This window comes from Somniosus microcephalus, unplaced genomic scaffold (genome assembly GCF_052327205.1).
Source record: "Somniosus microcephalus isolate GS21.2 unplaced genomic scaffold, FLI_Smic_1.0 unresolved_chr1, whole genome shotgun sequence".
In the NCBI taxonomy this organism is placed as follows: Eukaryota; Metazoa; Chordata; class Chondrichthyes; order Squaliformes; family Somniosidae; genus Somniosus; species Somniosus microcephalus.
In genome coordinates, this window is record NW_028225179.1 from 55621074 (window position 1) to 55692019 (window position 70946).

The following is a 70946-nucleotide window of genomic DNA, read 5'->3' on the forward strand; positions in this document are numbered from 1 at the left end:
CCAGTATATTACCCCCAACCCCGTGATTTTTTTATCTTGATCAGTAATCTTTTGTGTGGAACCTTGTCAAGTGCCTTTTGGAAGTCCAAATACACTACATCCACTGGTTCCGCTTTATCCACCCTGTATGTTACATCCTCAAAGAATTCGAGCAAATTGCTCAAACATGACTTCCGCTTCGTAAAACCATGCTGACTCTGTCCTATTAAATTATGTTTATGCAAATGCTCTGTTACTGTTTCCTTAATAACGGACTCCAACATTTTGCCAACCACAGATGTTAGGCTAACTGGTCTATAGTTTCCAGCTTTTTGTCTACTTCCCTTCTTAAATAAGGGTGTTACATTAGCAGTTTTCTAATCTGCTGGGGCCTTTCCTGAGTCCAGGGAGATCTGGAAAATAATCACCGATACATCCACAATCCCTACCGCCACTTCTCTCAAGACCCTAGGATGTAGGCCATCAGGTCCGGGGGATTTATCCGCCTTAAGTCCCATTATTTTACTGAGTACCATCTCCTTAGTGATTTTAATCGTGTTTAGCTCCTCCCCCCCCATTGCCCCTGTTTGTCCAGTGTTGGGATATTTTTTAGTGTCCTCTACTGTAAAGACTGATACAAAATACAGTAGGGGGATTTAAAGCAGATTCGGAGCCAATGGTTTCTAAGGTGATCTTACCTGTGGCTCGTTAGTTCAGTATTTCTGTTTCCAAATGGTAGAAACAACCTTTAATAAAGTCCCCTTTACCGCATGTCCTGCCGAGCTCCCAGATTGACAATGTGGAAAATATGGAGCAGGCTTCTGGAAACAAACGGACTTACACATTGACCTCACAGTTTCAGCACTTCTGGGACGGAATTCCTGCTTTAAAGAATAAAATTGCCGTTTTATTGCGATGTACTGAACACAAGCTGTTTTTCTGGCAGTTATTATTTGAAGATTTGTGGAATGTCTCCAGGCCGAGGAAAGTGGTTCTATTAAAATGTTGGGGCGCGTCCAGAATTTGGACCCGGTGCCTCTTGCATTTTAATTGATGTGAATTCCCAAAATGACAACCACACCCCTAGACCAAAGAACCACTAACCTTGCACTGATTGTTTAATCTCGGCAATGAGAATTTCACATACATAAAGCAGATATTTTAGATCAGAGACTGCGTTAAATCTCAATGCATCAATGTGTGAATATGACATTAAATGTGTTTCAATACAGTAGGGGGATTTGAAGCAGATTCTGAGCCAATGGTTTCTAAGGTGATCTTACCTGTGGCTCGTTATTTCACTCTCCCCTTCCTCCCACACGCTGACGGTTTTTAAACCTTGTTTTATTTCTGCTTCTCTGGGCCAGAGCATTCCACAGTCCCACAAGCCTTTTTACAAATACCCTTTCACTGCTTGACTTCTCTGTTTATTAGTTATGAAGCACCTTGAGGTGCAATGGTGGCGTTTCTGACGTCAAATTAAAAGGAGGCGATTTGGAAACACGTTGGGGTCACAGTTTCTTTTGCACAGAATTGAACCGGAATCTTTCAAGATGGACTATTGTATTTGCTGCATCACAATAAAACATATCTTGTTATAAAGGCTGGCTCATTAGCTCCCCAGTGTCAGAGGAAGGATGGTCTGATCTCCTCATTTATTTCATGTAAGACACAAACACAGGGTAATCATTCAGAATCACCTCACAGATTGACACAGATATAAACAAAGCGGTAGATACAGATAGCAATGAGACACATGGCGAAACGGACAAGAGTTCTGTACACAATTAAACTCTACAGAGATACCGACAGTGTGAGAGATCATTACAGGATCCTGCAACGATGCCTCGGTCAATAGCAACAGTTAGGAGCTGCATTTCAGATGCAGCCTATTACCATCTCGTCTAGCTTCTAATCTCTTTTACTTCTTTTGGTTCTTTTATTCTTTTGTCCGATCGCAGCCCTGCCTTCGATCTAGTTCCTTTTCTCTCCAGTTTTGAAGAAGGGTCAAACCCGAAACGTCAACTCAAATTTCTCTCCACGGATGTTGCCTGACCTGCTGAGTTTTTCCAGCATTTTCTGTTGTTATTTCGGATTTCCAACATCTGCAGTATTTTGCTATCATCCCCATGAGTTTGTTTGCTGTTCCCCAGCTCCCAGAGTGAGTGTGACCGCGACAGCAGCAACATTCAGGCCGCCTGTCCGGCCCCGCTCTCTCAAAGCGCCCTCTGCTGGTGGAAAGCAGCAATTGCAACCTCAGAGAGCGTAAACTGCCCATCGCTGCGTAACAAGATATCATTGAAGCAGAGGAGCGCAGAGGTTTACATCTGTAGCGTGTAGGTAATATGACCGACTCATTGTTTTGGAACAGCTGAACCTGAATCGTTCTCTGGCAGATGTTGCAGATTTACGTATGAAAAGTGCCCTCGAGGTACAATCGACAAATTTGGAGATGACGTGCAGTGGGACAAGTTAAAGGATCAGCACAGTTAATGCCGAGAACAAATTAAACAATAGCTCAAGCTGATGAATCTTACACTGGTGAAAATCATCAGCGGAAATTTAGAGGAAGCGACATTGAGAAGGGCTGTACTGCGATTCTAACACTTCTCCAAGCACATTCCGGGCAAATCATTGACAGTAAAAAGACGGTTTGGAATGGAAAAGGAACTGCGGGCACGCGTGACAGAGCATTGGTACTGGGAATGCAAAACTGCTGTCTCCAATACTCTGCTTACCTGAATCAGTCAAAATGCAATGGACAATACATGACAAACCTATTTGAATATACATTTGATAATCAGTTGATTCGGTCTGTATTCCAGACAGAGTGACACTTCAGTGAATGGGTATGAATCTCGCTTGAGGGATTGTAGATTGAAATTTGCGAAAGGTCCCGCGTGAGCCCCTTTTTAACGTTGGCGTCGTACTTCTGCTCCCACATGACACTGATCAGCCACAGCCTCTGCTCCCTGCCCGCCGGCTGCAGAAACATTGTCTCCAGATTACAAACTGATTCTAGGTCGGAGATCAATATTCAGGGTAGAGCCTAAACACAGCGGGTGGGATCAAATAATAAAGCATTTATTTTAGACCAGAGGCAGCGATAAATGTCCTATATTGCTCACATGCATCAATTTGTGAATCTGACATTAAATGGGTTGAAATACAGTGGGGGGATTTAAATTAGATTCGGGGCCAATAGTTTCCAAGTTGATCTTTCCTGTGTCTCTCTTGCCTCTCTGCCCCCTTCCTCCCACAGGCTGCCGGTTTTTAAACCTTGTTTTAAATCTGCTGCTTGCTGGGCCAGTGCATTCCACAGTCTCACAGCCCTTTCTACAAATACCCTTTCAGTGCTTGACTTCTCTGTTTATTAGTTATGAATCACCTTGAGGTGCAATGGTGGCGTTTGTGACGTCAGATTAAAAGGCAGGCTATTGGAAACACGTTGGAGTCACAGTTTCTTTTGCACAGAATTGAAACTGAAACTTTTGAGATGGAATATTGTATTTGCTGCATCACAGTAAACAATATCGTGTTATAACTGTTGGCTTATTTGTTCCCCAGTGTCAGAGGAAGAGTTGTCTGATCCCCCCATTTATTTCATATAAGACACAAACATAGGGTAATCATTCAGAATCACCTCACAGATTGACACTGAGATAAATTAAGCGGGAGATACAGAGAGCAATGGGACATATGGCGGAATGGACAAGAGAGCTGGAGAAATAAGAAACGGCCTGAGAGTCCAGAAGACAGTGACCGGAAGCTGATAGACATCAGTGAGTGGGGGCGAGAAATTATGCCAGCATTCGGTCCCGTGGCTTAGCTGGTCAAAGCGTCTGTCTAGTTAACGAGAAGATTCTGGGTTCGATTCCCAGCTGGGCATATATTTAAAGAATCTCCAGGGGTGAGTTTCTTCTCGTGTGAAAAAGCCACAATTCCTTTAAATGTAACTGTGCCTGCATCAGTTCCCATTCTGGATGAAGGCTCCAGTGGCTGCGAGGCCTGCGTTGAATTTCACAGCTTCTGTATTTCTGGCGGTGCTGATTTTGGACTCTTCACCAAAAATCCATGGTTCCTTAGCAGTGCCATGCGATACTTTGCAGAGCTCCAGTTGTTGATGTGTGGTGCCGTGCTCGTATAGTGATTAATAATCTGCATTCTGGCCGCAGCAACTTCGGCTCCAAACCGAAACATAACGCAGACTCTTCTTCCTTCCACAATCAATAGCTCTCCTTTACTTTCCCCCTTCAATTTCATAATAATTTTCCTGCGGTATTTCCTCAATCTAACATTCACTTTCAGCCACTTAAACTGCTAAGTGTGCTCTGCTACCACCACTCTTCCTGGGCCACATGTCCCATACGCCCCAATCTGAGTTGGTGCTTTGAAACCAGTCGATACATTTCGACCTGCGGGACCTCCCGACAGTCAAGCTCTGCGAAAGCAGAGCCGGCCTTCGGAACCAATGCAGCCCGATTCAGAAAATTCCTTGGGAAATGAAGCTTCAAACTTTTCAAACAAATCGTTTTATTGACATGATAATACAAGTTTTACAGAGAGAGACTTGTACAACCTCAGTGGTGCAACTCAGAACTCAGAATGTTCAATTCTTCTGCTTCGGGAGAGGGAGAGATGAATTATGAGTTGGTGTCCTCCTTGTTTTTTTCTGGTCAGTCTTCCAGATCTCCACTCCGTTTTTCTGTCTCCTGGCCTGTCTCCTGGAATGTGTTCTGCTTTTCACTTTAGAATGGCTGCTCTTGTAACATTGCTGCTGACAGAAACATGCCTTCCAGTGACTTTCCATTCTCTCTCTCCCATGGTTTCTCAGACTGATGCTACCGGACAGCAGCGAGTGTATGGGAAGGTACCTCAGAGACTGTCGAGGCCTCCTTATTGGGAGCTTCCAGACAATCTGCAGATAACTTTTGGAATTCGGTCAGCAAACCTTCTTGATGTAAGTGATCCAGTTGTCTCGGCAATCCTTTAGTTTCCTTAAAACCGGCATTGAAAATTGCAAAATCCTCTAAGAGGGAGCAGATGGAAGAAAATAAATTATTTGAAGTAGTTAATTATCATAATGAGAGAGCCCGCTGCGAGCAGGGCTCGAACCTGCGCGGGGAAACCCCAGTAGATTTCAAGTCCAACGCCTTAACCACTCGGCCATCGCCTTCGCGAAAATGTCGGCTCCAAGATACTAAATCCTCAAATCGCTGACCCTGTTTATTGTTGGCGATGACGGTTTCGTGATATTTAATTTGCTGCAAATTCAGCAAGTCCAGAAGAATCGCAGCGATCATTACAATAAAAGAAAACTTCCGATATTTAACGGTATGTAAGATGTTGAGAACAGTATGGAATATTCTGCAGGGTAATGAAAATAAACAGCAGAAACATTGTGTTCTGCTCCCACATGACACAGATCAGCCACAGCCTCTGCTCCCTGCCCGCCGGCTGCAGAAACCTTGTCTCCAGATTACAAACTGATTCTAGGTCGGAGATAAATATTCAGGGTAGAGCCTAAACGCAGCGGGTGGGATCAAATAATAAAGCAGTTATTTTAGACCAGAGACAGCGATAAATGTCCTATATTGCTCACATGCATCAATTTGTGAATCTGACATTAAATGGGTTTAAATACAGTGGGGGGATTTAAAGTAGATTCGGGGTCAATAGCTTCCAAGTTGATCTTTCCTGGGTCTCTCTTGCCTCTCTGCCCCCTTCCTCCCACAGGCTGCCGGTTTTTAAACCTTGTTTTAAATCTGCTGCTTGCTGGACCAGTGCATTCCACAGTCTCACAACCCTTTCTACAAATATCCTTTCAGTGCTTGACTTCTCTGCTTATTAGTTATGAATCACCTTGAGGTGCAATGGTGGCGATTGTGACGTCAGATTAAAAGGCAGGCTATTGGAAACACGTTGGAGTCACAGTTTCTTTTGCACAGAATTGAAACTGAAACTTTTAAGCTGGAATATTGTATTTGCTGCATCACAGTAAACAATATCGTGGTATAACTGTTGGCGTATTTGTTCCCCAGTGTCAGAGGAAGAGTTGTCTGATCCCCCCATTTATTTCATACTAGCTGGGGAGCCCGGCGTTCCCGGGGCTGTTTTGGGGCAGGCGGTTTAAATCGAGTGCCAGGCTTTGGGGCCCTGTCTGTGTCCCTTTGTGAATCTGGTGCTGGGCAACATTTTAAATCGAGTGGCAGGCTTTAGGGCCCTGTGTGTGTCCCTGTCTGTCTACCTTTTAAAAGCTTGCAAAATGAAAGTGAAACTACTTATGGCTTTGGGGCCCTGTCTGTGTCCCTTTGTGAATCTGGTGCTGGGCAACATTTTAAATCGAGTGGCAGGCTTAGGGCCCTGTCTGTGTCCCTGTATGTCTACCATTTAAAAGGTTGAAAAATGAAAGTGAAAGTACTTATAAAACGTTTTTGGTAAATCTTATGTTACTTTTAAAAGAGATACTAACTTTGAAAATCGTTATAGCTGGAAGCTGAAGTCATTTGAGCTGGAAGCTTAGTGAAAGAATGGCTGCCACATCCCCGAGATGAAAACGAATAGTCCCGCCCACACACACACCGATTGGCCAACCATCAGGGGACCGTACTGTCGGATTGGTCAATCGTGACGGAACAGGATTGGTGGAACCTTGATGTCAGTCAATCAATGCTAGCAGATAATGAGTTTAATTTTGAAGGTTTTTTGCTGAAGGTTTTTTGCATAAGGCGCGAACACTTTTCGTCCGACTGAAAAGTAAATATGCTTAAAACCGTCTCTGAAGCGTAAGCTTTCTTTGGATGTAACGCGCGCGTAGGTACGCCCTGTAACTTTCGAGCGCATTGCCCGACAGACGCACAGGCGATGACAGAATGACAGACAGAATGACAGACAGAAGTACCGATTTATATATATAGATAAGACACAAACATAGGGTAATCATTCAGAATCACCTCACAGATTGACACTGAGATAAATTAAGCGGGAGATACAGAGAGCAATGGGACATATGGCGGAATGGACAAGAGAGCTGGAGAAATAAGAAACGGCCTGAGAGTCCAGAAGACAGTGACCGGAAGCTGATAGACATCAGTGAGTGGGGGCGAGAAATTGCGCCAGCATTCGGTCCCATTGCTTAGCTGGTCAAAGCGTCTGTCCAGTAAATAGGAAATCCTGGGTTCGATTCCCAGCGGGGCCTATTTTTATAGAATCTCCAAGGGTGAGTTTCTTCTCGTGTGAAAAGGCTACAATTCTTTTAAATGTAACTGTGCCTGCACCAGTTCCCATTCTGGATGAAGGCTCCAGTGGCTGCGAGGCCTCCGTTGAATTTCACCGCTTCTGTATTTCTAGCGGTGCTGATTTTGGACTCTTCATCAAAAATCCATGTTTCCTAAGCAGTGCCATGCGATACTTTGCAGAGCTCCAGTTGTTGATGTGTGGTGCCGTGCTCGTATAGTGATTAATAATCTGCATTCTGGCCGCAGCAACTTCGGCTCCAAACCGAAACATAACGCAGACTTTTCTTCCTTCCACAATCAATAGCTCTCCTTTACTTTCCCCCTTCAATTTCATTATAATTTTCCTGCGGTATTTCCTTAATCTAACATTCACTTTCAGCCACTTAAACTGCTAAGTGTGCTCTGCTACCACCACTCTTCCTGGGCCACATGTCCCATACGCCCCAATCTGAGTTGGTGCTTTGAAACCAGTCGATACATTTAGACCTGCGAGACCTCCCGACAGTCAAGCTCTGCGAAAGCAGAGCCGGCATTCGGAACCAATGCAGCCCGATTCAGAAAATTCCTTGGGAAATTAAGCTTCAAACTTTTCAAACAAATCGTTTTATTGACATAATAATACAAGTTTTACAGAGAGAGACTTGTATAACCTCAGTGGTGCAACTCAAAACTCAGAATGTTCAATTCTTCTGCTTCGGGAGAGGGAGAGATGAATTATGAGTTGGTGTCCTCCTTGTTTTTTTTCTGGTCAGTCTTCCAGATCTCCACTCCGTTTGTCTGTCTCCTGGACTGTCTCCTGGAATGTGTTCTGCTTTTCACTTTAGAATGGCTGCTCTTGTACCATTGCTGCTGACAGAAACAAGCCTTCCAGTGACTTTCCATTCTCTCTCTCCCACGGTTAAACAGACTGATGCTACCGGACAGCAGCGAGTGCATGGGAAGGTATCTCAGAGACTGTCGAGGCCTCCTTATCTGGAGCTTCCAGACAATCTGCAGATAACTTTTGGAATTCGGTCAGCAAACCTTCTTGAAGTAAGTGATCCAGTTGTCTCGGCAATCCTTTAGTTTCCTTAAAACCGGCATTGAAAATTCCAAAATCCTCCAAGAGGGAGCAGATTGAAGAAAATAAATTATTTGATGTAGTTAATTATCATAATGAGATAGCCTGCTGCGAGCAGGGCTCGAAACTGCGCGGGGAAACCCCATTGGATTTCAAGCCCAAAGCCTTAACCACTCGGCCATCGCAGCCGCGAAAATGTCGACTCCAAGATATTAAGTTCTCAAATCGCTGACCCTGTTTATTGTTGGCGATGACGGTTTCGTGATATTTAATTTGCTGCAAATTCAGCAAGTCCAGAAGAATCGCAGCGATCATTACAATAAAAGAAAACTTCCGATATTTAACGGTATGTAAGATGTTGAGAACAGTATGGAATATTCTGCAGGGTAATGAAAATAAACAGCAGAAACATTGTGGTCTGCTCCCACATGAAATAGATCAGCCACAGCCTCTGCTCCCTGCCCGCCTGCTGCAGAAACCTTGTCTCCAGATTACAAACTGATTCTAGGTCGGAGATAAATATTCAGGGTAGAGCCTAAACGCAGCGGGTGGGATCAAATGATAAAGCAGTTATTTTAGACCAGAGACAGCGATAAATGTCCTATATTGCTCACATGCATCAATTTGTGAATCTGACATTAAATGGTTTTAAATACAGTGGGGGGATTTAAAGTAGATTCGGGGTCAATAGTTTCCAAGTTGATCTTTCCTGTGTCTCTCTTGCCTCTCTGCCCCCTTCCTCCCACAGGCTGCCGGTTTTTAAACCTTGTTTTAAATCTGCTGCTTGCTGGACCAGTGCATTCCACAGTCTCACAACCCTTTCTACAAATATCCTTTCAGTGCTTGACTTCTCTGCTTATTAGTTATGAATCACCTTGAGGTGCAATGGTGGCGATTGTGACGTCAGATTAAAAGGCAGGCTATTGGAAACACGTTGGAGTCACAGTTTCTTTTGCACAGAATTGAAACTGAAACTTTTAAGCTGGAATATTGTATTTGCTGCATCACAGTAAACAATATCGTGGTATAACTGTTGGCGTATTTGTTCCCCAGTGTCAGAGGAAGAGTTGTCTGATCCCCCCATTTATTTCATACTAGCTGGGGAGCCCGGCGTTGCCGGGGCTGTTTTGGGGCAGGCGGTTTAAATCGAGTGCCAGGCTTTGGGGCCCTGTCTGTGTCCCTTTGTGAATCTGGTGCTGGGCAACATTTTAAATCGAGTGGCAGGCTTTAGGGCCCTGTGTGTGTCCCTGTCTGTCTACCTTTTAAAAGCTTGCAAAATGAAAGTGAAACTACTTATGGCTTTGGGGCCCTGTCTGTGTCCCTTTGTGAATCTGGTGCTGGGCAACATTTTAAATCGAGTGGCAGGCTTAGGGCCCTGTCTGTGTCCCTGTATGTCTACCATTTAAAAGGTTGAAAAATGAAAGTGAAAGTACTTATAAAACGTTTTTGGTAAATCTTATGTTACTTTTAAAAGAGATACTAACTTTGAAAATCGTTATAGCTGGAAGCTGAAGTCATTTGAGCTGGAAGCTTAGTGAAAGAATGGCTGCCACATCCCCGAGATGAAAACGAATAGTCCCGCCCACACACACACCGATTGGCCAACCATCAGGGGACCGTACTGTCGGATTGGTCAATCGTGACGGAACAGGATTGGTGGAACCTTGATGTCAGTCAATCAATGCTAGCAGATAATGAGTTTAATTTTGAAGGTTTTTTGCTGAAGGTTTTTTGCATAAGGCGCGAACACTTTTCGTCCGACTGAAAAGTAAATATGCTTAAAACCGTCTCTGAAGCGTAAGCTTTCTTTGGATGTAACGCGCGCGTAGGTACGCCCTGTAACTTTCGAGCGCATTGCCCGACAGACGCACAGGCGATGACAGAATGACAGACAGAATGACAGACAGAAGTACCGATTTATATATATAGATAAGACACAAACATAGGGTAATCATTCAGAATCACCTCACAGATTGACACTGAGATAAATTAAGCGGGAGATACAGAGAGCAATGGGACATATGGCGGAATGGACAAGAGAGCTGGAGAAATAAGAAACGGCCTGAGAGTCCAGAAGACAGTGACCGGAAGCTGATAGACATCAGTGAGTGGGGGCGAGAAATTGCGCCAGCATTCGGTCCCATGGCTTAGCTGGTCAAAGCGTCTGTCCAGTAAATAGGAAATCCTGGGTTCGATTCCCAGCGGGGCCTATTTTTATAGAATCTCCAAGGGTGAGTTTCTTCTCGTGTGAAAAGGCTACAATTCTTTTAAATGTAACTGTGCCTGCACCAGTTCCCATTCTGGATGAAGGCTCCAGTGGCTGCGAGGCCTCCGTTGAATTTCACCGCTTCTGTATTTCTAGCGGTGCTGATTTTGGACTCTTCATCAAAAATCCATGTTTCCTAAGCAGTGCCATGCGATACTTTGCAGAGCTCCAGTTGTTGATGTGTGGTGCCGTGCTCGTATAGTGATTAATAATCTGCATTCTGGCCGCAGCAACTTCGGCTCCAAACCGAAACATAACGCAGACTTTTCTTCCTTCCACAATCAATAGCTCTCCTTTACTTTCCCCCTTCAATTTCATTATAATTTTCCTGCGGTATTTCCTTAATCTAACATTCACTTTCAGCCACTTAAACTGCTAAGTGTGCTCTGCTACCACCACTCTTCCTGGGCCACATGTCCCATACGCCCCAATCTGAGTTGGTGCTTTGAAACCAGTCGATACATTTAGACCTGCGAGACCTCCCGACAGTCAAGCTCTGCGAAAGCAGAGCCGGCATTCGGAACCAATGCAGCCCGATTCAGAAAATTCCTTGGGAAATTAAGCTTCAAACTTTTCAAACAAATCGTTTTATTGACATAATAATACAAGTTTTACAGAGAGAGACTTGTATAACCTCAGTGGTGCAACTCAAAACTCAGAATGTTCAATTCTTCTGCTTCGGGAGAGGGAGAGATGAATTATGAGTTGGTGTCCTCCTTGTTTTTTTTCTGGTCAGTCTTCCAGATCTCCACTCCGTTTGTCTGTCTCCTGGACTGTCTCCTGGAATGTGTTCTGCTTTTCACTTTAGAATGGCTGCTCTTGTACCATTGCTGCTGACAGAAACAAGCCTTCCAGTGACTTTCCATTCTCTCTCTCCCACGGTTAAACAGACTGATGCTACCGGACAGCAGCGAGTGCATGGGAAGGTATCTCAGAGACTGTCGAGGCCTCCTTATCTGGAGCTTCCAGACAATCTGCAGATAACTTTTGGAATTCGGTCAGCAAACCTTCTTGAAGTAAGTGATCCAGTTGTCTCGGCAATCCTTTAGTTTCCTTAAAACCGGCATTGAAAATTCCAAAATCCTCCAAGAGGGAGCAGATTGAAGAAAATAAATTATTTGATGTAGTTAATTATCATAATGAGATAGCCTGCTGCGAGCAGGGCTCGAAACTGCGCGGGGAAACCCCATTGGATTTCAAGCCCAAAGCCTTAACCACTCGGCCATCGCAGCCGCGAAAATGTCGACTCCAAGATATTAAGTTCTCAAATCGCTGACCCTGTTTATTGTTGGCGATGACGGTTTCGTGATATTTAATTTGCTGCAAATTCAGCAAGTCCAGAAGAATCGCAGCGATCATTACAATAAAAGAAATCTTCCGATATTTAACGGTATGTAAGATGTTGAGAACAGTATGGAATATTCTGCAGGGTAATGAAAATAAACAGCAGAAACATTGTGGTCTGCTCCCACATGAAATAGATCAGCCACAGCCTCTGCTCCCTGCCCGCCTGCTGCAGAAACCTTGTCTCCAGATTACAAACTGATTCTAGGTCGGAGATAAATATTCAGGGTAGAGCCTAAACGCAGCGGGTGGGATCAAATGATAAAGCAGTTATTTTAGACCAGAGACAGCGATAAATGTCCTATATTGCTCACATGCATCAATTTGTGAATCTGACATTAAATGGTTTTAAATACAGTGGGGGGATTTAAAGTAGATTCGGGGTCAATAGTTTCCAAGTTGATCTTTCCTGTGTCTCTCTTGCCTCTCTGCCCCCTTCCTCCCACAGGCTGCCGGTTTTTAAACCTTGTTTTAAATCTGCTGCTTGCTGGACCAGTGCATTCCACAGTCTCACAACCCTTTCTACAAATACCCTTTCAGTGCTTGATTTCTCTGCTTATTAGTTATGAATCACCTTGAGGTGCAATGGTGGCGATTGTGACGTCAGATTAAAAGGCAGGCTATTGGAAACACGTTGGAGTCACAGTTTCTTTTGCACAGAATTGAAACTGAAACTTTTAAGCTGGAATATTGTATTTGCTGCATCACAGTAAACAATATCGTGGTATAACTGTTGGCTTATTTGTTCCCCAGTGTCAGAGGAAGAGTTGTCTGATCCCCCCATTTATTTCATACTAGCTGGGGAGCCCGGCGTTGCCGGGGCTGTTTTGGGGCAGGCGGTTTAAATCGAGTGCCAGGCTTTGGGGCCCTGTCTGTGTCCCTTTGTGAATCTGGTGCTGGGCAACATTTTAAATCGAGTGGCAGGCTTTAGGGCCCTGTGTGTGTCCCTGTCTGTCTACCTTTTAAAAGCTTGCAAAATGAAAGTGAAACTACTTATGGCTTTGGGGCCCTGTCTGTGTCCCTTTGTGAATCTGGTGCTGGGCAACATTTTAAATCGAGTGGCAGGCTTAGGGCCCTGTCTGTGTCCCTGTATGTCTACCTTTTGAAAGGTTGAAAAATGAAAGTGAAAGTACTTATAAAACGTTTTTGGTAAATCTTATGTTACTTTTAAAAGAGATACTAACTTTGAAAGTCGTTATAGCTGGAAGCTGAAGTTATTTGAGCTGGAAGCTTAGTGAAAGAATGGCTGCCACATCCCCGAGATGAAAAAGAATAGTCCCGCCCACACACACACCGATTGGCCAACCATCAGGGGACCGTACTGTAGGATTGGTCAATCGTGACGGAACAGGATTGGTGGAACCTTGATGTCAGTCAATCAATGCTAGCAGATAATGAGTTTAATTTTGAAGGTTTTTTGCTGAAGGTTTTTTGCACAAGGCACGAACACTTTTCGTCCGACTGAAAAGTAAATACGCTTAAAACCGTCTCTGAAGCGTAAGCTTTCTTTGGAGGTAACGCACGCGTAGGAACGCCCTGTAACTTTCGAGCGCATAGCCCGACAGACGCACAGGCGATGACAGAATGACAGACAGAATGACAGACAGAAGTACCGATTTATATATATAGATAAGACACAAACATAGGGTAATCATTCAGAATCACCTCACAGATTGACACTGAGGTAAATTAAGCGGGAGATACAGAGAGCAATGGGACATATGGCGGAATGGACAAGAGAGCTGGAGAAATAAGAAACGGCCTGAGAGTCCAGAAGACAGTGACCGGAAGCTGATAGACATCAGTGAGTGGGGGGCGAGAAATTGCGCCAGCATTCGGTCCCGTGGCTTAGCTGGTCAAAGCGTCTGTCTAGTAAACAGGAGATCCTGGGTTCGATTCCCAGCGGGGCCTATTTTTATCGAATCTCCAGGGGTGAGTTTCTTCTCGTGTGAAAATGCTACAATTCTTTTAAATGTAACTGTGCCTGCACCAGTTCCCATTCTGGATGAAGGCTCCAGTGGCTGCGAGGCCTCCGTTGAATTTCACCGCTTCTGTATTTCTGGCGGTGCTGATTTTGGACTCTTCATCAAAAATCCATGTTTCCTAAGCAGTGCCATGCGATACTTTGCAGAGCTCCAGTTGTTGATGTGTGGTGCCGTGCTCGTATAGTGATTAATAATCTGCATTCTGGCCGCAGCAACTTCGGCTCCAAACCGAAACATAACGCAGACTTTTCTTCCTTCCACAATCAATAGCTCTCCTTTACTTTCCCCCTTCAATTTCATTATAATTTTCCTGCGGTATTTCCTTAATCTAACATTCACTTTCAGCCACTTAAACTGCTAAGTGTGCTCTGCTACCACCACTCTTCCTGGGCCACATGTCCCATACGCCCCAATCTGAGTTGGTGCTTTGAAACCAGTCAATACATTTAGACCTGCGAGACCACCCGACAGTCAAGCTCTGCGAAAGCAGAGCCGGCCTTCGGAACCAATGCAGCCCGATTCAGAAAATTCCTTGGGAAATGAAGCTTCAAACTTTTCAAACAAATCGTTTTATTGACATAATAATACAAGTTTTACAGAGAGAGACTTGTACAACCTCAGTGGTGCAACTCAAAACTCAGAATGTTCAATTCTTCTGCTTCGGGAGAGGGAGAGATGAATTATGAGTTGGTGTCCTCCTTGTTTTTTTTCTGGTCAGTCTTCCAGATCTCCACTCCGTTTGTCTGTGTCCTGGACTGTCTCCTGGAATGTGTTCTGCTTTTCACTTTAGAATGGCTGCTCTTGTACCATTGCTGGTGACAGAAACAAGCCTTCCAGTGACTTTCCATTCTCTCTCTCCCACGGTTACACAGACTGATGCTACCGGACAGCAGCGAGTGTATGGGAAGGTACCTCAGAGACTATCGAGTCCTCCTTATCTGGAGCTTCCAGACAATCTGCAGATAACTTTTGGAATTCGGTCAGCAAACCTTCTTGAAGTAAGTGATCCAGTTGTCTCGGCAATCCTTTAGTTTCCTTAAAACCGGCATTGAAAATTCCAAAATCCTCCAAGAGGGAGCAGATTGAAGAAAATAAATTATTTGAAGTAGTTAATTATCATAATGAGATAGCCCGCTGCGAGCAGGGCTCGAACCTGCGCGGGGAAACCCCATTGGATTTCAAGTCCAACGCCTTAACCACTCGGCCATCGCAGCCGCGAAAATGTCGGCTCCAAGATACTAAGTTCTCAAATCGCTGACCCTGTTTATTGTTGGCGATGACGGTTTCGTGATATTTAATTTGCTGCAAATTCAGCAAGTCCAGAAGAATCGCAGCGATCATTACAATAAAAGAAAAATTCCGATATTTAACGGTATGTAAGGTGTTGAGAACAGTATGGAATATTCTGCAGGGTAATGAAAATAAACAGCAGAAACATTGTGTTCTGCTCCCACATGACACAGATCAGCCACAGCCTCTGCTCCCTGCCCGCCGGCTGCAGAAACCTTGTCTCCAGATTACAAACTGATTCTAGGTCGGAGATAAATATTCAGGGTAGAGCCTAAACGCAGCGGGTGGGATCAAATAATAAAGCAGTTATTTTAGACCAGAGACAGCGATAAATGTCCTATATTGCTCACATGCATCAATTTGTGAATCTGACATTAAATGGGTTTAAATACAGTGGGGGGATTTAAAGTAGATTCGGGGTCAATAGTTTCCAAGTTGATGTTTCCTGTGTCTCTCTTGCCTCTCTGCCCCCTTCCTCCCACAGGCTGCCGGTTTTTAAACCTTGTTTTAAATCTGCTGCTTGCTGGAGCAGTGCATTCCACAGTCTCACAACCCTTTCTACAAATACCCTTTCAGTGCTTGACTTCTCTGCTTATTAGTTATGAATCACCTTGAGGTGCAATGGTGGCGATTGTGACGTCAGATTAAAAGGCAGGCTATTGGAAACACGTTGGAGTCACAGTTTCTTTTGCACAGAATTGAAACTGAAACTTTTAAGCTGGAATATTGTATTTGCTGCATCACAGTAAACAATATCGTGGTATAACTGTTGGCTTATTTGTTCCCCAGTGTCAGAGGAAGAGTTGTCTGATCCCCCCATTTATTTCATACTAGCTGGGGAGCCCGGCGTTGCCGGGGCTGTTTTGGGGCAGGCGGTTTAAATCGAGTGCCAGGCTTTGGGGCCCTGTCTGTGTCCCTTTGTGAATCTGGTGCTGGGCAACATTTCAAATCGAGTGGCAGGCTTTAGGGCCCTGTGTGTGTCCCTGTCTGTCTACCTTTTAAAAGCTTGCAAAATGAAAGTGAAACTACTTATGGCTTTGGGGCCCTGTCTGTGTCCCTTTGTGAATCTGGTGCTGGGCAACATTTTAAATCGAGTGGCAGGCTTAGGGCCCTGTCTGTGTCCCTGTATGTCTACCTTTGAAAAGGTTGAAAAATGAAAGTGAAAGTACTTATAAAATGTTTTTGGTAAATCTTATGTTATTTTTAAAAGAGATACTAACTTTGAAAGTCGTTATAGCTGGAAGCTGAAGTCATTTGAGCTGGAAGCTTAGTGAAAGAATGGCTGCCACATCCCCGAGATGAAAACGAATAGTCCCGCCCACACACACACCGATTGGCCAACCATCAGGGGACCGTACTGTAGGATTGGTGAATCGTGACGGAACAGGATTGGTGGAACCTTGATGTCAGTCAATCAATGCTAGCAGATAATGAGTTTAATTTTGAAGGTTTTTTGCTGAAGGTTTTTTGCATAAGGCGCGAACACTTTTCAACCGACTGAAAAGTAAATACGCTTAAAACCGTCTCTGAAGCGTAAGCTTTCTTTGGAGGTAACGCGCGCGTAGGTACGCCCTGTAACTTTCGAGCGCATAGCCCGACAGACGCACAGGCGATGACAGAATGACAGACAGAAGTACCGATTTATATATATAGATAAGACACAAACATAGGGTAATCATTCAGAATCACCTCACAGATTGACACTGAGATAAATTAAGCGGGAGATACAGAGAGCAATGGGACATATGGCGGAATGGACAAGAGAGTTGGAGAAATAAGAAACGGCCTGAGAGTCCAGAAGACAGTGACCGGAAGCTGATAGACATCAGTGAGTGGGGGCGAGAAATTGTGCCAGCATTCGGCCCCGTGGCTTAGCTGGTCAAAGCGTCTGTCTAGTAAACAGGAGATCCTGGGTTCGATTCCCAGCGGGGCCTATTTTTATAGAATCTCTAGGGGTGAGTTTCTTCTCGTGTGAAAAGGCTACAATTCTTTTAAATGTAACTGTGCCTGCACCAGTTCCCATTCTGGATGAAGGCTCCAGTGGCTGCGAGGCCTCCGTTGAATTTCACCGCTTCTGTATTTCTGGCGGTGCTGATTTTGGACTCTTCATCAAAAATCCATGTTTCCTAAGCAGTGCCATGCGATACTTTGCAGAGCTCCAGTTGTTGATGTGTGGTGCCGTGCTCGTATAGTGATTAATAATCTGCATTCTGGCCGCAGCAACTTCGGCTCCAAACCGAAACATAACGCAGACTTTTCTTCCTTCCACAATCAATAGCTCTCCTTTACTTTCCCCCTTCAATTTCATTATAATTTTCCTGCGGTATTTCCTTAATCTAACATTCACTTTCAGCCACTTAAACTGCTAAGTGTGCTCTGCTACCACCACTCTTCCTGGGCCACATGTCCCATACGCCCCAATCTGAGTTGGTGCTTTGAAACCAGTCGATACATTTAGACCTGCGAGACCTCCCGACAGTCAAGCTCTGCGAAAGCAGAGCCGGCCTTCGGAACCAATGCAGCCCGATTCAGAAAATTCCTTGGGAAATGAAGCTTCAAACTTTTCAAACAAATCGTTTTATTGACATAATAATACAAGTTTTACAGAGAGAGACTTGTACAACCTCAGTGGTGCAACTCAAAACTCAGAATGTTCAATTCTTCTGCTTCGGGAGAGGGAGAGATGAATTATGAGTTGGTGTCCTCCTTGTTTTTTTTCTGGTCAGTCTTCCAGATCTCCACTCCGTTTGTCTGTCTCCTGGACTGTCTCCTGGAATGTGTTCTGCTTTTCACTTTAGAATGGCTGCTCTTGTACCATTGCTGCTGACAGAAACAAGCCTTCCAGTGACTTTCCATTCTCTCTCTCCCACGGTTACACAGACTGATGCTACCGGACAGCAGCGAGTGTATGGGAAGTTACCTCAGAGACTGTCGAGGCCTCCTTATCTGGAGCTTCCAGACAATCTGCAGATAACTTTTGGAATTCGGTCAGCAAACCTTCTTGAAGTAAGTGATCCAGTTGTCTCGGCAATCCTTTAGTTTCCTTAAAACCGGCATTGAAAATTCCAAAATCCTCCAAGAGGGAGCAGATTGAAGAAAATAAATTATTTGAAGTAGTTAATTATCATAATGAGATAGCCCGCTGCGAGCAGGGCTCGAAACTGCGCGGGGAAACCCCATTGGATTTCAAGTCCAACGCCTTAACCACTCGGCCATCGCAGCCGCGAAAATATCGGCTTTAAGATACTAAGTTTTCAAATCGCTGACCCTGTTTATTGTTGGCGATGACGGTTTCGTGATATTTAATTTGCTGCAAATTCAGCAAGTCCAGAAGAATCGCAGCGATCATTACAATAAAAGAAAACTTCCGATATTTAACGGTATGTAAGATGTTGAGAACAGTATGGAATATTCTGCAGGGTAATGAAAATAAACAGCAGAAACATTGTGTTCTGCTCCCACATGACACAGATCAGCCACAGCCTCTGCTCCCTGCCCGCCGGCTGCAGAAACCTTGTCTCCAGATTACAAACTGATTCTAGGTCGGAGATAAATATTCAGGGTAGAGCCTAAACGCAGCGGGTGGGATCAAATAATAAAGCAGTTATTTTAGACCAGAGACAGCGATAAATGTCCGATATTGCTCACATGCATCAATTTGTGAATCTGACATTAAATGGGTTTAAATACAGTGGGGGGATTTAAAGTAGATTCGGGGTCAATAGTTTCCAAGTTGATCTTTCCTGGGTCTCTCTTGCCTCTCTGCCCCCTTCCTCCCACAGGCTGCCGGTTTTTAAACCTTGTTTTAAATCTGCTGCTTGCTGGACCAGTGCATTCCACAGTCTCACAACCCTTTCTACAAATACCCTTTCAGTGCTTGACTTCTCTGCTTATTAGTTATGAATCACCTTGAGGTGCAATGGTGGCGATTGTGACGTCAGATTAAAAGGCAGGCTATTGGAAACACGTTGGAGTCACAGTTTCTTTTGCACAGAATTGAAACTGAAACTTTTAAGCTGGAATATTGTATTTGCTGCATCACAGTAAACAATATCGTGGTATAACTGTTGGCTTATTTGTTCCCCAGTGTCAGAGGAAGAGTTGTCTGATCCCCCCATTTATTTCATACTAGCTGGGGAGCCCGGCGTTGCCGGGGCTGTTTTGGGGCAGGCGGTTTAAATCGAGTGCCAGGCTTTGGGGCCCTGTCTGTGTCCCTTTGTGAATCTGGTGCTGGGCAACATTTTAAATCGATTGGCAGGCTTTAGGGCCCTGTGTGTGTCCCTGTCTGTCTACCTTTTAAAAGCTTGCAAAATGAAAGTGAAACTACTTATGGCTTTGGGGCCCTGTCTGTGTCCCTTTGTGAATCTGGTGCTGGGGAACATTTTAAATCGAGTGGCAGGCTTAGGGCCCTGTCTGTGTCCCTGTATGTCTACCTTTTAAAAGGTTGGAAAATGAAAGTGAAAGTACTTATAAAACGTTTTTGGTAAATCTTATGTTACTTTTAAAAGAGATACTAACTTTGAAAGTCGTTATAGCTGGAAGCTGAAGTCATTTGAGCTGGAAGCTTAGTGAAAGAATGGCTGCCACATCCCCGAGATGAAAACGAATAGTCCCGCCCACACACACACCGATTGGCCAACCATCAGAGGACCGTACTGTAGGATTGGTCAATCGTGACGGAACAGGATTGGTGGAACCTTGATGTCAGTCAATCAATGCTAGCAGATAATGAGTTTAATTTTGAAGGTTTTTTGCTGAAGGTTTTTTGCATAAGGCGCGAACACTTTTCGTCCGACTGAAAAGTAAATACGCTTAAAACCGTCTCTGAAGCGTAAGCTTTCTTTGGAGGTAACGCGCGCGTAGGTACGCCCTGTAACTTTCGAGCGCATAGCCCGACAGACGCACAGGCGATGACAGAATGACAGACAGAATGACAGACAGAATGACAGACAGAAGTACCGATTTATATATATAGGTAAGACACAAACATAGGGTAATCATTCAGAATCACCTCACAGATTGACACTGAGATAAATTAAGCGGGAGATACAGAGAGCAATGGGACATATGGCGGAATGGACAAGAGAGCTGGAGAAATAAGAAACGGCCTGAGAGTCCAGAAGACAGTGACCGGAAGCTGATAGACATCATTGAGTGGGGGCGAGAAATTGCGCCAGCATTCGGTCCCGTGGCTTAGCTGGTCAAAATGTCTGTCTAGTAAACAGGAGATCCTGGGTTCGATTCCCAGCGGGGCCTATTTTTATAGAATCTCCAGGGGTGAGTTTCTTCTCGTGTGAAAAGGCTACAATTCTTTTAAATGTAACTGTGCCTGCACCAGTTCCCATTCTGGATGAAGGCTCCAGTGGCTGCGAGGCCTCCGTTGAATTTCACCGCTTCTGTATTTCTGGCGGTGCTGATTTTGGACTCTTCATCAAAAATCCATGTTTCCTAAGCAGTGCCATGCGATACTTTGCAGAGCTCCAGTTGTTGATGTGTGGTGCCGTGCTCGTATAGTGATTAATAATCTGCATTCTGGCCGCAGCAACTTCGGCTCCAAAACGAAACATAACGCAGACTTTTCTTCCTTCCACAATCAATAGCTCTCCTTTACTTTCCCCCTTCAATTTCATTATAATTTTCCTGCGGTATTTCCTTAATCTAACATTCACTTTCAGCCACTTAAACTGCTAAGTGTGCTCTGCTACCACCACTCTTCCTGGGCCACATGTCCCATACGCCCCAATCTGAGTTGGTGGTTTGAAACCAGTCAATACATTTAGACCTGCGAGACCACCCGACAGTCAAGCTCTGCGAAAGCAGAGCCGGCCTTCGGAACCAATGCAGCCCGATTCAGAAAATTCCTTGGGAAATGAAGCTTCAAACTTTTCAAACAAATCGTTTTATTGACATAATAATACAAGTTTTACAGAGAGAGACTTGTACAACCTCAGTGGTGCAACTCAAAACTCAGAATGTTCAATTCTTCTGCTTCGGGAGAGGGAGAGATGAATTATGAGTTGGTGTCCTCCTTGTTTTTTTTCTGGTCAGTCTTCCAGATCTCCACTCCGTTTGTCTGTCTCCTGGACTGTCTCCTGGAATGTGTTCTGCTTTTCACTTTAGAATGGCTGCTCTTGTACCATTGCTGCTGACAGAAACAAGCCTTCCAGTGACTTTCCATTCTCTCTCTCCCACGGTTACACAGACTGATGCTACCGGACAGCAGCGAGTGTATGGGAAGGTACCTCAGAGACTATCGAGGCCTCCTTATCTGGAGCTTCCAGACAATCTGCAGATAACTTTTGGAATTCGGTCAGCAAACCTTCTTGAAGTAAGTGATCCAGTTGTCTCGGCAATCCTTTAGCTTCCTTAAAACCGGCATTGAAAAATCCAAAATCCTCCCAGAGGGAGCAGATTGAAGAAAATAAATTATTTGAAGTAGTTAATTGTCATAATGACAAAACGCGCTGCGAGCAGGGCTCGAATTGCGCGGGAAAACACCATTGGATTTCAAGTCCAACGCCTTAACCACTCGGCCATCGCAGCCGCGAAAATGTCGGCTCCAAGATACTAAATTCTCAAATCGCTGACCCTGTTTATTGTTGGCGATGACGGTTTCGTGATATTTAATTTGCTGCAAATTCAGCAAGTCCAGAAGAATCGCAGCGATCATTACAATAAAAGAAAACTTCCGATATTTAACGGTATGTAAGATGTTGAGAACAGTATGGAATATTCTGCAGGGTAATGAAAATAAACAGCAGAAACATTGTGTTCTGCTCCCACATGACTCAGATCAGTCACAGCCTCTGCTCCCTGCCCGCCGCCTGCAGAAACCTTGTCTCCAGATTACAAACTGATTCTAGGTCGGAGATGAATATTCAGGGTAGAGCCTAAACGCAGCGGGTGGGATCAATTAATAAAGCAGTTATTTTAGACCAGAGACAGCGATAAATGTCCTATATTGCTCACATGCATCAATTTGTGAATCTGACATTAAATGGGTTTAAATACAGTGGGGGGATTTAAAGTAGATTCGGGGTCAATAGTTTCCAAGTTGATCTTTCCTGTGTCTCTCTTGCCTCTCTGCCCCCTTCCTCCCACAGGCTGCCGGTTTTTAAACCTTGTTTTAAATCTGCTGCTTGCTGGACCAGTGCATTCCACAGTCTCACAACCCTTTCTACAAATACCCTTTCAGTGCTTGACTTCTCTGCTTATTAGTTATGAATCACCTTGAGGTGCAATGGTGGCGATTGTGACGTCAGATTAAAAGGCAGGCTATTGGAAACACGTTGGAGTCACAGTTTCTTTTGCACAGAATTGAAACTGAAACTTTTAAGCTGGAATATTGTATTTGCTGCATCACAGTATACAACATCGTGGTATAACTGTTGGCTTATTTGTTCCCCAGTGTCAGAGGAAGAGTTGTCTGATCCCCCCATTTATTTCATACTAGCTGGGGAGCCCGACGTTGCCGGGGCTGTTTTGGGGCAGGCGGTTTAAATCGAGTGCCAGGCTTTGGGGCCCTGTCTCTGTCCCTTTGTGAATCTGGTGCTGGGCAACATTTTAAATCGAGTGGCAGGCTTTAGGGCCCTGTGTGTGTCCCTGTCTGTCTACCTTTTAAAAGCTTGCAAAATGAAAGTGAAACTATTTATGGCTTTGGGGCCCTGTCTGTGTCCTTTTGTGAATCTGGTGCTGGGCAACATTTTAAATCGAGTGGCAGGCTTAGGGCCCTGTCTGTGTCCCTGTATGTCTACCTTTTAAAAGGTTGAAAAATGAAAGTGAAAGTACTTATAAAACGTTTTTGGTAAATCTTATGTTATTTTTAAAAGAGATACTAGCTTTGAAAGTCGTTATAGCTGGAAGCTGAAGTAATTTGAGCTGGAAGCTTAGTGAAAGAATGGCTGCCACATCCCCGAGATGAAAACGAATAGTCCCGCCCACACACACACCGATTGGCCAACCATCAGGGGACCGTACTGTAGGATTGGTCAATCGTGACGGAACAGGATTGGTGGAACCGTGATGTCAGTCAATCAATGCTAGCAGATAATGAGTTTAATTTTGAAGGTTTTTTGCTGAAGGTTTTTTGCATAAGGCGCGAACACCTTTCGTCCGACTGAAAAGTAAATACGCTTAAAACCGTCTCTGAAGTGTAAGCTTTCTTTGGAGGTAACGCGCGCATAGGTACGCCCTGTAACTTTCGAGCGCATAGCCCGACAGACGCACAGGCGATGACAGAATGACAGACAGAATGACAGACAGAATGACAGACAGAAGTACCGATTTACATATGTAGATAAGACACAAACACAGGGTAATCATTCAGAATCACCTCACAGATTGACACTGAGATAAATTAAGCGGGAGATACAGAGAGCAATGGGCCATATGGCGGAATGGACAAGAGAGCTGGAGAAATAAGAAACGGCCTGAGAGTCCAGAAGACAGTGACCGCAAGCTGATAGACATCAGTGAGTGCGGGCGAGAAATTGCGCCAGCATTCGGTCCCGTGGCTTAGCTGGTCAAAGCGTCTGTCTAGTAAACAGGAGATCCTGGGTTCGATTCCCAGCAGGGCCTATTATTATAGAATCTCCAGGGGTGAGTTTCTTCTCGTGTGAAAAGGCTACAATTCTTTTAAATGTAACTGTGCCTGCACCAGTTCCCATTCTGGATGAAGGCTCCAGTGGCTGCGAGGCCTGCGTTGATTTTCACCGCTTCTGTATTTCTGGCGGTGCTGATTTTGGAATCTTCACCAAAAATCCATGTTTCCGACGGAGAGCCATGCGATACTTTGCAGAGCTCCAGTTGTTGATGTGTGGTGCCGTGCTCGTATAGTGATTAATAATCTGCATTCTGGCCGTATCAACTTCGGCTCCAAACCGAAACATAACGCAGACTTTTCTTCCTTCCACAATCAATAGCTCTCCTTTACTTTCCCCCTTCAATTTCATTATAATTTTCCTGCGGTATTTCCTCAATCTAACATTCACTTTCAGCCACTTAAACTGCTAAGTGTGCTCTGCTACCACCACTCTTCCTGGGACACATGTCCCATACGCCCCAATCTGAGTTGGTGCTTTGAAACCAGTCGATACATTTCGACCTGCGGGACCTCCCGACAGTCAAGCTCTGCGAAAGCAGAGCCGGCCTTCGGAACCAATGCAGCCCGATTCAGAAAATTCCTTGGGAAATGAAGCTTCAAACTTTTCAAACAAATCGTTTTATTGACATAATAATACATGTTTTACAGAGAGAGACTTGTACAACCTCAGTGGTGCAACTCAAAACTCAGAATGTTCAATTCTTCTGCTTCGGGAGAGGGAGAGATGAATTATGAGTTGGTGTCCTCCTTGTTTTTTTTCTGGACAGTCTTCCAGATCTCCACTCCGTTTGTCTGTCTCCTGGCCTGTCTCCTGGAATGTGTTCTGCTTTTCACTTTAGAATGGCTGCTCTTGTAACATTGCTGCTGACAGAAACATGCCTTCCAGTGACTTTCCATTCTCTCTCTCCCACGGTTACACAGACTGATGCTACCGGACAGCAGCGAGTGTATGGGAAGGTGCCTCAGAGACTGTCGAGGCCTCCTTATCTGGAGCTTCCAGACAATCTGCAGATAACTTTTGGAATTCGGTCAGCAAACCTTCTTGAAGTAATTGATCCAGTTGTCTCGGCAATCCTTTAGTTTCCTTAAAACCGGCATTGAAAATTCCAAAATCCTCCCAGAGGGAGCAGATTGAAGAAAATAATTTATTTGAAGTAATTAATTATCGTAATGAGAAAACCCGCTGCGAGCAGGTCTCGAAATTTCGCGGGGAAACCCCATTGGATTTCAAGTCCAACGCCTTAACCACTCGGCCATCGCAGCCGCGAAAATATCCGCTCCAAAATACTAAATTCTCAAATCGCTGACCCTGTTTATTGTTGGCGATGACGGTTTCGTGATATTTAATTTGCTGCAAATTCAGCAAGTCCAGAAGAATCGCAGCGATCATTACAATAAAAGAAAACTTCCGATATTTAACGGTATGTAAGATGTTGAGAACAGTATGGAATATTCTGCAGGGTAATGAAAATAAACAGCAGAAACATTGTGTTCTGCTCCCACATGACTCAGATCAGTCACAGCCTCTGCTCCCTGCCCGCCGCCTGCAGAAACCTTGTCTCCAGATTACAAACTGATTCTAGGTCGGAGATGAATATTCAGGGTAGAGCCTAAACGCAGCGGGTGGGATCAATTAATAAAGCAGTTATTTTAGACCAGAGACAGAGATAAATGTCCTATATTGCTCACATGCATCAATTTGTGAATCTGACATTAAATGGGTTTAAATAAAGTGGGGGGATTTAAAGTAGATTCGGGGTCAATAGTTTCCAAGTTGATCTTTCCTGTGTCTCTCTTGCCTCTCTGCCCCCTTCCTCCCACAGGCTGCCGGTTTTTAAACCTTGTTTTAAATCTGCTGCTTGCTGGACCAGTGCATTCCACAGTCTCACAACCCTTTCTACAAATACCCTTTCAGTGCTTGACTTCTCTGCTTATTAGTTATGAATCACCTTGAGGTGCAATGGTGGCGATTGTGACGTCAGATTAAAAGGCAGGCTATTGGAAACACGTTGGAGTCACAGTTTCTTTTGCACAGAATTGAAACTGAAACTTTTAAGCTGGAATATTGTATTTGCTGCATCACAGTATACAACATCGTGGTATAACTGTTGGCTTATTTGTTCCCCAGTGTCAGAGGAAGAGTTGTCTGATCCCCCCATTTATTTCATACTAGCTGGGGAGCCCGACGTTGCCGGGGCTGTTTTGGGGCAGGCGGTTTAAATCGAGTGCCAGGCTTTGGGGCCCTGTCTGTGTCCCTTTGTGAATCTGGTGCTGGGCAACATTTTAAATCGAGTGGCAGGCTTTAGGGCCCTGTGTGTGTCCCTGTCTGTCTACCTTTTAAAAGCTTGCAAAATGAAAGTGAAACTACTTATGGCTTTGGGGCCCTGTCTGTGTCCTTTTGTGAATCTGGTGCTGGGCAACATTTTAAATCGAGTGGCAGGCTTAGGGCCCTGTCTGTGTCCCTGTATGTCTACCTTTTAAAAGGTTGAAAAATGAAAGTGAAAGTACTTATAAAACGTTTTTGGTAAATCTTATGTTATTTTTAAAAGAGATACTAGCTTTGAAAGTCGTTATAGCTGGAAGCTGAAGTAATTTGAGCTGGAAGCTTAGTGAAAGAATGGCTGCCACATCCCCGAGATGAAAACGAATAGTCCCGCCCACACACACACCGATTGGCCAACCATCAGGGGACCGTACTGTAGGATTGGTCAATCGTGACGGAACAGGATTGGTGGAACCGTGATGTCAGTCAATCAATGCTAGCAGATAATGAGTTTAATTTTGAAGGTTTTTTGCTGAAGGTTTTTTGCATAAGGCGCGAACACCTTTCGTCCGACTGAAAAGTAAATACGCTTAAAACCGTCTCTGAAGTGTAAGCTTTCTTTGGAGGTAACGCGCGCGTAGGTACGCCCTGTAACTTTCGAGCGCATAGCCCGACAGACGCACAGGCGATGACAGAATGACAGACAGAATGACAGACAGAATGACAGACAGAAGTACCGATTTACAGATATAGATAAGACACAAACACAGGGTAATCATTCAGAATCACCTCACAGATTGACACTGAGATAAATTAAGCGGGAGATACAGAGAGCAATGGGACATATGGCGGAATGGACAAGAGAGCTGGAGAAATAAGAAACGGCCTGAGAGTCCAGTAGACAGTGACCGCAAGCTGATAGACATCAGTGAATGCGGGCGAGAAATTGCGCCAGCATTCGGTCCCGTGGCTTAGCTGGTCAAAGCGTCTGTCTAGTAAACAGGAGATCCTGGGTTCGATTCCCAGCAGGGCCTATTATTATAGAATCTCCAGGGGTGAGTTTCTTCTCGTGTGAAAAGGCTACAATTCTTTTAAATGTAACTGTGCCTGCACCAGTTCCCATTCTGGATGAAGGCTCCAGTGGCTGCGAGGCCTGCGTTGAATTTCACCGCTTCTGTATTTCTGGCGGTGCTGATTTTGGAATCTTCACCAAAAATCCATGTTTCCGACGGAGAGCCATGCGATACTTTGCAGAGCTCCAGTTGTTGATGTGTGGTGCCGTGCTCGTATAGTGATTAATAATCTGCATTCTGGCCGCAGCAACTTCGGCTCCAAACCGAAACATAACGCAGACTTTTCTTCCTTCCACAATCAATAGCTCTCCTTTACTTTCCCCCTTCAATTTCATTATAATTTTCCTGCGGTATTTCCTCAATCTAACATTCACTTTCAGCCACTTAAACTGCTAAGTGTGCTCTGCTACCACCACTCTTCCTGGGACACATGTCCCATACGCCCCAATCTGAGTTGGTGCTTTGAAACCAGTCGATACATTTCGACCTGCGGGACCTTCCGACAGTCAAGCTCTGCGAAAGCAGAGCCGGCCTTCGGAACAGAAGCAGCCCGATTCAGAAAATTCCTTGGGAAATGAAGCTTCAAACTTTTCAAACAAATCGTTTTATTGACATAATAATACATGTTTTACAGAGAGAGACTTGTACAACCTCAGTGGTGCAACTCAAAACTCAGAATGTTCAATTCTTCTGCTTCGGGAGAGGGAGAGATGAATTATGAGTTGGTGTCCTCCTTGTTTTTTTTCTGGACAGTCTTCCGGATCTCCACTCCGTTTGTCTGTCTCCTGGCCTGTCTCCTGGAATGTGTTCTGCTTTTCACTTTAGAATGGCTGCTCTTGTAACATTGCTGCTGACAGAAACATGCCTTCCAGTGACTTTCCATTCTCTCTCTCCCACGGTTACACAGACTGATGCTACCGGACAGCAGCGAGTGTATGGGAAGGTGCCTCAGAGACTGTCGAGGCCTCCTGATCTGGAGCTTCCAGACAATCTGCAGATAACTTTTGGAATTCGGTCAGCAAACCTTCTTGAAGTAATTGATCCAGTTGTCTCGGCAATCCTTTAGTTTCCTTAAAACCGGCATTGAAAATTCCAAAATCCTCCCAGAGGGAGCAGATTGAAGAAAATAATTTATTTGAAGTAATTAATTATCGTAATGAGAAAACCCGCTGCGAGCAGATCTCGAACTTTCGCGGGGAAACCCCATTGGATTTCAAGTCCAACGCCTTAACCACTCGGCCATCGCAGCCGCGAAAATATCCGCTCCAAAATACTAAATTCTCAAATCGCTGACCCTGTTTATTGTTGGCGATGACGGTTTCGTGATATTTAATTTGCTGCAAATTCAGCAAGTCCAGAAGAATCGCAGCGATCATTACAAAATAAGAAAACTTCCGATATTTAACGGTATGTAAGATGTTGAGAACAGTATGGAATATTCTGCAGGGTAATGAAAATAAACAGCAGAAACATTGTGTTCTGCTCCCACATGACTCAGATCAGTCACAGCCTCTGCTCCCTTCCCGCCGCCTGCAGAAATCTTGTCTCCAGATTACAAATTGATTCTAGGTCGGAGATAAATATTCAGGGTAGAGCCTAAACACAGCGGGTGGGAGCAAATAATAAAGCAGTTATTTTAGACCAGAGACAGCGATAAATGTCGTATATTGCTCACATGCATCAATTTGTGAATCTGACATTAAATGGGTTGAAATGCATTGGGGGGATTTAAAGTAGATTCGGGGTCAATAGTTTCCAAGTTGATCTTTCCTGTGTCTCTCTTGCCTCTCTGCCCCCTTCCTCCCAAAGGCTGCCGGTTTATAAACCTTGTTTTAAATCTGCTGCTTGCTGGGCCAGTGCATTCCAGTCTCACAACCCTTTCTACAAATACCCTTTCAGTGCTTGACTTCTCTGTTTATTAGTTATGAATCACCTTGAGGTGCAATGGTGGCGTTTGTGACGTCAGATTAAAAGGCAGGCTATTGGAAACACGTTGGAGTCACAGTTTCTTTTGCCCAGAATTGAAACTGAAACTTTTAAGATGGAATATTGTATTTGCTGCATCACAGTAAACAATATCGTGTTATAACTGTTGGCTTATTTGTTCCCCAGTGTCAGAGGAAGAGTTGTCTGATCCCCCCATTTATTTCATATAAGACACAAACATAGGGTAATCATTCAGAATCACCTCACAGATTGACACTGAGATAAATTAAGCGGGAGATACAGAGAGCAATGGGACATATGGCGCAATAGACAAGAGAGCTGGAGAAATAAGAAACGGCCTGAGAGTCCAGAAGACTGCGACCGGAAGCTGAAAGACATCAGTGAGTGGGGGCGAGAAATTGCGCCAGCATTGGGTCCCGTGGCTTAGATGGTCCAAGCGTCTGTCTGGTAAACAGAAGATCCTGGGTTCGATTCCCAGCGCGGCCTTTTTTTATAGAATCTCCAGGGGTGCGTTTCTTCTCGTGTGAAAGGGCTACAATTCTTTTAAAAGTAACTGTGCCTGCACCAGTTCCCATTCTGGATGAAGGCTCCAGTGGCTGCGAGGCCTGCGTTGAATTTCACCGCTTCTGTATTTCTGGCGGTGCTGATTTTGGAATCTTCACCAAAAATCCATGTTTCCTAAGGAGAGCCATGCGATACTTTGCAGAGCTCCAGTTGTTGATGTGTGGTGCCGTGCTCGTATAGTGATTAATAATCTGCATTCTGGCCGCAGCAACTTCGGCTCCAAACCGAAACATAACGCAGACTTTTCTTCCTTCCACAATCAATAGCTCTCCTTTACTTTCCCCCTTCAATTTCATTATAATTTTCCTGCGGTATTTCCTTAATCTAACATTCACTTTCAGCCACTTAAACTGCTAAGTGTGCTCTGCTACCACCACTCTTCCTGGGCCACATGTCCCATACGCCCCAATCTGAGTTGGTGCTTTGAAACCAGTCGATACATTTCGACCTGCGGGACCTCCCGACAGTCAAGCTCTGCGAAAGCAGAGCCGGCCTTCGGAACCAATGCAGCCCGATTCAGAAAATTCCTTGGGAAATGAAGCTTCAAACTTTTCAAACAAATCGTTTTATTGACATAATAATACAAGTTTTACAGAGAGAGACTTGTACAACCTCAGTGGTGCAACTCAAAACTCAGAATGTTCAATTCTTCTGCTTCGGGAGAGGGAGAGATGAATTATGAGTTGGTGTCCTCCTTGTTTTTTTCTGGTCAGTCTTCCAGATTTCCACTCCGTTTGTCTGTCTCCTGGCCTGTCTCCTGGAATGTGTTCTGCTTTTCACTTTAGAATGGCTGCTCTTGTAACATTGCTGCTGACAGAAACATGCCTTACAGTGACTTTCCATTCTCTCTCTCCCATGGTTACACAGACTGATGCTACCGGGCAGCAGCGAGTGTATGGGAAGGTACCTCAGAGACTGTCGAGGCCTCCTTATCTGGAGCTTCCAGACAATCTGCAGGTAACTTTAGGAATTCGGTCAGCAAACCTTGTTGAAGAAAGTGATCCAGTTCCCTCGACAATCCTTTAGTTTCCTTAAAACCGGCATTGAAAATTGCAAAATCCTCCCAGAGGGAGCAGATTGAAGAAAATAATTTATTTGAAGTAATTAATTATCATAATGAGAAAACCCGCTGGGAGCAGGGCTCAAACCTGCGCGGGGAAAACCTCATTGGATTTCAAATCCAACGCCTTAACCACTCGGCCATCGCAGCCGCGGAAATGTCGGCTCCAAGATACTAAATTCTCAAATCGCTGACCCTGTTTATTGTTGGCGATGACGGTTTCGTGATATTTAATTTGCTGCAAATTCAGCAAGTCCAGAAGAATCGCAGCGATCATTACAATAAAAGAAAACTTCCGATATTTTACGGTATGTAAGATGTTGAGAACAGTATGGAATATTCTGCAGGGTAATGAAAATAAACAGCAGAAACATTGTGTTCTGCTCCCACATGACTCAGATCAGTCACAGCCTCTGCTCCCTGCCCGCCGCCTGCAGAAATCTTGTCTCCAGATTACAAATTGATTCTAGGTCGGAGATAAATATTCAGGGTAGAGCCTAAACACAGCGGGTGGGAGCAAATAATAAAGCAGTTATTTTAGACCAGAGACAGCGATAAATGTCGTATATTGCTCACATGCATCAATTTGTGAATCTGACATTAAATGGGTTGAAATGCATTGGGGGGATTTAAAGTAGATTCGGGGTCAATAGTTTCCAAGTTGATCTTTCCTGTGTCTCTCTTGCCTCTCTGCCCCCTTCCTCCCACAGGCTGCCGGTTTATAAACCTTGTTTTAAATCTGCTGCTTGCTGGGCCAGTGCATTCCAGTCTCACAACCCTTTCTACAAATACCCTTTCAGTGCTTGACTCCTCTGTTTATTAGTTATGAATCACCTTGAGGTGCAATGGTGGCGTTTGTGACGTCAGATTAAAAGGCAGGCTATTGGAAACACGTTGGAGTCACAGTTTCTTTTGCCCAGAATTGAAACTGAAACTTTTAAGATGGAATATTGTATTTGCTGCATCACAGTAAACAATATCGTGTTATAACTGTTGGCTTATTTGTTCCCCAGTGTCAGAGGAAGAGTTGTCTGATCCCCCCATTTATTTCATATAAGACACAAACATAGGGTAATCATTCAGAATCACCTCACAGATTGACACTGAGATAAATTAAGCGGGAGATACAGAGAGCAATGGGACATATGGCGCAATAGACAAGAGAGCTGGAGAAATAAGAAACGGCCTGAGAGTCCAGAAGACTGCGACCGGAAGCTGAAAGACATCAGTGAGTGGGGGCGAGAAATTGCGCCAGCATTGGGTCCCGTGGCTTAGATGGTCCAAGCGTCTGTCTGGTAAACAGAAGATCCTGGGTTCGATTCCCAGCGCGGCCTTTTTTTATAGAATCTCCAGGGGTGCGTTTCTTCTCGTGTGAAAGGGCTACAATTCTTTTAAAAGTAACTGTGCCTGCACCAGTTCCCATTCTGGATGAAGGCTCCAGTGGCTGCGAGGCCTGCGTTGAATTTCACCGCTTCTGTATTTCTGGCGGTGCTGATTTTGGAATCTTCACCAAAAATCCATGTTTCCTAAGGAGAGCCATGCGATACTTTGCAGAGCTCCAGTTGTTGATGTGTGGTGCCGTGCTCGTATAGTGATTAATAATCTGCATTCTGGCCGCAGCAACTTCGGCTCCAAACCGAAACATAACGCAGACTTTTCTTCCTTCCACAATCAATAGCTCTCCTTTACTTTCCCCCTTCAATTTCATTATAATTTTCCTGCGGTATTTCCTTAATCTAACATTCACTTTCAGCCACTTAAACTGCTAAGTGTGCTCTGCTACCACCACTCTTCCTGGGCCACATGTCCCATACGCCCCAATCTGAGTTGGTGCTTTGAAACCAGTCGATACATTTCGACCTGCGGGACCTCCCGACAGTCAAGCTCTGCGAAAGCAGAGCCGGCCTTCGGAACCAATGCAGCCCGATTCAGAAAATTCCTTGGGAAATGAAGCTTCAAACTTTTCAAACAAATCGTTTTATTGACATAATAATACAAGTTTTACAGAGAGAGACTTGTACAACCTCAGTGGTGCAACTCAAAACTCAGAATGTTCAATTCTTCTGCTTCGGGAGAGGGAGAGATGAATTATGAGTTGGTGTCCTCCTTGTTTTTTTCTGGTCAGTCTTCCAGATTTCCACTCCGTTTGTCTGTCTCCTGGCCTGTCTCCTGGAATGTGTTCTGCTTTTCACTTTAGAATGGCTGCTCTTGTAACATTGCTGCTGACAGAAACATGCCTTACAGTGACTTTCCATTCTCTCTCTCCCATGGTTACACAGACTGATGCTACCGGGCAGCAGCGAGTGTATGGGAAGGTACCTCAGAGACTGTCGAGGCCTCCTTATCTGGAGCTTCCAGACAATCTGCAGATAACTTTTGGAATTCGGTCAGCAAACCTTGTTGAAGAAAGTGATCCAGTTCCCTCGACAATCCTTTAGTTTCCTTAAAACCGGCATTGAAAATTGCAAAATCCTCCCAGAGGGAGCAGATTGAAGAAAATAATTTATTTGAAGTAATTAATTATCATAATGAGATAGCCCGCTGCGAGCAGGGCTCAAACCTGCGCGGGGAAAACCTCATTGGATTTCAAATCCAACGCCTTAACCACTCGGCCATCGCAGCCGCGGAAATGTCGGCTCCAAGATACTAAATTCTCAAATCGCTGACCCTGTTTATTGTTGGCGATGACGGTTTCGTGATATTTAATTTGCTGCAAATTCAGCAAGTCCAGAAGAATCGCAGCGATCATTACAATAAAAGAAAACTTCCGATATTTTACGGTATGTAAGATGTTGAGAACAGTATGGAATATTCTGCAGGGTAATGAAAATAAACAGCAGAAACATTGTGTTCTGCTCCCACATGACTCAGATCAGTCACAGCCTCTGCTCCCTGCCCGCCGCCTGCAGAAACCTTGTCTCCAGATTACAAACTGATTCTTGGTCGGAGATAAATATTCAGGGTGTGAGCCTAAACACAGCGGGTGGGAGCAAACAATAAAGCAGTTATTTTAGACCAGAGACAGCGATAAATGTCCTATATTGCTCACATGCATCAATTTGTGAATCTAACATTAAATGGGTTGATATGCAGTGGGGGGATTTTAAGTAGATTCGGGGTCAATAGTTTCCAAGTTGATCTTTCCTGTGTCTCTCTTGCCTCTCTGCCCCCTTCCTCCCACAGGCTGCCGGTTTATAAACCTTGTTTTAAATCTGCTGCTTGCTGGGCCAGTGCATTCCACAGTCTCACAACCCTTTCGACAAATACCCTTTCAGTGCTTGACTTCTCTGCTTATTAGTTATGAATCACCTTGAGGTGCAATGGTGGCGTTTGTGACGTCAGATTAAAAGGCAGGCTATTGGAAACACGTTGGAGTCACAGTTTCTTTTGCCCAGAATTGAAACTGAAACTTTTAAGATGGAATATTGTATTTGCTGCATCACAGTAAACAATATCGTGTTATAACTGTTGGCTTATTTGTTCCCCAGTGTCAGAGGAAGAGTTGTCTGATCCCCCCATTTATTTCATATAAAACACAAACATAGGGTAATCATTCAGAATCACCTCACAGATTGACACTGAGATAAATTAAGCGGGAGATACAGAGAGCAATGGGACATATGGCGGAATAGACAAGAGAGCTGGAGAAATAAGAAACGGCCTGAGAGTCCAGAAGACTGCGACCGGAAGCTGATAGACATCAGTGAGTGGGGGCGAGAAATTGCGCCAGCATTGGGTCCCGTGGCTTAGCTGGTCAAAGCGTCTGTCTAGTAAACAGGAGATCCTGGGTTCGATTCCCAGCGGGGCCTATTTTTATAGAATCTCCAGGGGTGAGTTTCTTCTCGTGTGAAAAGGCTACAATTCTTTTAAAAGTAACTGTGCCTGCACCAGTTCCCATTCTGGATGAAGGCTCCAGTGGCTGCGAGGCCTGCGTTGAATTTCACCACCACCTTCTCAAGGCCAACGAGGGATGAGCAATAAGTGCTGGCCTTGTCAGCGATGCTCACATTCCTGGAGGGAATAAAAAGAATAGCATTGCCACGCACGATACCGCTTAATAAAGGGATTGTTGATGAAGAGTATGACTCACTAGATGCTGCTTGACCCAATCAATGCTTCCTCTATCATATATTTTTATTTTGAACTTTGCAGCGAGCATCTCTTTGGTAAAACCCGAAAATAAACATAATTGTGGCAGTGGTGGGATTTGAATCCACTCCCCTGAATAGACTGAAAATTAAATCCAGCGCCTTGGAACGCTCAGCCAGGCTAGCACGTCATTGCTATCTCACTTCTGATGCTGGGGACTGACAACTGAAACCTGACTTTCCTGTTGCTTTTGCTTTGGGTCCAGGGATTTGCATTGAGAAAGAAGGAAAGAAAAGATCTCTCTGTGCTGTGTTTACGGGGTGCGGTGGTTGAGAGGTTAAGGAGGTGGACCGTTAATCGACTCCGCTCTACACGCAGGGTTTCGAAATCTAGCGTTGTTGCATTTCAGTCCAGATTTTTTTTCATTACTTCAACACATCCAAGGCTCCTGCATCTGAGTGCCATCTTTGCCCAATCCGCAGTGGGGAGTTTTGTTTTGCTGCCTCGCTCTATTTTCTCAAATCAGCAAGGACCTCATTCCCGCCCAAACTGTTCCTTGCACGGAGGTGTTGAAATTGTAAGTTATGACCCACGTGAAGTATCAGTCACAGTGGGCAGTGATGTCCTGGTAAAATGAATATTTCTTCACAGATGCTGCCTGAGCTGCTGAATATTTCCAGCTTTTTCTGTTTTTAATTTTGTGCTTTCACTGTAGCAGTTTACCTGACAGCACAAAACTTGCCTCAAGGGCGGAGCTCCAAGCAAAACGTTTCGGTGGTCTTCTCACACACAAAGTCCACTTAACTTTCCTACACACACTGTGAAGTCAGCCGGTTCCGCCCATATTGGCCTGAGCCACGGCATTCAAAACAATCTTTGCACCTGGTATCAGGGAGTCTAAAAGTTTCTCAGAGGGGATTGCGAGAGCAAAGGTCAGCTCAGAGGATGTGAGGGAATTGAAGGGTTCCTGAGATAGTATCAAGGGGGTATGAGGGCTTTGAGTGGATACCAGAGAGAGTAGTGGACTCTGTGGCGGTATCAGGGAGGTTAGAGACTCTCAGGATGTATCAGAGCGCGTAAGGGACGCTTCGGATGTTTCAAAGAGTGTAAGAGACACTGAGGATCTATCAGCGAGGGTGAGCAATGCTATGGAGATATCAGAGTGGGTAATGAACACTCAGGTTGTATCAGAAAGATTGAGGGATACTTGGGAGGTAGCAGAGAGATTATGTGACGCGGAAGCGGTGTCAGAGAGGCTGGTGGAACAAGAGTTGTTTTTTTATAATTATCACATTTCTAAATGTCAACATAGTTACTAAAAACAAATGTTGAATCCGACTGGAACAGATAGTCTACCGTACCCCACGTGGGGCAATGAGAAAGTAGAATCGTGCCGGACTGGACTTTTTCAGACCTCAGAAATACATTTATAACTGACACAGATCACCCACCAATACATTAATAACTAGCTGAAGTGCCCGGCGGTGCCGAGGCTTTTTCGAGGGAATGTTGTTGTTGGAAGAGAGAGAGAGAGCGACTGGGGGGAAGAGAGGGAGTGACTGGGGGGAAGAGAGAGAGAGACTGCGGGAAGAGAGAGAGCGACTGGGGGGAAGCATTGCCACGCACGATACCGCTTAATAAAGGGATTGTTGATGAAGAGTATGACTCACTAGATGCTGCTTGACCCAATCAATGCTTCCTATATCATATATTTTTATTTTGAACTTTGCAGCGAGCATTTCTTTGGTAAAACCCGAAAATAAACATAATTGTGGCAGTGGTGGGATTTGAATCCACTCCCCTGAAAAGACTGAAAATTGAATCCAGCGCCTTGGAACGCTCAGCCAGGCTAGCACGTCATTGCTATCTCACTTCTGATGCTGGGGACTGACAACTGAAACCTGACTTTCCTGTTGCTTTTGCTTTGGGTCCAGGGATTTGCATTGAGAAAGAAGGAAAGAAAAGATCTCTCTGTGCTGTGTTTACGGGGTGCGGTGGTTGAGAGGTTAAGGAGGTGGACCGTTAATCGACTCCGCTCTACACGCAGGGTTTCGAAATCTAGCGTTGTTGCATTTCAGACTAGATTTTTTTTCATTACTTCAACACATCCAAGGCTCCTGCATCTGAGTGCCATCTTTGCCCAATCCGCAGTGGGGAGTTTTGTTTTGCTGCCTCGCTCTATTTTCTCAAATCAGCAAGGACCTCATTCCCGCCCAAACTGTTCCTTGCACGGAGGTGTTGAAATTGTAAGTTATGACCCACGTGAAGTATCAGTCACAGTGGGCAGTGATGTCCTGGTAAAATGAATATTTCTTCACAGATGCTGCCTGAGCTGCTGAATATTTCCAGCTTTTTCTGTTTTTAATTTTGTGCTTTCACTGTAGCAGTTTACCTGACAGCACAAAACTTGCCTCAAGGGCGGAGCTCCAAGCAAAACGTTTCGGTGGTCTTCTCACACACAAAGTCCACTTAACTTTCCTACACACACTGTGAAGTCAGCCGGTTCCGCCCATATTGGCCTGAGCCACGGCATTCAAAACAATCTTTGCACCTGGTATCAGGGAGTCTAAAAGTTTCTCAGAGGGGATTGCGAGAGCAATGGTCAGCTCAGAGGATGTGAGGGAATTGAAGGGTTCCTGAGATAGTATCAAGGGGGTATGAGGGCTTTGAGTGGATACCAGAGAGAGTAGTGGACTCTGTGGCGGTATCAGGGAGGTTAGAGACTCTCAGGATGTATCAGAGCGCGTAAGGGACGCTTCGGATGTTTCAAAGAGTGTAAGAGACACTGAGGATCTATCAGCGAGGGTGAGCAATGCTATGGAGATATCAGAGTGGGTAATGAACACTCAGGTTGTATCAGAAAGATTGAGGGACACTTGGGAGGTAGCAGAGAGATTATGTGACGCGGAAGCGGTGTCAGAGAGGCTGGTGGAACAAGAGTTGTTTTTTTATAATTATCACATTTCTAAATGTCAACATAGTTACTAAAAACAAATGTTGAATCCGACTGGAACAGATAGTCTACCGTACCCCACGTGGGGCAATGAGAAAGTAGAATCGTGCCGGACTGGACATTTTCAGACATTAGAAATACATTTATAACTGACACAGATCACCCACCAATACATTAATAACTAGCTGAAGTGCCCGGCGGTGCCGAGGCTTTTTCGAGGGAATGTTGTTGTTGGAAGAGAGAGAGAGAGCGACTGGGGGGAAGAGAGAGAGTGACTGGGGGGAAGAGAGAGAGCGACTGCGGGAAGAGAGTGAGCGACTGGGGGGAAGAGGGAGAGCGACTGGGGGGAAGAGAGAGAACGACTGGGGGGAAGAGGGGGGAAAAGAGAGGGGGGAACGGGAGGGGGGAAGGGAGGGGGGAAGGGGAAGGGGGAAGGGGAGGGGGGGAAGGGGAGGGGGGAAGGGGAGGGAAGGGGGGAAGGGGGGAAGGGGGGGAAGTGGAGGGGGGAAGGGGGGAAGGGGAGTGGGGAAGGGGGGAAGGGGAGGGGGAAGGGGGGGAAGGGGGGGAAGGGGAAGGGGGGGAAGGGGGGAAGGGGAAGGGGGGAAGTGGAGGGGGGAAGGGGAGGGCAAGGGGGGGAAGGGGAAGGGCGGGAAGGGGAAGGGGGGAGGGGGAGGGGGGAGGGGGAGGGGGAAGGGGAGGGGGAAGGGTGGAAGGGGAGGGGGAGGGGGGAGGGGGAGGGAGGGAGAGGGAGGGGAGAGGGACGGGGGAGAGGGAGGGGAAGGGGAGGATAAGGGGGAGAATCCCCGAGCCTCCTGATCCCCGAGGCTCGCCCCCCCCGAACTCCCGAGCCCCCTGATCCCTGCCCCCCCGAGGCTCACCCTGGCACCCCCCACCAACCCCACCACCGATCTCCGGAACCCGATCTTCCGAACACCGGCCCCCCGCCCTCCGGAGCCCCGCCCTCCCGAGCTGGCTTCAAGACCGCCGATTGCGGCTGTGAGAGACGGCTGGCGGACCCGGTTGCCGGGGTAACCCTTCCCGCTCACCAAGCCCCGGCCGAGATCCGCACTCCCGAGAGCCCCGCCGACCCCCCGCCCAAGCCGAGCGGGGAACAGAGAGACGCCACGTCTCAGCTGCTCCTGCTGTGCGCGCACCCTGACCCTCGTGGCTGACGCCGTTGTCCCGGGTAACGTGACACCGGGGGGCGCGGGGGGGGGGGGGTGCTGGTGAGGAGCTTAGCAGAAACCGTGGGACAATTACCTAGCTCGGGCCTGGCTGGGCAAGAAAGGCCCAGGCTTTCAGGCCTAACAAAAACGGGGAAAGGTAGGAAAAAGAATCTTCAGGTTAGAGAAAATACTTACAAATGAGTCTAGTTTTTTTTTAAACAATTCAATAAAAACAATTTTATTTTGCTGGAAATGTATATTTGAAAAGAAAGAAGCAGAAAGCAGGAAAAAGAATGGAAGCAAGATGGCGGCTACTCACCTCAGTTCAGAACGATAAGGCCCGCCCACACACGCACCGATTGGTCGACCGTCAGGTCACCAAACCTCGAGGTCACTCTGTCGCTAATGAGCGGATAATGGGATGCTAATGAGCGGAATGTTGAATATTTTTTGGATACCGCGGGCGCGATTTTTGCCCGGCTGAAACGTAAATACGCTTAAGACCGTTTTGGAAGAGGTAAGCTTTCTTTTGACGTAACGCACGCGTAGGTATGCTCTATAACTTTCGAGCGCATACCAGACAGACGCACACGTGAGGACAGACAGAAGGACAGACAGACAGAAGGACAGACAGACAGAAGGACAGACAGATCAACCGCTTTATATATATATATAGATAATACAGACACATCTAAGTATATCAGCAAACTACAGAGACGCAAAATCACTTACATTCAGCACAACAGCAACTCACAAATACATCTTTACCTAACATGGACACATCCGATTATATTTACAAGGACCACAGGTAATTGATTGCTAAGAAAGACATTAATTGATGTCTTTAAAGGCTTGATATCAATATCGTGGTTTGCAGTGACCTTCTTCCAGAACCGTTGGAGATTGTTGTGGACTGATTTCGGTCCTGTCCGATAACTTCTTGCGTGGATTACTGCAAATTTGAGCATAATGGATTGATTCCACGGGCCCTTTTCTGTTTACTCCCAACACAATACATACTTACAACCAATAAAACAAATCTGCCGTGGATGGAAGTCGGCTTCGTTTTCTGGAAGCAATAATCAAAAGGGCCGAAAAATGACCTCTCGCAAAATCGTGCTATATAAACAAAGGATTAAACGTCAGAAGTGGAATGCGAGCCCACACCTCCAGGAGCAACCCCGATCTAAACACCTGAGACCGACTGGCCATCCTGACTTACTGTTCCAATCCTACTCACGTCCCCTCCCTCATCTCTTTTTCTGGAACATTGATGACTGTATCGGTGCTGTTTCCTGCTCTCGCCCTGAACTAGAAAATTTCCTTCACTTTGTTTCCAATTTCCACCGTCCATCACCTTCACATGGTCCATCTCTGACTCTTCCCTTCCCTTCCTCGACTTCTAAGTCAACATCTCTGTGGATAGGTTATTGACAAACATTCACTATAAGCCCACTTCCTCCCACAGCTACCTGGACTACACTCCCTCACACCCTGCTTCCTGTAAGGACTCTCTTCCATTCTCCCAGTTTCTCCATCTGCGCCACATCTACTCTGACGATTCCCCCTTCCATACTAGTTCCTCTGACATGTCTTCATTTTTCCTCAACTGAGGATTCCCCTCTACTGTGGTTGACATGGCCCTTAGCCATGCCCGTTCTATCTCCCGAACTTCTGCCCCTCACCTCTGCCCCTCCCTCCTGCAACCACCATAGGGTTCCCCTACGCTTTCACCCCAACAGCCTCCACATTCAACGGATCACCCTCCACCATTTCTGCCACCTCCAGCGTGATCCCACCACCAAACAAATCTTCCCCTCACCTCCCCTTTCACCATTCTGAAGGGACCGCTCCCTCCACGATACCCTGGTCCACTCCCCTATCACCCCAATCACCTCTTCCCCTTCACCCGTCACCTTCCCGTGCAAGCGCAGGAGATGCAACGCATGCCCTTATACCACCTGCTTCCCACTGTCAGGGGCCCCAAACATCACTTCCAGGTGTAACAGCGATTTACTTGTACTTCTTGCAATTTACTATAGTGTACTCGATGCTCACGATGGGGTCTTCTGTACACTGGGGAGACCAAACGCAGATTGGGTGGCCTTTTGCAGAACACCTCCATTCAGTCCGTAAGGGTGACCCGGAGCTTCGGTCGCCTGTCACTGTCATTTTCCGCTGCACTCCCGCTCAGACCTCACCGTCCTAGGCCTCTTACATTGTTCCACTGAAATTCAAAGTAAGCTCGAAGAACAGCACTTCGTCTTTTGATTAGGCACTTTACAGACTTCTGGACTCCACATAGAGTTCAACAATTTCAGACCATAACATCGGCACCTAGCATGTATATTTTTTTCCACACTTCTTTTTTGTTTATTTGTGTTTTATTTTCTTCGCTCCCCACATGGCAGCTGCCTTTCCTTCTGTCAGGGCAATTTACACTTCATCTAGAGCCATCTTTTGTTTCTTAAGCTGCCCCATTACCAGTTCCTTTTGCCTTGAATATCGGTTAATGTCTCCTTACCCTCTACTGCCTCCTATCCTATCACAGACCATCCTTGTTGTTCTTTCATTCCCTCCCCCTTTCCCAGCACCTACACTTGCTTTAAAATCTGTTCTTTCTCCTGCTTTTTTCCAGTTCTGACGAAACGTTAACTCTGGTTCTCTCTTCACAGATGCTGGCTGACCTGCTGAGTATTTCCAGCATTTCTGTTTTTTTCCTGTAACATTATCCAGTGATTTCCTCACTGAGGCAAGTAAAACGTTTCATTTCATTCGGTCCTCGCCAACTGTTGCTGGAAGGCCGATTGACCTGGATTCAATCTCCACGGATTTTATGTCGCTGTGCTCGGTGTATGAGGAGGCTTCGCCAGGCCATATTGTATCTTGCTTCCCAAGGATGGACAGCAATGCGCTGCCTTCGCTGCAGTAGGGTCCCCCAGGGGTGGGTATTAGCACCATCACTTTTCCTGTTATATATAAATGACCTGGACTTGGGTATCGGGAGCAAATTTCAAAGTTTGCTGATGGGTTGGCAACATTTTAAATATTCAGCAGGACAGCATTCGGCATTCGGGATCCTTGATATTATAAACAGGGAAATAGAGAACAAAAGCAAGGAATCTATGCTCAAACTTCATAAAACATCATTTAGGCATAAGGTTGAGTAGTGTGGCAAATTCTGGGCACCACAGTGAGGAAGGATGTAAAGGCCTCAGAGAGTCTGCAGTAGAGATTTACTAGAATGGCACAAGGGATGAAAGACTTCTGTTATGTTTAGAGATGAGGAAACATTAATACGCAGCGACATTTAAGATCTGTAATGCACTGCCTGAAAGGGTAGTGGAAGCAGATTCAATCGTAACTTTGAAAATGTAATTGGATAACTACTTGAAAAATATACTGGGCTATGGTGAAATTGCAGGGGAGTGGGATTAATTGTTTCGCTCTTTCAAAGAGCCGGCACAGGCACGATGGGCCGAATGCCCACTTCTGTGCTGTAATATTCTACCATTCTATAATATCGACCTCCACAACGTCACCTATAGGCGAGAGATGCAAAGTTGTGCACAACTCTGCTTCAGTGGTATCGTGTTCACCAGAGATGGGCTGTAATGCGCTGACTGAGGCCACATTCGAGGCTTCTTGCCAGCAGCGGGTGATTGAAGAGAGCTGCTTTTCGCGGCCTCACTCATTCGGGGTTCTGGAAAACGGCAACAAAACGATGGATTTGATGGCATGTCTGAAATGCAGCTTCGGACAGTTGTATTTAACCGAGGCAGCCCTGCAGGATCTTATAATGATCTCTCAAATATCAACTGAAACCAGTCAGGATGTAAGTATCATTTTGCTTTTCCAAAATAAACGGTGTGACTTTCATTGTGGAAACCTGGATAGAGTCTGGTCTGGCTCACTGCGGAAATATGCATGTCACAGCTAACCAGCTCTCTTGCAACCAGTACAGCCTCCCATTGGCCTTTCGGAGACTTGTCTGCTAAGATGAAATCTGATTTCCGTGAAGCCAATCTCAGGCTTTTACATATTTTTGATGTGCCTGCTTCCGATCGCAGGGTTAATGGTGGGAATGTCAGCTCTGCCCAGCTGGCAATGTTTGTAGCACATTTCCTTTCAGTCAAAACACACGTTGAAATCTGAAACTGTGAGCCAATAATGTAAAGATTACCCGATCGTTCGTAGAACCATTAATTTTTGAGCTCACGGCCGACCGTGTTAACTGATTGTCCCACAGAGGCAAAACCCTTTCCATATTGAAACAATGATTCACCGAGCTACAGCATCAGGTTACAGCAACCAATAAGGATCGAACATATATTACGAATTACGTTCGGTCTGCTGCAGATAAGCGGAGCATTGGGGACTGTATTTTGTACATTCCGAATACCAACGCCCTTTCACGCCAGCCCAAAGTTCGGTTCACATTCTGAGCCCTCTTTCACAGTTCGATGACTTCCATCGTATGTCCAAGTTTGCTGACGGCACCAGGTTAGGCAGCACAGTAAGTAGTGTAGATGGAAGCAGAAATTTGCAAGGGAACATTTATACTTTAAGTGAATGGGCAAAGCTGTGGCTGACGGGGTTAAATGTGGGGAACTGTGAGATCATCCACTTTCGAACTAAGAAAGGTGGATTAAAGTAATTTCAAAATGGCAAATAGTTAGGAACTGTGGAGGAGCAGAGAGATTTAATAGTCCACGTAGAGTAATTACTTCAAACTACCGGACACGTACAAAAAAATGCTAGGTTCATGGAATATTAGCCTTAATCTCAAGATGGCGGGAATACAAAGGGGCGGAGGTGCTGCTGGAGGACTACAGGAAAGATAGGGAAATGGTGCAGGGGGAGGAGTAGCCTTAGTGATTCAGGATGAAATCAATTCAATGTTAAGGAGGATATAACGAGAGGTAAACAGACAGTGGAGAATTTATGGTTAGAATTAAGAAATAGGAAACGATTTAAGACTGAGCGATTAAGACAGTGGGATTTGTGTATAGGCTCCCTGGTCGCTGGTCTGAAGTGCTAGATTGTATAAATGCAGCAATTAGACAAGCGCGTCATAAAGGCAGTGTTGTATTAATGGGGGATATTAACTTTCACAGAGATTGGGGTAAGCAGACTAGCACTTATCAGAAAGGTTTTTTAAGTGTGTCCGGGATCGTTTTCTACAACGATATGTCCTCGAACCAAGAAGGGGGCATGCCATATTAGATTTAGTAATGAGTAACAAGCCAGATTTATTCATCAGATTTAGCGTACGTGAAACTGTATTTAATAGTGATCATAACATGTTCGAGTTCACCGCAATGTTTGAGAGGGAGAAATGCAAAGCAGATACAAAGATTCTACGTTTTGGCAAGGCCGTCTTCAGCAAGACAGAGCCTGGCCACAATAAACTGGGCAAATCTGTTCACAAGTAAAACGACAGAAGTGGGAGGTGTTCTGAAATAATTTAAGATGAAATTGAATCAGTTTAAACATCTGAGGGGCAAGAACTTTACTGGCCAAAAAATAGGCATGGGCGGCTAGAGGTAAGAGACCGCATTAAAATAAAAGGAGAAGCAAACACAAATGCAAAACATTGCAGCGAGCCTGGTGAATGGGAAAGTTACAAAGAACAGCAAAGGGTCACAAAGCAGATAGTAAGAGCTACAAAGGGGGAGTATGAAGAGAAAGAGACTGGTGAAATGGGCAGACACATGGCAGATAAAGTTAACGTAGAGAAGTGCAAAGTAATATATTTTGGTCGGAAGAATGAGGAGAGGCAATGTCAACTAAATGGTAGAACTTTAATGGGGCCGATTATTTCGTTTAATCGGCTCCCTCTGCAGACCACTGGCCCCGAAACCACTCAGAATGCTCTCCCCTGCAATTAATTAACCAGCTCTAAATGGTACAATTTGAAAGAGGGTGCACGAACTGGAACACATGGGGTGTGCGCACACACATCATTGAAGGTGGCAGGATAAGTTGAGAAAGCTGTGTAAACGGATTTGAGATCCTGTCTTTTATTAATAGCTGAATAGAGTATAAAAGCAAGGAAATTATGCTAAACATTTATAAAGCACTGGTGAGGCCTCACCTGGAGTATTGCGTTCAATTCTGGGCACCACACTTTACGAAAGAAGGCAAGGCCTTGGAGGGATTGCAGAATCGATTTATTGGAATGGTACCAGGGATGCGGGACCTCATTTATGCAAAGAGACTGGAGAAGCAGGGATTTTTCTCTTTAGAGCAAAGAATGTCAAGAGGAGAGTTGAAAGAAATGTTCAAAGTTATGAATGTATTTGATAGAAATAAAAAGGAGAAACATTAAAAATGTCAAATTAAATGCGATAAAAGTCCTGAGGCGTAGATGGGGGTCGAACCCATGCTCTTCGGTTTACGAAACCGACGCCTTACCACTTGGCCACTACGCCGTATGTCAGAGTTTAACTTGAGCTTCATTAGTACCGAACCCCGAATCATTTCAATGAGGTTGAAACAGAACAGGCACTTGTACACAGAAATAAACTGAGATAGTGGAGCAGGCAAATAACAGCCTCATTTACATGAATCCTTCAATAAAACCTTTCAGATAATTAGAGAATCATACATCACAGAAGGAGGCCATTTGCCCCGTCGTGCTCTTGAAAGAGCAATCCAATTATTCCCAGCTCTTTCCCCATACCCCTGCAAAATTTTCCAATTCAAGTATTTATCCAATTCCCTTTTGAAAGTTACTATTGAATCTGCTTCCAGCACCATTTCAGGCAGAGCATTACAGATTATAATAACTCGCAATGTAAAAAAATGTTTCCTCATCTGCCCTCTGGTGCTCTTTCCAATTACATTCAGTTTGAGTCCTCTGTTGTCCTCTGGGTGTTGCCAGGACTGGAGAATGTTGGCGTTGAGGAAAGATTGGACAGACTGGAGTTGTTTTCTTTGGAACAGGGGAGGCGGAGGGGAGACTTAATTGAGGTGTATAAAATTATGAGGGGCCGAGCTAGAGTGGATAGGAAGCACCTATTTCAGTTAGCAGAGAGGTCAATAACAAGGAGCCATAGATTTAAAGTAATTGGTAGAATGATTAGAGGGGTGTTCAGGAGAACTTTTATCACCCAAAGGGTGGTGGAGGTCTGGAACGCACTACCTGAAATGGTGGTAGAGGCAGAAACCCTCATCATATTTGAAAAGTACTTGGATATGCACTTGTTGTGCCGTAAACTGCAAGGCTACGGACCAATAGCTGGAAAGTGGGATTAGGCTGGATAGGTCTTTCGTCCAGAGCCGATGGCCCTCCTTCTGTGCCGCAAATTTCTAGGGTTCTATGATTCTAACAGGTAGTGAGTTCTCCTAGGTGTCCTGGGCATATCTGTGTCCGAGAGCCAACATCACCAGTGGGATCTTGCTGTGTAGAAATTGGCACCCGTGTTTTCATACATTACAAGCAGTGACCACGCTTCAAAAAGTACTTCATTTTCTGTAAAGCAATTTTTTAAAAAACATTCGCCATTCATGTGATGTGGGTGTCGCTGGCAATACTAACATTTATTGACCATCCCCAATTGCCCTTGAGAAGGTGGTGATGAGTGCCTTTTTGAACCACTGCAGTCCGTGAGGTGAAGATACCCAGAGTGCTGTTAGGGAAGGAGTTCCCGGATTTTGACCCAGCGACAATGAAGAAACGACAATATATTTCCAAGTCAGGATGGTGCATGCCTTGGAGGGGAACTTGCAGGCAGTGGTGTTCCCATGCACTAACTGCTCGTGTCCTTCTAGGAGGTACAGGCATCGGTTTTGGGAGGTGCTGTGGAAGAAGCTTTGGCACTTGTGTAGCGCGATTGTTACTTTCTACGTATCAACTCAAGCCTGAATGTTGTCCAGTTCTTGCTGCATGCAGGCCAGGATTGCTTCATTATCTGATGGGATGAGAATGGAATTGAACACTGTGCAATCATCGCTGAACATCCCCACTTCTGACCTTATGATAGAGGGAAGGTCTTTGATGAAGCAGGTGAAGATTAACTCCTGCAGTGATGTCCCGGTGCTGATATGATTGGCCTCCAACAACCACAAGCATATCCCTTTATGTTAGGCATGTTTCCAGCAGAGGAGTTTCCCCCTACTCCACGCCCCCCGAAAGATTCCATTGACTTCAATTTTACTCGGGCTCCTTGATGCAACATTCGGCCTAATGCTATTTTGATGCTAAGAGCAATCACTCTCACCTCGCCTTTGGCCATGTTAGGATCAAGGGTGTAATGAGGTCTGGATCCTAGTGGTCCTGTCGGGACTCAGACTGAGCATTCGTGAGCAATCCGGACGTCCCATGATCGTGAAAGCTGCTATAGGAGAGCGAGTTTTCTTTTTCACTATTTAAAAACTACTAACAATTGCGTGATGTTTATTTGTAGTAACAGATGGTCATCGGGCTGAAACCTTAACTCCAGCTTCCTCTCCCCACAGACCCTGCCAGGTTGTCCCAGCAAGGCCCATTCATAAATGCTGATATTAAATAAATTGTTCCTTCTATCGTCATTAATGACTTAGAAAACACAATATAGAGCCATATATCCAAGTTTGCCGATGATGCAAAGGTTGGTGCTACGGTAAGTCGTGTAGCCAGCAGCATATAATTACAAAGATATATTGATAGCTTAAGTGAATGGGCGAAACCGTGCCTGATGGATTTCAACGCAGGTAATTATGTCGTCATTCATTTTAGACCAAAAATGTAGATCGGAGTATTGATTACATGGTGCACAGATCGGAACAGTGGAGTTCCGAAGTTATTTCGGGTTCATGCACACAGACCACTAAAAGGTAGCAGTAAGGTACAGAAATAATCAAGAAATCGCACAGCATATAAGGCTTTATAACGAGAGGCTAGAATATAAAGGAGAGGAAGTTATTCTACAGCTAACAGATACTTGGTTCTATGTACAGTTCTGGGCACCGGCCGTTAGAAAGTATAGATTGACAATGGAGGGGTTGCAGTGCACATTCACCAAAACGTTACCAGCGCTCCAAGGGTTAAAATATGAGGAGAGATTACATAAACTGGGCTTCTACTTCCTGGAATTTAGAAGGTTGTGGCATTTGATTGAGGTTTTTAAGATTTTGAAACGAATTGATCAGGGAGATAGAGAGAAACCTTTTTTTCGCCATTGGTGGCCGAGTCTATGACAAGGGGACAAATTGTAAAATCAGAGGCAGGCCATTCGGGAAAGAAGTTAGGAAGCATTTCTTCACGTAAAGGTTGGCAGCAGTGTGGAACTCTCTCCCACAAAATAGCAGTATATGCCAGCTCAACTAATAATGTTAACCTGAGATCGGTACGTCTTTGCTAGACATGCGTTGAAATGATGTGTTGCCAAAGCAGATGGATGGAGTTAAGACACAGCTCAGACAGGAATTCAGTGAATGGCGAAAAGGCTCAAGGGGCTGAATGGCCTCCTCCTGTTCCTATGTTCAGAACACCAATTGTCAATGAAGAAACGCTGTCTTGAAGGGTGAATTATAAATATGGCACCATCCCTTGCAGAGATCAAATGACTTTTAATCCATTTCATACCAAAATTGGCTGGATGTTTTATTTTCAACCCCCGTTGCCTGAGCATCTACCAGAAGTGGGGTTCGAGCACACGCAAACACACTCCTATTAGAATTTAATCTAACGCCTTAAAAACTCGGCCATCCTGGTGATAGAATCCGTGCCGCGCAGTGCTTGAAAATTCGACAAATACCTTGCAGACTCTAAATTTAGTTTTCAGCGCCGAGCAAACTACACGTCAGCATAATCTAAAAATGTGAGAGGATAAAGACATTTTCTAAAGCTACGGACGGTGAAAAGCTGAACTGCAAAAGCACAGCAGCTGGGCAAGTGATGCATTGAACTGATCGTGCGTAACTAAACAAGAACTCCCTCGGCTTTTAGCCCATAGACCATGTAACCCTCCCGTTCAACACCGAACGCCTATGAAGGAATAATGTTAAAATGCACGTGAAACACTCAGGATCAGCAAGCTGTAAACTGAACCAGCGCTTAAAGGGTTAACACGTGAGGTGCAGAGTAAAATGATGTGGGGGGGCGATGGAGAGAGTGACGGAGAGAAGGTAATAGTTGGACGGATAAACAGTGACCCAATTAGAAAAGCTTACAGAAAGTGACTGAGGCTGAGTGAGACATACAGAGAGACTGACACCAGGAAATAAATACAGCAACAGAGAGAAATAGAGCGAATCATAGAGCGAGAAAAAGAGAAACATCACATTAAAGGTGAGAAAGTCGCTGCCGGCACGGGCGTGAATTGGAGACGTGACCTGCGGTTTACCGGTGAAAACACAAGGTCACTGAGGTAGAGGATTGTCGCATCATAGAACCATAGAATGGCGCACTTTCCCCACAGCCCTGCACATTGTTCGTCATCAAGTATTTATCCAATTCCCTCCTGACTATTGCATCAGCGATCGGATCTGCTTCCACCAACAGTTCAGACAATGCATTCCGGACCATAACTACCCTCTGAGTAATAAAAAAAACTCATCGCCTCAGTAATAAAACAATCTAATCTCACCTCGCGTTCTTTTGCCAATTAAATTAATAATTTAAACCTGAGATCGATAGTTTTCTTTTAGGCAAGGGTACGAATGGATTAGACGTTCAAAGCAGGTGGGTGATGTTAAGATCCAGGTCAGCCATGATCTCACTGAATGGTGGAATATGCTCGAAGAGATGAGTGGCCCACTCCTTTTCCTATTTTCTGTCAATCGGCGGAGCACCTGCTGTAAATGTAGCAACGCTGCCTGGAAATGTGAAATATAAATATTGAAATTTCCTTTCCAATGATTACAATACTTCGATGAGTTATCACAATCGATAACATCCAACATTGGGGGGCTCAGAATTCACACGTAATGACGCACATTCAATCTTTACTCAGATCCCTTAACCACTCGGCCATCCTGGTGATATAAACAGCGACGCGCAGTTGTACACAATTCAACAAATTCCTTTCACGTCAAAATACAAATCCATTGATAATGCCAGTGATTTGAAAGCTGCTGTGGGAAAAATTACATCACTTACATTCTTGTTTCCTGTTCCTCACCGTCTCCCTTTCACTGTGGGCGTCCAATCCCGCTACACCTCCATCCCCCACCAGGACGGCTGGATGACCCTCCGCTGCTTCCTTGAACGGAGGCCATCACAGTCACCATCCACTACCAACCTCCACCGCCTGGCTGAACTTGTATTGAACTTACATTGAACTACTTCTCCTTTGAATCTACTCACTTCAACCAAAGAAGCCCAGCTGCTCCCAAAGCTAACTTGACGCCACGTCCTCCCACCTTGCTTCCTGTAAGGACTCTATTCCTTTTTCTAAGTTCCTCCCTCTCCATCGCATCTCTTCTGACGATGCCAACATACAGTTGGACCAGTAATTCCGGTCCCAACGCGTGAGTACGGACGGGGTACTCACGTGTGGGCCCGTTGGAAGTGCCGGATTTCAGCATGCACAGCGCATGAGCAGGAAACCAGCATTTCCTCCAAGGGGTTCAGAGGTCCTGCGCGCACGCGTTGAACTTCCTTCTTTTTGACAGGTTTGCCCGTGTGCAAGGGCCTGAACTTTTTAGACATATAAAAAGGAGGCGTAAGGACTTGATTCTTTAAGGTAAGTGGTCTATTATTTAGAATTATAACATTTTTTCCACAGCTTTATTGTTCGTAAGGACTTTACAGTAAGGTAAGTTTATTTTTAGACCCGATTTCTTAAAAAATTATTTTTTTCAAAAATTTGATTAATTGTTTAAAATGGTTTTTTAAAGTTATTTATAGTTTATATAATTATTGGGAAGCTTTTTTAAATTTTATTTAAAGTTAAACTAGTCTTTTGGGCGCTCTACTTTTCATGAGTTTGACAGATCTTACTATAAACTCATGAATGAAGTTTCCCCTCCCCTGATTGGCTGCATAGTGCTCACCTGATCCCAGCCGGCACATCGCACTAACAACGCCGCTGGATCAGGCAAGCACAGCGCGCTGACATCTGAACCGGGCCAGTGACAGGAATTGCAAACAGGCCCAGGCTTCAGATGTCGGCGCGCCGGGTGAGTGCACATCGGGGGCTTGCACGCGCGGCAAGCCCCCGAACCTAATTTCTGGGCCAACCACCTGGATCTGTGTAAGGGCAGTCTGTGTCAGGGTAGCATCTGTCTAGTTCTGCATATTATATCTGGATCTGAGTAAGCGCTGTCTGTGTCAGGGTCGGAGCTGTCAGGGTCGGTACGTTATATCTGGATCTGTGTAAGGGCAGTCTGTGTCAGGGTAGGAATTGTTTGGCTCTGTATGTTATATCTGAGTCAGTGTAGGTTCTTTCCAGGTTTGTGTAGGAGCAACCAGGGTTTATGAAGAAGCTAACGAAAGGCAATCAACCTGCAACATTAACTGTTTCTCTCTCCACAGATGCTGCCAGACCTGCTCAGTATATCCAGCATTTACTGTTTTTATTTCAGATTTCCAGCATCAGCAGCATTTTGCTTTGGCTTCTATGATGCAGATGTCTGGGTCTGTGTAGGAATATCTGGGTCTGTGCAGGATCTGTCTGGATTTGTGTATGAGTGCCTGGGTCTTTGTAGGAGCTGTCTGTGTCTGTGTAGGAAGGTCTGGGTCTGAGCAGGAGCTGTCTGGGTCTGTGTAGGAATGTCTGTGTAGGAGCTGTCTAGTTTTGAATAGGAATGTCTGGGTCTGTGTATGTGCTGTCTGGTTCTGCGTAGGAATGCCTGGGTCCGTGAAGGCACATTCTGTGCCTTTCTTGGAACTGTCCATGCCCGTGTAGGAAGTTCCCATGTCAGTGTAGTGGCTCATGCATAGGTGCTGGCTGAGTCATTGTAGGAATTGTCTGGGTCTATGTAGGAGCGAATGGGTCGGAGCAGGAGCTCTTGGGTCAGCACATGTGTTCCATGGATCAGGGTTGGAGCTATCTGGTTTTCTGTAGGATAGTCTGTGCCTGTGACGGTGCTCCCTGTGTCAGGGTAGGAGCACCCTGTGTCTGTGTAGGACAGTCTGTGCCTGTGATGGTGCTCCCTGGTTCGGGGTAGGAGCTCCCTGGGTCTGTGTAGGACAGTCGGTGCCTATGGTGACGCTCCCTGTGTCAGTATAGGAGCTCCCTGGGTCTGTGTAGTTAAGTCTGTGTCTGTGATGGTGGTACCTGTGTCAGGGCAGGAGCTGACTGGGTCTGTGTATGAAAGTCTGTGCTTGTGATGGTGCTCCCTGTGTCAGGGTCGGAGCTACCTAGGTCTGTGTAGGAAAGCCTGTGCGTGTGGTGGTGCTCCCTGTGTTAGGGTAGGAGCTGACTGGCTCCGTCTATAAAGTCTGTGCCTGTGATGGTGCTCCCACTGTCAGGGTAGGTACCTTGTAGGTCTAAATATGCTTACGGGTCTGAACCGAAGTTTTCTGGGACTAAATAGGAACTGCTTTGATCTTTATAGACAAAAACATCTGTCTGATGGGGCTGAGATTTCGTCAAAAGGTCACAGCGTCTCCGTCCTCACCTGTGCTTTGTAAAGCAGTTTTATTTACGTTTTAATTTACAGATGGGTGAAATGATAATCAGGGGCGGTTGGAGCCTCAGCGCCCCCGGGTGAGACAGGGATGAATCTGCCGGGCCTGGTCCTGAATGTGCAAATGTGGCAGAAATCACGATGGGCATGGGAGGAGATGGGTGGGGCTATGAACTGAGATTAAACCCCCTGCCCAAACAAAACTTGCCTCAGTCACAGAAACGAATGGTCACTTCCTGGGCGGTTGTTGCATCACTCACTGCCTCCATATCTTCTCACTGCCTTTGCTGAGATATTGTGCAAATCTGAGGCCTCGCACCAAACTAATGCAGAAACGCTGCTGCTGCTCTCGGGATGGGTACCTGCTGCCTCTATACATTACCGTCCTAACAATTCATTAACTGTCTGAGTGGAGCAGTGCGGCGCCTCAGAAGACTGGCAGACAAGGCAATGTCAGAGCTGTCCCGGGCTCAAGTGCTCTGCTTACCAAGAACAGCCAACACATGGCTTACTTATGGAAACGCTCTAAGTGCTGCTTTTTATATCAATGGCTCGTTGGTCTAGGGTTATGATTCTCGCTTCGGGTTAATTAGCATAGAATATGTGAGAGGTCCCGGGTTCAAATCCCGGACGAGTCCTCATTTTGCTCTCGACTTTTGACCTTGAATTCCCTTTGAAACATTTGGAAAGATAAAAGAGCAGTTTCCAAATCAATCCACGTGAATCTCAAGCGCTTTGGTAAGAGGGTCAGTGCAAATATGCCGGATCAAAGGTAATCTCTACGGCCTACTATTTGTATAAACGAGTTTTTTCTGGAAGTTGAATGCGATATTCAACCAGTTCTGGATTTTCATCGCATTAAAGTAGATAAATGAACAAAAGATTTGCATTTATTGTGCGCCTTTTACCACAAACGGACGTCCCAAAGCACTTTACAGCCAATGAAGTACTGTTGTACATCAGTGTTGTAATGTAGGAAACATGGTTACCAATTTGCGCACAGCAAGCTGCCACAAACAGCAATCAGATAATGACCAGATCATCTGTTATTTTTTGTTATGTTGATTGAGGAATAAAAATTGGCCAGAATGATTGATGTCCCAGTTTTATTCAGTATGCAGGCAGTCATTAAGATAAATAATGATTGGGACTGGGAAGGACACAGTTTTCACACCTACCCGCAATGATCACAAGATCCTTACCTCTGAGGAAGGCCATTCAGCCCATTCTAATACAGCCCTCCAGGGCATCCATAATCTTCACCTCATTGTTTAATCCAATTTATTCCTATAAATCATTCCGAGGGTTTAACCACCACCGCTCTGCCTGGAGTCCATTCTAAGTGTTGATCATTCTCCTGATATCAGCCCTAAAGAGCTCACTTTTACTTTTGAGGCTGTTTCTTCTTGTAATCTGGTATTCCACATGAGTTACTTTCTTGTAGATCTCTCCATTGCCGCAGCTGCCTCCATACTAGGCTGAAAATTTCGATTTTAACCCCGAGCGGGTAGGGGTAAAATCCCTCCACGTGTGTATGTTTGTTCAACAGTATCCAGGTGTGTCTGGTACTGTTGCTCCCTCCTCTGGCCGCTGTGTAGTATTGCACCACCTGGCACTGCTGCAGCCTCCTCTGGCCGCTGTGCAGTATTGCACCACCTGGTACTTCTGCTCCCTCCTCTGGCCGCTGTGCAGTATTGCACCACCTGGTTCTGCTGCTCCCTCTGCTGGCTGCTGCGCAGTACTGCTGTGTATGGTTGAACCTGGTCCAGCTTCGACCTCCTCTGCTTCTAGCTGTGCCAGAACTGGAAAAGGAGAATGAAGGGTGGAGTTGCTTCGGGGGCAGCGACCTTCCAGAATAGAAGGAGTGAAAGGACGATTTCTTGATCCAGTCTGCAGACACCTAATATAGGGTAAACTTATCTGAGAAGGAAGAGAACAGAATTCCCGAACTTTGAGCGGGTGCAGTGCTTTCAACCTTCTACCTGCTCCGACATTACATTAGTTCATGGCTGATCTGCACCTCACCTACATTTGTCTGGCGTTGCTCCATATAGCTTGATCCCCTTACCTAACAACAACTTGCCGATCTCAGTCTTGGAAGCAACAATTGACCCCCACGGAATTATTGGGGAGAGAGTTCCAGATTCCTACAAACCTTTATGTGAAAAGATGCTTTCGGATTTGACTTTTGAATGCAGCGGCTGTAGTTTTTAATTTTTCCCCCTTGTACTTGATTCCCCAGTCAGAGGAAGGAGTTTAACTCTATCTACACTATTAAACCTTTTAACACTTAAAACACCATGATCAGCTCACCCATCAACCTACTAAATTCAAGAGAACAGAAGCCAAATTTATACAATTAATCCTCATAATTTAACCCTGTAAGCCACGGTATTAATCTGGTAAATCTGCACTGCACCACTCCAAGGACAATATATTCTTCCTGCGTGCGGTGACCAGAACAGAAAACAACAGGCTTGACTATTCCAAAGCACGCCTGGCCGGCCTGCTACGTTCCATCCTTCAGAAAACTGAGGTAATCCTGCCTGCCCATGTCCTTACTCGCACCAAGTCCCATCCAGCCATCACTCCTGTGCTTACTGACCTGGATTGGCAGGGCAGCAATTTCTGTGTGAATAACTGGGAGAATCGGACATTATAGGGACGTGGGAGGCTATAGAAACGCGGAGCAAACGAGGACTTTTTCATTTTGAGTCTCAATTTAGACAAACCAGAATCGCTGAATGGCAGCTTATGATCAATTATGATTATGGAGCCTGACATTGCTCGGAACTCGAATCACAATAATGATGCATTGAAGGCGTGCGTCATTATTATTACATATATGTTGCAGCAAGCGCGAGGCAAGATGGTTTGTGCTGCGCAAGAAACTGATGGTTATTCACTACAAATGGGAACATATTGTGCTTGTCCGGGATTTGTACATGTGACCTCACATATCAATCAGTGAAACCCTTTAGCGAGAATCACACCACCAAAACAACGAGCCGTTGGCAACATAGCCGTTCAGCCAGTGTAGAATTTAACTGCCACCAAAACCCCATCAGCCCGCCTTTCAAACAGCGTGTGTCCATTCCATCTCGGTTTCTATTCGGGGAAAATCCTCTCTGACACATCTAGGTGAGTGGAATTAGCCCAGGAAATCACCCTGGCCCTGTATCCCTCACAGTACCGAGCTGTTGCAAGAGGTGAATCTGCCCCAGCCAGAAACAGGTCCAGCTCTCGCTTGAAGAAATTCAGCGAATCGGCGTCCACTGCCCGAACCAGCAGATTGTTCCAGAGTTAAAAATAGAAACATAGAAGATAGGAGCAGGGGTAGGCCATTCGGCCCCTCGAGCCTACTCCGCCATTCAATGCGATCATGGCTGATCATCTAAATTCAGTACCCTGTCCCTCCTTTCTCCCCATACCCCTTGATCCCTTTAGCCTTAAAAAATAATTGCTACTCCTTCTTGAATATATTTAATGAATTGGCCTCTACTGCCTGCTGTGGTAGAGAATTCCACAGGTTCACCACTCTCTGGGTGAAGAAATTCCTCCACATTTCTGTCCTAAATGGCTTACCCCTTATCCTTAGACTGTGACCCCTAGTTCTGGACTCCCCGACCATCGGGAACATCCTTCCTGCATCTAGTCTGTCCAGTCCTTCAGAATTTTATAAGTTTCAATGAGATCCCCTCTCATTCTTCTAAACTCCAGCGAGTATACGCCCAATCGAACCAATCTCTCCTCATACATCATTCCTGCCATCCCAGGTATCAGCCTGGTGAATGTTCGCTGAACTCCTTCCATGGCAAGAACATCCTTCCTCAGATAAGGCGACCAAAACAGCAAACAATACTCAAGATGTGGTCTCACCAAGCCCCTGTACAACTGTAGCAGGACATCCTTGTTCCTGTACTCAAACCCTTTCGCTACGAAGGCCAACATACCATTTGCCTTCTTAACCGCCTGCTGCACCTGCATGCTTACCTTCAGCGACTGGTGCACAAGGACACCCTGGTCTCGTTGCCCTTCCCCTTCTCCCAATCTATTACCATTCAGACAATAATCTGCCTTCCTGTTTTTGCCACCAAAGTGGATACCCTCGCATTTATCCACGTTATATTGCATCTGCCATGCTTTTTGCCCAATCACCAATCACCAATCACCCAACCTGTCCAAATGATCCTGGAATTTCTCAGCATTCTCTTCACAGCACACAAGCCCACCCAGCTTTTTTTCGTCTGCAAATTTGGAGATATTACTTCAAGTTCCCTTGTCTGGATCATTAATATATATAGCTTGGGCCGAAGGACCGATCCGTGCGGTACCCCACTAGTCACTGCTGCCACTCAGAAAAAGACCCGTTTATTCCAACTCTTTGCTTTCTGTCTGCCAACCAGTTCTCTATCCAAGTCAATACCTTGCCACCAATCCCACGTGCCTTAACTTTACACGCCAATCTCTTATGCGGGACCTTATCGACAGCCTTCTGGAAGTCGAAATATACCACATCCACTCGTTCTCCCTTATCTATTTTAACAGTTACAACCTCAAAAAACTCCAGTGGATTAGTCAAGCACGAATTACGTTTTGTAAATCCACGTTGATTTTGTCCGATCCTGTCACTGCTTTCCAAGTGCTCTGCTATTACATCTTTTATAATGGACTCTAGCATTTTCCCCACTACCAATGTCAGGCTTAACAGTCTGTAATTCCCCGTTTTCTCTCTACCAACTTTTCTGAATAGTGGGTTAACATTAGCTACCTTCCAATCCATGGGAACTGTTCCAGATTCCATCAAATGTTGGAAGATGATCAGCAATGCATCTATTATTTCTAGGGCCACTTCCTTAAGTATCCTAGGATGTAGGTTATCAGGCCCTGGGGATTTATCGGCCTTCAATCCCATCAATTTCCCTAACACCATTTCCCGACATATACTGATTTCTTTCAGTTCCTCACTTTCATCAGACTCTATGTTCCCCGACATCTCTAGGAGGTTATTTATGTCCTCCTTTGTGAAGACAGGACCAAAATATGTATTTAATTGGTCAGCCATTTCTTTGTTCCCCATTATAAATTCCCCTGATTCTGACTGCAAGGGATCTACACTTGACTTCACCAATCTTTTTCTCTTCATATATCTATAAGAGCTTTTACAGTCAGTTTTTATGTTCCCTGAACGCATACTCTCATATTCTAATTTCCCTTTCTGAATTAATCTCTTTGTCGTTATTTGTTGAATCCTAAACTGCTCCCAATCCTCAGCTTTACTGCTTTTTCTGGCCAATTTATATGTCCTCTCCTTGTATCTTATGCTATCCCTAATTTCCCTTGTTAGCCACGTATGCATCACCTTTTTTGTTTTATTTTTATGCCAAACTGGGGTGAACAAATTCTGTAGTTTATCCATGCGGTCTTTGAATGTGTGCCATTGCCTATCCACCGTCAACCCTTTGAGTGACTTTCCCCAATCAATCCTACCCAACTCGCACCTCAGACCATCATAGATTCCTTTATTTACATTTAGGACCCTAGTCTCTGGGTCGACTACTTCATTCTCCATCTTAATGAAGAATTCGATCATTTTATGATCGCTCCGACCCAAGGGGCCTCGTACAACAAGATTGCTAATTAATCCTTTCTCGTTACATAATACCTAGTCTAAGATGGCCTGCTCTCTGGTTGGTTCCTCGACGTATTGGTCCAGGAAACCATCCCGTAAACGCTCCAGGAATTCCTCCTCCACAGTATTGTTACTAATTTGGTTAGCCCAATCTATATGTAGATTAAAGTCACCCATGATGACTGCTGTGCCCTTATTGTCCTCTTCTCTAATTTCCCTTTTAATGCCATCCCCAACCTCCACATTACTGTTTGGAGGTCTATATACCACTCCCACTAACGTTTTCTGCCCCTTGGTTTTTCTCAGTTCTATCCATACAGATTCCACATAATCAGAGCCAATATCTTTCCTTACAATTGTGTTAATCCTTTCTTTAACCAGCAAAGCTACCCCACCTCCCTCTCCTTTTTGCCTATCTTTCCTGAATATTGAATACCCCTGCATGTTGAGTTACCAGCCTTGGCCACCCTGGATCCATGTTTCCGTAATCCCAATCAAATCATATTCGATTACCTCTATTTGCGCTGCTAATTCATCCACCTTATTACGAATGCTCCTCGCATTAAGACACAAAGCCTCCAGGCTTGTTTTTTTAACGGTCTTCGGCCTATTAGAATTATTATTTACTGTCAGCAGCAATTTTATGAGAGCTGCAATACTAAAGTGAAAAGCAAAACGCATTCCAGGAGACAGACATAGAAACATAGAAACTTAGGAAATAGGAGCAGGAGTAGGCCATTCGGCCCCTCGAGCCTGCTCCGCCATTCAATGATATCATGGCTGATCATCCGAATTCAGTACCCTCTCCCTGCATTCTCCCCATATCCCTTGACCCATTTAGCCTTAAGAAATATATCTAACTCCTTCTTGAATATATTTAATGAATTGGCCTCAACTGTCTTTTGTGGTAGAGAATTCCATAGGTTCACCACTCTCTGGGTGAAGAAATTCCTCCTCATCTCAGTCCTAAATGGCTTTCCCCTTATGCTTAAATTATGACCCCTGGTTCTGGACTCCCCGCCATCGGGAACAGCCTTCCTGCATCTAGTCTGTCTGTTCTGTCAGAATTTTATAAGTTTCAATGAGATCCCCTCTCATTCTTGTAAACTCCAGAGAGTACAATCCCAATCGACCAAATCTCTCCTCATACATTATTCCTGCCATCCCAGGTGTCAGCCTGGTGAATCTTCGCTGAACTCCTTCCATGGCAAGAACATCCTTCCTCAGATAAGTCGACTAAAACTGCACACAATACTCAAGATGTGGTTTCACCAAGGCCCTGTATAACTGCAGCAAGACATCCTTGTTCCTGTACTCAAACCCTTTCGCTATGAAGGCCAACATACCATTTGCCTTCTTAACCGCCTGCTGCAGCTGCATGCTAACCTTGAGCGATTGGTGCACAGGACACCCAGGTCTCTTTGCACTTCCCCTTCACCCAATCTATTGCCATTCAGATAGTAATCTGCCTTCCTATTTTTGCCACCAAAGTGGATAACTTCACATTTATTCACGTTATATTGCATCTGCCATGCTTTTTGCACAATCCCCCAACCTGTCCAAATCATCCTGGAGTTTCTCGGCATCCTCCTCACAGCACACACGCCCACTAGGCTTTGTTTCGTCTGTAAATTTGGAGATATCACATCGACTTCCCTTGTCTAGATCATTACCATATATTTTAAATAGCTTGGGTCGAAGGACCGATCCCTGCGTTACCCCACTAGTCACTGCCTGCCACTCGGAAAAAGACCCGTTTATTCCAACTCTTTGCTTTCTGTCTGCCAACCAGTTCTCTATCCAAGTCAATACCTTGCCCCCAATCCCATGTGCCTTAACTTTACACGCTAATCTCTTATGTGGGACCTTATCGACAGCTTCCTGGAAGTCCAAATACATCACATCCACTGGTTCTACCTTATCTATTTTACCAGTTACATCCTCAAAAAACTCCAGTGGATTAGTCAAGCACGATTTACCTTTTGTAAATCCATGTTGATTTTGTCCAACCTTGTCACTGCTTTCCAAGTGTTCTGCTGTTACATCTTTTATAATGGACTCTAGCATTTTCCCCACTACCAATGTCAGGCTTACCAGTCTGTAATTCCCCGTTTTCTCTCCACCAAATTTTTGAATAGTGCGGTAACATTAGCTACCTTCCAATCCATGGGAACTGTTCCTGATTCCATCGAATGTTGGAAGATGATCAGCGATGCATCTATTATTTCTAGGGCCACTTCCTTAAGTATCCTAGGATGCAGGTTATCAGGCCCTGGGGATTTATCGGTCTTCAATCCAATGAATTTCCCGAACACCATTTCCGGCATATACTGATTTCTTTCAGTTCCTCCATTTCATCAGACTCTATGTTCCCCGACATCTCTAGGAGGTTATTTGTTTCCTCCTTTTTGAAGACAGAACCAAAATATGTATTTAATTGGTCTGCCATTTCTGTACTCCCCATTATAAATTCCCCTGATTCTGAATGCAAGGGACCTACGCTTGACTTCGCCAATCCTTTTCTCTTCAGAAATCTATAAAATCTTTTACAGTCAGTTTTTATGTTCCCTGAAAACTTACTCTCATATTCTAATTTCCCTTTCTTAATTAATCCCTTTGTCCTCCTTTGTTGAATGCTAAATTGCTCCCAATCCTCAGGATTACTGCTTTTTCTGGCCAATTTATATGTCCTCTCCTTGGATCTTATGCTATCCCTAATTTCCCTTGTTAGCTACGGTTGCTTCACCTTTTTTGCTTTATTTTTATGCCAAACTGGGATGTACAAATTCTGTAGTTTATCCATGTGGCCTTTGAATGTGTGCCATTGCCTATCCACCGTCAACCCTTTGAGTGCCATTCCCCAATCAATCCTACCCAACTCGCACCTCAGACCATCATAGTTTTCTTTATTTACATTTAGGACACTAGTCTATAGGTCGACTATTTCATTCTCCATCTTAATGAAGAATTCGATCATTTTATAATCGCTCCGACCCAAGGGGCCTCGTACAACAAGATTGCTAATTAATCCTTTCTCGTTACATCTAGTCTGTCTGTCCTGTTAGAATTGTATAAGTTTCAATGAGATCCCCTCTCAATCTTCTAAACTCTAGCGAATATGAGCCTAATCGACCGAATCTCTCTTCATACATCATTACTTCCATTCCAGGTATCAGGCTAGTGAATCTTCGCTGCACTCCCTGCATGGCAAGAACACCCTTCCACAGATAAGGCGACCAAAACTGCACACAATACTCAAGGTGTGGTCTCACCAAGGCGTGTAGAACTGCAGCAAGAGATCTTTGCTCCTGTACTCGAATCCTCTCACTATGAAGGACAGCATACCATTTGCCTTCTTAACCGCCTGCTGCACCTGCATGCTGACCTTCAGCAATTGGTGCACAACGACACACAGTTCTCGCTGGACTTCCCATTTTTCCAATCTATTGCTGTTCAGATAATGATCTGCCTTCCGGTTTTTGCCACCAAAGTGGAGAACCTCGCATTTATCCACATTATACTGCATCTGCCATGCATCAGCCCAATAGCCCAACCTGTCCAAATCATACTGGAGTTTCTCTGCATCCTCCTCATAGCACACACGCCCACCCAGCTTTGTGCCTTCTGCCAACTTGAAGATATTACATCTAGTTTCCTCGTCTAGATCATTAATATATATTGTGAATAACTGGGATCCTAGCACCGATCCCTGCGGTACCCCATTGGTCACTGCCTGCCACTTGGAAAAAGACCTGTTTATTCCAATTAATTGCTTCCCGTCTGCCAACCAGTTTTCTATTCAAGTCAGTACCTTACCCCCAGTCCCATGTGCGTTAACTTTGCATGTTAGTCTCTTATGCGGGTCCATATCAAAAGCCTTCTGAAAGTCCAAATGCACCACATCCACGGGTTGCCGCTTATCTATTCTACCAGTTACGTCCTGAAAACATTCCAGTAGATTAGTCAAGCATGATTTACCTTTTGTAAATCGATTTTGACTTTGTCCGATCTTGTCACTGTTTTCCACGTGCTCTGCTATTACATTTTTATAATGGAATCTAGCATTTTCCCCACTACATATGTAAGACTTACCGGTCTATACTTCCCCGTTTTTCTCTACCACCTTTTTTAAATAGTGGGGATACATCAGCTAACCTCCAGTCCACGGGAACTGTTCCAGGGTCGATCGAATTTTGGAAGATGACCAGCATTGCATCTATTGTTTCTTGAGCATCTTCCTTAAGTACCCTAGGATGTAGACTATCACACCCTGGGGATTTATCAGCCTTCAATCCCATCAATTTCCCTAACACCATTTCCCTACAAACACTGATATCATTCTGTTCCTCACTCTCATTAGACCCTTTGTTACCTGACATCTCTGAGAGTTTATTTGTGTCCTCCTTTGTGAAGACAGAACCAAAGTATAAATTTAATTGGTCTTCCATGTCTTTGTTCCCCATTATAAATTCCCCTGATTCTGATTGCAAGGGACCTACGCTTGAATTTACCAATCGTTTTCTCTTCTCATATCTATAGAAGCTTTTACAGTCAGTTTTTATGTTCCCCGAAAGCTTACTCTCATACTCTATTTCCCCTTCTTAATTAATCCCATTGTCCTCCTTTGCTGAATCCTAAACTACTCCCAATCTTCAGGGTTGCTGCTTTTTCTGGCCAATGTATGTGGTCTCTCCTTGGATCTTATGCTATCCCTAATTTCCCTTGTTAGCCAATGTTGAGTCACCTTTATTTTATTACTTTTATGCCAAACAGGGATGAACAAATTCTGTACTTCATCCATGTGATCTTTCAATGTTTGCCATTGCCTATTCACCGTCAACCCTTTAAGTAACCTTCCCCAATCCATCCTCGCCAACTCACGCCTCATACAATCGTAGTTTCCTTTATTTAAATTCATTACACATGTTTCTGAATCAAATACATCACTCTCCATCTTAATGAAGAATTATATCATATTATGATCGCTCCTCCCGAAGGGGCCTCGCACAACAAGATTGCTAATTAATCGTTTCTCATTACATAATACCCAGTCTAGAATGTCCCGATCTCTAGTTGGTTCCTCGACATATTGGTCCAGGAAACCATCCCGCATACACTAGGAATTCCTGTTCCACAGTATTGTTACTAAGTTAGTTAGACCAATCTATATGTAGATTAAAGTCACCCATGATAACTGCTGTGACCTTATTGCACGCATCTCTAATTTCCCGTTTAATGCCATCCCCAACCTCAGCATTACTGTTTCGGGGTCTGTATCTAACTCCCACTAACTTTTTCCACCCCTTGGTATTTCTCAGCTTTACCCATACAGATTCCACATCATCAGAGCAAATACCTATTGTGATAATCTCCTCTTTAACCATCAATGCTACCCCATCACCTTTTACTTTCTGCCTGTCCTTCCTGAATATTGAATACCCCTGGATGCTGAATTCCCAGCCTTGGTCACCCTGGAGCCTTGTCGCTATACTCCCAATTATATCATACCTGTTTACATCTATTTGCGCAGCTAATTCTTCCACCTTATTACGAATGTTCCTCGCATTAAGACACAAAGGCTTAAGGCTTGTTTTTTTAACCATTTTAGACATTTTGGAATTTTTGTTTACTGCAGCCATGTTTGATTTACACCCTTGACCTCTCTGACTTCCACTTTTGCTTTTCTCCTTCCTGTCTTTTGCTTCCATCCTTGCTTCTGTTTCCTCTGTCTCCCTGCACAGGTTCCCAACCCCCTGCCATTTTAGTTTAAAACCTCCCCAACTGCACTAGCAAACACTCCCCCTAGCACATCGGTCCTGCTCCTGCCCAGGTGCAAATCATCTAGTATATACTGGTCCCACCTCCCCCAGAACCGGTTCCGATGTCCCAGGAATTTGAATCGCTCCCCCTTGCACCATTCCTCTAGCCACATGTTCATCTGACATATCCTTCTATTTCTACTCTGACTAGCACGTGGCACTGGTAGCAATCCTGAGATTACTACCTTTGAGGTCCTAGCTTTGAATTTACCTCCTAACTCCCTATATTAAGCTTTTAGGACCTCGTCCCGTTTTGTACCTATATCGTTTGCACCTATATGTACCACGACAACTGGCTGTTCACCCTTCCCCTCCAAAATGCCCTGCAGCCGCTCCAAGACATCCTTCACCCTTGCACCAGGGAGGAAACATACCATTCTGGAGTCTCGTTTGCGGCCGCAGAAACGCCTATCTACTCCCCTTACAATAGAATCCCCTATCACTATAGCTATCTCACTCTTTTTCCTCCCGTCCCGTGCAGCAGAACCACTCATGGTGCCAGGAAGTTGGTTGCTGCTGCCTTCCCCCGATAAGCCATCCTCCCCTACAATATCCCAAGCGGTATATCTCTTTGAGAGGGGGATGGACACAGGGGATCACTGCACTACCTGACTGCGCCTACTACTCTGCCTGGTGGTCACCCACTCCCTTCCTGCCTTTGCACTCTTTACCTGCGGTGTGACCAACTGATTAAACGTGATATCCATGACGCCCTCAGCATCACGAATGCTCCAGTATGTATGCATTCACAGCTCCAGCGCCGCAATGTGGTCTGTCAGTAGCTGCAGCTGGATACACTTCTTGCACATATGGTCATCAGGGACAAAGGAAGTGTCGCTGATTTCCCACATAGAGCAGGAGGAGCATGCCACAGGGCCGAGCTGTGCTGCCATGACTTATCTTTTAATTAATTTAAATTAAATCAATACCAACAATTAAACTACAATTAAATGATATACTCAAGGGCCCTTGTTTCCTAGCACTCCCCGCTACACAACAGAGACCACAGCAAATATAATCACAAAATTAAGACTTTCTAAACTTTATGAATCTCAACTGTCCAGCTATAGAGTAGTATAAGTACTCACGCAATCAGCTGCTTCCTCCTACCCGCGTCACGTTCAGAATCATGACATGGCTCTGGAGCGCCGCCACAAGTCTGTGAGATTGGTAAGCCTCTTTGAAAAAGCCTGGGAAAGTGAGCTTATATACCCACTGAAACTCCGCTCTCACCACTCCCGACAAAGGCCTCTGTAAAAAGCCCACAAAAGTGAGTTTAAATATTCACTGAGTCTCCGCTCTCACTGTTCCTGACAAATGGAGTGGAGATGTGGAAGACCGACCAGAAAAACACCAAGGAGGACACCAATACATAATTCATCTCTCCATCTCCCAAAGCAGCATAATTGACCAATCTGAGTGTTGAGTTACACCACTGAGTTAAAGGTTGTACAAATCTCTCTGTGAAAACTTGTATTATTAGGTTAATAAAACGATTTGTTTGAAAAGTTTAAAGCTTTGGTTGATCTTAGCGCTGATTACACTAAAGAGTGAAGAGAGGTAAAATAAAAACCCGACAGATCCTTACGACAAAATCACATTTTCCTCCCAAGCATGCTACACTTAGCTCATGGCAAGGCTCGAATTACTAATATATAGGTGGAATGGAATACCTTGTCGGACTATGGGGGAGAGCAGCAGAGTGATGCACGGTCTGTTAACTCACTGGGCGAAACTTTTTCTTCTCTGCTCTGAATCAAGCTTAAAACCGACCATTAAAACCGATGGTCATTCGTACTAATCCATTGTGCTCTGGCCGCATGGGTGTGAATCGCTATCCTCATTATTGCTGGCCACACGGGGCTTTTGAGTCTGTGCCTCTGCGCTCTTCATGCGACTACAAAAATAAACATGGACTCATTGCATAAACGTAGAACAGAGATCGCGAATCGCAGATACACTTTTTCCTCTCTCTTCCTTCCTCTGAGATTGAAACCCACTGAAAGACTAGCGGGGAAACAAATGATTAGAGAGCCGAAACATAACTTTAACTTTTAGGAACAAATGTAATTTCAAAAGATTTTATCCACATCAATGTCCAGGTTATCTGTTTTTATTGTCTTTCGTCGAGAGATAAATAATGGGCAGTGCACTGGGGAGAAATCCTCATTCTTTTCAAAATAGTGCAATGGTACCTGAGGCTTCGGTGTAATGTCTTTTCAGAAGACTGTACCGTCGACAGTGCAGCACACCATCAGTACTGCAATTGAGTGTCAACCTGGACTTTGAGCTCAAGTCTCTGGAGTTTGGTTTGAGTTTGCTACCGCTGAGCCACGGCTGACACCTAAACTCAGTTCATTCGGCTCGAGTGAAATGGCAAAGACAAAAAAATGACAGTGGACTAAATCTTCAACTTGGAGCCCACGAATAAACTGTTTCAAAGGGATGTGCTGTCAATCCCGGATCATACTGTGTCTGTTTAAAAGGAATGTGCTGCCAGTCCCGGATCATTCTGTGTCTGTTTAAAAGGGATGTGCTGTCAGGCCCGGATCATTCTGTGTCTGTTTAAGAGGGATGTGCTGTCAGTCCCCGATCATTCTGTCTCTGTTTAAAAAGGATGTGCTGCCAGTCTCTTGTCATTCTGTGTCTGTGTAAAAGGGATAAGGGATGTCCTTTCAGTCCCCGATCATTCTGTGGCTGTTTAAACGGGATGTGCTGTCAGTCTCGGATCATTCAGTGTCTGTTTAGGGATGTGCTGTCAGACCCGGATCATTCTCTGTCTGTTTAAAAGGGATGTGCTGCCAGTCTCGCGTCATTCTGTGTCTGTTTAAAAGGGGTGTGCTGTCATTCCTGGATCATTCTTCATCTGTTGAAAGAGTTTGTTGACCTGACATGCATCATACAACCTCTTTTCTGTTTAAACAAGAACGAGGTTGTATGATGCGTGTCAGGTGAATTCTTCAAGGCAGAATCAGACCAAGTATAATAAGTTGAGAGGGGATGTGAAGATAAAAATAAGAAAAGCAAAGAGAGAATATGAGAGTAGAATGGCGTGAAACATAAAAGTGAACCCAAAAATCTACTACCGGCATGTAAACATTAAGTGGGTAGTAAGAGGCGGGGTGCGGTCTATTAGAGACAAAGAAGGTGATATATAACTAGAAGCACGGGGCAACGCTAGAATACATAATGAATACTTTGTATCGGTGTTTACCAAAAAGTTGGATGCCGACAAATTATCGGTCAAAGTGGAAAATATAGAAGCAATGGAAGGGGTGAAAATTGATCGACAGGATGTCCTGGAAAGGCTGTGTCTGCTTAGAGTGGACAAGTCACCTGGTCCAGATGGTTTCCATCCCAGGTTGCTAAGAGAGTTATGGGAGAAGACAGTGGAAGGCTTGCCATAATTTTTCAATCTTCCCTCGATGCGGGGGAGATCCCTGAGGATTTGAAAGTGGCAAATGTGACAGAATTGTTCAAGAAAGGATGTAAGGATGCTCCTAGTAACTACAGGCCGGTCAGTTTAACATCAGTGGTGGCTAAAGTTTTAGAAACAATAATCAAGGAGAAAATTAACGGGCTTTTGGAGAAGTTTCAGCTAATTAAGTATAGCCAACACGGATGTGTAAAATGCCGAACTTGCTTGACTAATCTAATTGAATTGTTGATGCAGTAACAGAGAGCGTTGATGAAGTGGATGCAGTGGGTGTTGGCGACATGGATTCTCCGATGGCCTTTTACAAAGTACCGCATAAAAGGCTGGTTAAAAAAATTGATGCTCATGGAATATGTGAGTATGTGGCAGCTTGGATAAGGAATTAGCATAAGGACAGAAAACAGCGAGTTGTGGTAAATGGCTGTATTTCAGATTGGAGGATGGTAGTTAGTGGTTTTCCCCAAGGTTCAGTGCTGTGCCCACTGCATTTTTTGATATATATAAATGACCTGTATATTGGAATACAGAGTAGAGTTTGCACATTTGCCGATGACATCAAACCTGGGGGTGTGGCAAACAGTGATAATGATGCCAATCGACTACAGGACATAAAAAGGACATAAAAAGGCTAGCAGAATGGGCAGACAAGTTACAGATGGGATCTAATACGGAGAAGTGTGAGGTGATGCATTTTGGCAGAAGGAACAGGGAAAGGCAATTTACACTTAAAGGCACAGTTTAAAATAGTGTGCAGGGACAGAGGGACCTGGGAGTTAATGTCCACAGGTCCCTGGAGGTGGCAGGACATATTGAGAGAGTGGTTAACAAAGCATTTGTGATCTTGGTCTTCATAAGTAGAGGTATTGAGTACATAACTGGAGAAGGTATGCTGTGTCTTTATAGAGCACTGGTTAGGCCACAACTGTAGTATTGCGTCATATCTGGTCACCACACTTTAGGAAGGATGTGAAGGCCCTTGAGAGGGTGCAGAGGAGATTTCCCAGAATGGTTCCGGGGATGAGGGATCTTAGCTACAACGACAGGTTGGAGACGCTGGATTTGTTTTCATTAGAGTAAAGGAGGTGGAGGAGTGATTTGATAGAAGTGTACAAGATTATGACGGGTTTCGATAGGCGAGACGAGGAACGGCTGTTCCCACTGGTTGATGGTACAAGAACTAGGGGATTTAAGACATTAGGCAAGAGGTACAGGGGGGATGTGAGGGAAAAAAAATTGCGCTTTGGCGATGACCTGGATTTCGCTGCCGTCGGAAGTGGTGGAATCGGAGACACTCAATGTTTTCAAGGGGAGACTGGATAGGCACTTTAGGGAAATAAACTTGCAGGAATACATCGATAGTGCGAAGGAATGGTGCTGAATTGATCAGTCTACAAAGAGCCGGCACTGGCTCGATGGGCTAAAGTGCCTCCGCCTGTGGCATTATGCCTCTATGATTAAACCAAGTGAGCGCACAGTCACGGATCATCAATTTTATAAGCCTTTTTAACAGGAGTGCGATTTTAGCTGTGATGACCCAATTATTAAGGTTGGCTGGGTTTCATCCGGGTTTTAAACCCGGGACCTCTCGCATTTTTAAGCAGTGAAATTGCTTGAGCGAGAATCAGATCTCTAGACCAACGAGCCGCCGATTTTGGGCTCGAAGTTGTATTGGGTTTCCCTGCGCTGTTGCAAACCCAGTTCGCAGAGGACCTGTTCATTCATTTGAAATAAGTTTATATTTTCCTAAATCCACTTCTTTATATGAGCCGTTTCCCTGAATCTGCTCACAATTCTCCCCATAACAAGAAGGTCGGCGACAACCTAATTGTGGTTTTGGTGTTTGGGCGACTATCTGTACGTGACTTCCGTCCTTGTAATTCTCAACATCATGTTCAGGTGAATCGTTGTCTGTGTTCAACATGATGTCAGAAACATGTACAGAGTACCCGTGAGTTTACACAACTTCTCGTTTGTGCCAAAGGCTTAGTCACTGATTTGAAATCGAATCTATTTTCTGCACATTAGTCTTTGCCTGATAGTTGCTGGTTTAACAGTTAAAACTGGCCCCACCTTCCCTCCTCTCAATAAGTAACACTGAAGGGCTCCTTTAAAATTCCCAACCGTTATTGCAACACGGTGGGCCTGAGGAAGCTAAGAGCAAAAACGCTGGTTGCTGCAGGTGAGACTCGAACACTCAAGCTCGGCATTTCCCCGAAGTTATATACTGATATTTCAGTACTATGCACTAACCGATTGCGCCACTAGCATGCTACTTATCTGCGTTCTTTCACTAGCACATTTCAGGTTGTCTAATCGTGCGGGGGCGCAATGTTGTTTAATTGAGGTGCATTGGCTGGGTTTATATGAAAGAGTGAAGCAGGTGTTTTCTCATGTGTTAGCGAGCTGGTGAATTTACCAACGGCTGCACCAAATCCTTGTGCCATAAACACTGAACATTTTTACCCAACTCCTAAAATACGGGCTGCAAAATGAGAACCGATGAAAATTCATCGCATGCAAAACGCAAGAAACGTTTTAAACTTTTGCCCATGATTCGGTAACCATGTGAGTTATCCGGTGATTAATGACGATTACAACTAACTTTTCACACAGTCTAATGCGTTTTACTCATTAAAATAAAGAGTTTTCTTAACGTTCACTCCTTGACATGCAATGGAACCCGTATCGCAGGGTAAGAGTATTTGTAGCTGACAATTGCTGTTCTGAGCTGCTTCTCTAATTATTTAAAGAGCAGCAGTTTCCGAAATGTAGCGGTTATCACTTCCATCTAAAGTACAACAGGGCCCTGGTTCAATCATCTCTTGTAGGTAGTGACCCCGCGACCTGTCGCATTTTTAAGTAGCAAAATTCTTTGAGCGAGAATCAGATCTCTAGACTAAAGAGCCGCCGATTTTGGGCTCGAAGTTGCATTGGGTTTCCCTGCGCTGGTGCGAACCCAGTTCGCAGAGGACCTGTTCATTCATTTGAAGTATGTTTATATTTTCCTAAATCCACTTCTTTATATGAGCCGTTTCCCTGAATCTGCTCACAATTCTCCCCATAACAAGAAGGTCGGCGACAACCTAATTGTGGATATGGTTTTTGGGCGATTGTCTGTACGTGACTTCCATCCTTGTAATCCTCAACATCATGGTCAGGTGAATCGTTGTTTGTGTTCAACATGATGTCGGAAACATGTACAGATTACCCGTGAGTTTACACAGCTTCTCGTTTGTTCCAAAGGCTTAGTCACTGATTTGAAATCGAATCTGTTTCCTGCATATTATTCTTTGCCTGATATTTGCTGGTTTAACAGTTGAAATTGGCCCACCTTCCTTCCTGTCAATAAGTAACACTGAAGGGATCCTTTTAAACTCCCATCCGTTATTGCAACACGGTGGCCCTGAGGAAACTAAGAGCAAAAACATTGGCTGCTATAGATGAGGCTCGAACTCACAACCTAAACATTTCCCCGAAGCTATACTGGTATACGGAGAGGCAGCGGACCTGCGAGGGAGCACCAGATGCGGCGGAGCTACTTAAAGAGCAGCCAGAGGCAGCGAGGCCCAGAGCCCAGAGACCGGAGAGGCAGCGGACCTGCGAGGGAGCACCAGAGGCGG

The 70946-nt window shown here is 45.0% G+C and overlaps 16 non-coding genes across 16 annotated transcripts; 8 read left to right on the forward strand and 8 right to left on the reverse strand.

Moving 5' to 3' along the window:
• Nucleotides 1-8383: 8383 nt before the first annotated feature.
• Nucleotides 8384-8465, reverse strand: trnas-uga (transfer RNA serine (anticodon UGA)). The gene has a single exon. It is a non-coding gene; the product is annotated as a tRNA-Ser (tRNA).
• A 3228-nt stretch (nucleotides 8466-11693) lies between these two features.
• On the reverse strand, nucleotides 11694-11775 carry trnas-uga (transfer RNA serine (anticodon UGA)). The gene has a single exon. It is a non-coding gene; the product is annotated as a tRNA-Ser (tRNA).
• Nucleotides 11776-13724: 1949 nt separating this feature from the next.
• trnat-agu (transfer RNA threonine (anticodon AGU)) lies at nucleotides 13725-13798 on the forward strand. Its single transcript has one exon. It is a non-coding gene; the product is annotated as a tRNA-Thr (tRNA).
• A 1206-nt stretch (nucleotides 13799-15004) lies between these two features.
• On the reverse strand, nucleotides 15005-15086 carry trnas-uga (transfer RNA serine (anticodon UGA)). The gene has a single exon. It is a non-coding gene; the product is annotated as a tRNA-Ser (tRNA).
• Nucleotides 15087-17022: 1936 nt separating this feature from the next.
• trnat-agu (transfer RNA threonine (anticodon AGU)) lies at nucleotides 17023-17096 on the forward strand. Its single transcript has one exon. It is a non-coding gene; the product is annotated as a tRNA-Thr (tRNA).
• A 1206-nt stretch (nucleotides 17097-18302) lies between these two features.
• On the reverse strand, nucleotides 18303-18384 carry trnas-uga (transfer RNA serine (anticodon UGA)). The gene has a single exon. It is a non-coding gene; the product is annotated as a tRNA-Ser (tRNA).
• A 1960-nt stretch (nucleotides 18385-20344) lies between these two features.
• On the forward strand, nucleotides 20345-20418 carry trnat-agu (transfer RNA threonine (anticodon AGU)). Its single transcript has one exon. It is a non-coding gene; the product is annotated as a tRNA-Thr (tRNA).
• Nucleotides 20419-23665: 3247 nt separating this feature from the next.
• trnat-agu (transfer RNA threonine (anticodon AGU)) lies at nucleotides 23666-23739 on the forward strand. The gene has a single exon. It is a non-coding gene; the product is annotated as a tRNA-Thr (tRNA).
• Nucleotides 23740-26987: 3248 nt separating this feature from the next.
• Nucleotides 26988-27061, forward strand: trnat-agu (transfer RNA threonine (anticodon AGU)). The gene has a single exon. It is a non-coding gene; the product is annotated as a tRNA-Thr (tRNA).
• A 1206-nt stretch (nucleotides 27062-28267) lies between these two features.
• trnas-uga (transfer RNA serine (anticodon UGA)) lies at nucleotides 28268-28349 on the reverse strand. Its single transcript has one exon. It is a non-coding gene; the product is annotated as a tRNA-Ser (tRNA).
• Nucleotides 28350-29459: 1110 nt separating this feature from the next.
• trnat-ggu (transfer RNA threonine (anticodon GGU)) lies at nucleotides 29460-29533 on the forward strand. Its single transcript has one exon. It is a non-coding gene; the product is annotated as a tRNA-Thr (tRNA).
• Nucleotides 29534-30738: 1205 nt separating this feature from the next.
• trnas-uga (transfer RNA serine (anticodon UGA)) lies at nucleotides 30739-30821 on the reverse strand. The gene has a single exon. It is a non-coding gene; the product is annotated as a tRNA-Ser (tRNA).
• Nucleotides 30822-31931: 1110 nt separating this feature from the next.
• trnat-ggu (transfer RNA threonine (anticodon GGU)) lies at nucleotides 31932-32005 on the forward strand. The gene has a single exon. It is a non-coding gene; the product is annotated as a tRNA-Thr (tRNA).
• Nucleotides 32006-33210: 1205 nt separating this feature from the next.
• On the reverse strand, nucleotides 33211-33293 carry trnas-uga (transfer RNA serine (anticodon UGA)). Its single transcript has one exon. It is a non-coding gene; the product is annotated as a tRNA-Ser (tRNA).
• Nucleotides 33294-34406: 1113 nt separating this feature from the next.
• trnat-agu (transfer RNA threonine (anticodon AGU)) lies at nucleotides 34407-34480 on the forward strand. The gene has a single exon. It is a non-coding gene; the product is annotated as a tRNA-Thr (tRNA).
• A 10761-nt stretch (nucleotides 34481-45241) lies between these two features.
• trnat-cgu (transfer RNA threonine (anticodon CGU)) lies at nucleotides 45242-45313 on the reverse strand. The gene has a single exon. It is a non-coding gene; the product is annotated as a tRNA-Thr (tRNA).
• Nucleotides 45314-70946: the final 25633 nt, after the last annotated feature.